This window comes from Pipistrellus hanaki (genome assembly GCF_964339955.1).
Source record: "Pipistrellus hanaki genome assembly, chromosome: 4".
Lineage (NCBI taxonomy): Eukaryota > Metazoa > Chordata > Mammalia > Chiroptera > Vespertilionidae > Pipistrellus > Pipistrellus hanaki.
Window position 1 is genome coordinate 5,513,816 of NC_140506.1, and position 63,098 is coordinate 5,576,913.

At 47.1% G+C, this 63,098-nt stretch overlaps 1 long non-coding RNA gene across 2 annotated transcripts; it reads right to left on the minus strand.

Moving 5' to 3' along the window:
• Positions 1-34,685: 34,685 nt before the first annotated feature.
• Positions 34,686-60,133, minus strand: LOC311621101. Of its 2 annotated transcripts, none has more exons than XR_014794786.1 (3): positions 59,573-60,131; positions 54,106-54,222; positions 34,686-37,007 (listed from the first exon to the last, which is right to left on the minus strand). It is a non-coding gene; the product is annotated as an uncharacterized lncRNA (long non-coding RNA). The 2 variants fall into 2 exon arrangements; XR_014794787.1 differs by lacking the exon at positions 34,686-37,007 and adding an exon at positions 50,915-52,528 and having other exon boundaries at positions 59,573-60,133.
• Between the last annotated feature and the right edge of the window lie 2,965 nt (positions 60,134-63,098).

The window sequence follows — 63,098 nt, forward strand, 5'->3', positions numbered from 1 at the left end:
TGTGCTAGGTCTTATTTTCAGGGGATGTCTTGTCTTTCTATGTGGTGGGTCTTATTTTCGGAGGATGTCTTATTTTCGGGGAAACACGATAGCTTTGAATGCCAAATTTTGGTAATTTATTTATTTTTAAATAGCTGGATACAGGACACTTAAGGAATCCTGATGAAGTCAGTATGTGACACGGACAAATCACGAAATACGGGACCGATCCTGTGTACATAGGTCACCTGACAACAGTTTTCCCATCCACTGGCTTATTAAACTCAGGAGTAATGGTTGCTCACAGTCATGAGAAAGGCTTTCCTTCCAAAAGCATGACCCATGATATCACAGGGAAGAACATTTAAAATTGGAAACATTTTGGAAATTCCAGGACAAGTATTTGCACAAAAATAGGCCTTCTGCACACCGGATACCCTCAGTCCTGGGGGTCTACCAGCATTACCTGGGGATTGGATTGCCAGATAAAATACAGGGTGTCCAGTCACATTTAAATTTCAGATAAATGGGAGTAATTTCTTAATGTAAGTATGTTTCAAATGCTGCATAGAATATACTTACAGTAAAAAAAATTGTTTATATGAAATTCAAATTTGATAAGGTGCTCTGTAACTTTATTTGCTAAATCTGGCAAACTTACCCAGGGAGCTTGCAAGACATACCCCTGGCTGAGCCACAGTCTAGACCAGTGTTCGGCAAACTGCGGCTCGCAAGCCATATGCTGTTCTTTGGCCCCTTGAGTGTGGCTCTTCCACAAAATACCACGTCCTGGGCCTGTCTATTTTGAAGAAGTGGCATTAAAAGAAGTTTAAGTTTAAAAAATTAGACTCTCAAAAGAAATTTAATCATTGTATTGTTGATATTTGGCTCTGTGGACTAATGAGTTTGCCAACCACTGGTCTAGGCAATTAAATCAAAACCCGACGGGCCCATCTCTTTGTCCGGTTAAGAATCCCCCGGTGATCTAAGGTGCGCGCAGGGTTGAGCATCAGGCCTCTGGAGTTCCCAGCAGACCTTCTCCAGCTTCAATCCTCCTGTGAGTCACCTTGGGTTTCAGGGAAGCCAGTGGAGATGGGTCAGTCGGGGACTATGGTCTGAGGAAGAGCAAGCTGCAGGTGTGTCCTGCTCTGGGTGGAGTTCCCAAGGCCTTTGCTTTTTCTATTGCCCGTCACCTCACCCTGGTCCCTTCAAGTCCATTGTATGTGTGTCCAAAGGTTCAGGTCACTGGTAAGATCAGCAGGAAAGTCTAGCTTGTTCCTCTGGAGTTGCTAAGTCCAGATCCCAACCTGTAAGGGTAGACCCGCGACAGGAGCTGGTCACTAGTCAGGTGTGGAAATGTGAAAAGTCTCCTGAAAGTTGCCATATACTGCAGAATTGCCCTTCACATACTGAGGATTAGCAGGACTGGATGGGTCTCTGCTCTTGGCCCTCCGAAGAGGTGGGGGTCGACGAGTGGGAAAAGCAGTGATGCTTAGAGAAGATTTGATTCCTTTTTTTTTTTTAATAAGTCTTTATTGTTCAGATTATTACAGTTGTTCCTCTTTTTTCCCCCATAGCTCCCCTCCACTCGGTTCCCACCCCACCCCATGCCCTTACCCCTGCCCCATTGTCCTCATCCATAGGTGTGCGATTTTTGTCCAGTCTCTCCCTGCACCCCCACACCCCTTTCCTCCCTGATTCCCATCTCAGTTCTGCCACCTAACAGTGGTGTGGCTTAGGCAAGACACTTCATAGGCCTTCCTCAGTCTTCTCCTCTGGAAATTGGGCTGGTTATACGTCAGGGGGCTGCCAAGGGTTAGTGAGAGATGCCGATGCACCTCGCACAGTGCCTGGCACAGGGCAACTGCCCATCTATAGGTGACCCTTCAGGGAGAAAGCCTGTTCTCATGATGACGTCCTGACCTCAGCATCCAGGCTCTGCCGGAGAAAGGGGCCGCAAGCTCACAGGCAGAGCTGCAGAGCCACGCAGCTCGTGTTTATGGGGAATGGCATTTACAGCCGAGCGCTTTCCAGGGTTGCATATTTCAATAACACAAAACAAATCACACCAGAATACCAGCGCACACCCCTCCCTGCAAAAAGAATTTACTGTGAATTTTACGAGAAGTTGACTGAACTGTTGAAAGAATGTTGACGTGGAGAGCCACCTCTGAAAGCTCTGGGGCTTAGAAACATTTGGGCGCGTTCTCAGCACCCTCTTCTGCGGCGGGGCTCTGGCCGCCGGCTGCGTGCCTGTGTGCGGCCCCGGCCCCGCGGGGTGAGCCGGAGCATCGCCGTTATCCCCGCCGGACACGTGTCCACTCCCGATGAGTCACTGCCGGGCCGGCAGGAAATGCCTCTCGCTGGTACCCCCGGCAGGATGGCATGCGGGGAGCGCAGGATTGGACACAGAATGCCAGGCATGCGGACATATGTTGCAGAGGCTGGGGATGCCCCGACTTTATTTTATGATTGAAAAATAAATTCAACTCCTGGTTCTTCGTGTGTAAAGTGAGCAGGGAATGTATTCCGCCTGACTAGTGTGGCAGACATGGATTGCCTTGTTTTTGTGAATAATGATATAATCCAGCTTAAATATATTCTGGTGTGTGTGTGTGTGTGTGTGTGTGTGTGTGTGTGTTCTGTGTAACTCCTAAAAATAAGGTGATTAAGGAATATTCAATGACAAGTAAAGTATGAAGTTGAAAATGATTATAAAACAGTATTAAAGTCTGATCCTAGCTTTGTAAAATTACACACACACACACACACACACAGAGAAAACATACCAAGCAAAAATTTGTATACATAACAATAATTAGTTAGCTCTATCTGGGTGGTTGAATTACTGGTGATTCTGTTTTCTTCAGGCTTTTCTGCATTTTTTACATTTTATTCAATAAATGTCTTACTCTTTATAACTAGGGAAACCCCTCCCCTCACCCACAATGTATATGGTTTGGGGAAATGGGATGGAAACCCTGGTGTTTTCCATGGCTGCACGCCCGGCAGCTGCCTTGCCTTCTTGGTGTGATGGTGGAGACCTCACAGTTTCTCGCTGGCCTGGCAGGGCGAGGGGCGCCACCTCAGCAGGTGGGCAGAGCTCAGAGCCACCTTGAGTGGCTCTGTCTCGTCCAGTGAGGAAACCGGGGCCTGCCTGGTACTCGGCTTTGCACTTGAAGCTGAAAAGGATAAAGCGATGCCTGAGGCCCAGGCGGAGCCCTGCAGGGCCCGTGCTGGCTGGTATTCCGCGGCCTCCACCGTGAAAGTCTCACGAATTTTTTGACAGAGCCCCACATGTTCACCGGGCCTGCAAGTCATGTTGCTGGTCTTGCGTGAACCTCTGACCTCTCCAGCCGGGGGTTCAGAGGTTATACAAAGAAACAAAAAGAAGAAAACCACAGTTTCATTTCCCACTGCTTCCAAGGCCTGGTCTGGAGAGCACCACCAGGCTGAGGGGCCTTGGGATGTCTCCCTCGAGGTCCCATGGCATAACTAGTTCTGTTTATTTAAAACACAGAGCAGCCCGGCCGTGTGGCTCAATGGTTGAATGTTGACCTATGAGCCTGGAAGTCACAGTTCAATTCCCGGTCAGGGGACACGTGGGAGGCAGCCAATCAATGATTCTCTCTCATCATTGATGTTTCTATCCCTCTCTCCCTCTCCTTTCCTCTCTGTTATCAATACAAATATATTAAAAGAAGAAGTAGAGAGAAAGAAAGAAAGAAAGAAAGAAAGAAAGAAAGAAAGAAAGAAAGAAGGAAAGAAAGAAAGGAAGGAAGAAGGAAAGAAAGAAAGACACAAAGCAAAGCAAACAAGCTCAATACCAGGTTGGTGGTGGCTTTCACTCAGTGGATCCATTTTTTTTATCTTCTGGAGGTGGTTGTGGGGGGGCCTTTTCCTGGCCATGCATCCTGACTGGGGGCCCTAGGGGATTGGGGGGCACATGTGTGCTCGGTTCTCAGAGATGTCGAATGACCCTGTGTAATCAGAGGGAAAGGCTGCCTTGCTCCCACTTTTTAGGCTGTGTCTTACTTTTCTGTGTTTGTTTCTTTAAAGAGTAGTTTTAGCCCTGACCGGTTTGGCTCAGTGGATAGAGTGTCGGCCTGAGGACTGAGAGGTCCCAGGTTCGATTCCAGTCAAGCGCACGTACCTTGGTTGCAGGCACATCCCCAGTAGGGGGTGTATGGGAGGCAGCTGATCGATGTGTCTCTCTCATCAATGTTTCTAGCTCTCTATCCCTCTCCCTCCCTCTCCATAAAAAAATCAATAAAATATATATTTTTAAAAATAAAGAGTAGTTTTATTCAACACCAAAAATGCCATCGATACAGTTCACCTGCTTGGTTGGGTTGGCATACTCTCCAAAAGAAAAAGTTTGCATTTCATCCCGAATTACTTTGAAGGAAACTGCACATTTAAGACAGAAGATAAACAAGCCCATTCTTGACTCTGTCTTCTGCCAGAAAGAGGCAGAAATCTTTAGTCCAGTCGCCCCGAGGAGAATGATACTTCGGTTTGCACGGGGTTTCACGCTGTGTTTCAAGCTTTGCTCTTGAATAAGGCACCAGCCTGCCTGGTGGCCGTGCGGCTGGGCGGGGCTGGCCTGGCCTGGCCTGGGCAGCTGGGGCTGCGGTCACCTCTGCTGGCTGCCTGCGTGCCCCACTGAGCCCGGCTGGTCATCTCCGTGTGGGCTCAGCTCCGGAGAGCTGGCCGTGGGCTCAGCGTGCCCTGGTCAGTCTTGGGCTCACTGGACCTTGTCCCCGGCGGCAGGACCCGGCTTCTCTTGTTACAAAATCGCTCCCTGCCTCAGCTGTTGGGACCCGGTCGCTTCGCACCTGCTTCGCGGAGTTCTGAGTGCCCCTTGTTTCTGATGAGCTGCTCACCTCGTAAATCCACCCTCTCCCGTTCTCAGCACTCGGCCCCCACTCACTGTGTCCCCGCTCAGCCCCTCGCAGCACCGGGAGGCCGCTTTGAACACCTCTGTTGACGTTAAAATTCCCCAATAATGATGGACAGAGGATAGAAGTTGCATCTGATAAAAACAGCTTGGCCTGAGGGACATTGGCCTTCCTGTCACACCCCCAGGTGCAGACTTGTGGTTTTCTGACAATCCAAGGAGAAAGCTGGCTCACCTTCTCACCTCTGCTCGGGGAATGGTTGGTTGGTTGTCCCTTGCTGAAGTCGCTGCCTGAGTTCTTTTCCCTCAAAGAGTTTTCAACACCACTGATCGCTGGAAATGCTGAACTCTGCGCTCAGGGAGCCTCTGTCCCTGTGAGCTGCTCCCCCAGGGACGTCTTCACTAAGGGAACCAGACCCCAGGCTTCCAGTCCCCACCAGCCTCACCAAGGACAGAGCTGCCTTCCTCCCTTGTCTCCAGGCCGCAAAGAATCTCCCCTCTGAGGGTTCACAGCGGCATCAGTGCTTCTAGATTCTCTACAGCTGAGTTTGCTAGAACCTAAGTCAGTGAAAGTAAATGTTGCCATAACATCATGCAAAAACAATAGACACCCTTTTCTCCAGGTATGTTTGGGGTGGTCTGATGGGAGTGCAGAAGACAGACACTTTGGGGGTCCCCACAGCAATGCCGTCAAAGAGATGGACATGCATCTTCTGGCATCACCAACACTGCCATGAAGAGCCAACTGGGAGAGACGCGCCATTGGCATTAAGACACCATGGACCCTCACACATTGCCGTTGGGGATTGCCGTGGTGGCTGTGCTATGGAAACCAGCGGCAGGCTCTCGAAATGTTAATCATCAAATTAGCTAGAACAGCGGTCGGCAAACTCATTAGTCCACAGAGCCAAAAATCAACAGCACAACGACTGAAATTTCTTTGGAGAGCCAAATTTTTTTTGGCTCAGAACTCTAAGTATTCTGAAAACCATTGTCTACTTTAATGGGTGAATTTTATGATATGCAAATTATCTCAATTAAGCTGCTTAAAAAAAAGACACAATGAACAGAAAAAAATAGTCATTTCTATTGTAAATGCATAATAATAAAAAAAAATTACAAGACCAGGCCCTCCCAATTGGAAATATTGATCAAGGTAGATTTGGATAGCTTGGCCCAGGGTTTTTGTTTACGGGGGTTAAAGATTCTGCCAAGTAATGACAAGTTCACAGCTGGTCTGGGAGAGTAAGTGATCTGGTGACAGGCTTCCTGATCAGAGAGGCTCCATGTCCCTGAGTGGCTGGACCCCTGGGCCTGGAGGTAAGCACCCGCCCCGGCTCCAGCGCACACTTGAGGGCAGAGCCTCGGCCGCCCGTGCTGAGCTTAGAGTGCTTTGCCTCTGACCCGCCAGCTAAATCTGGCCCAGGCAGCCAGCCACGGTCCGTAGAGGATGGCTGTGAGAACTATGTTTCTTGTATAAAAACCTTTCCATTTTGAAAAATTGCTCCAGGTTCACCTGCATGTGTCACTGTATTTGGGCCATTTGGCTGGGAAATGGATGGAATTTTTCAACATGACCATTTTACAGCTTGAAAGATAAACTGTTTTTTTGTTCTTATTCAAATATTCCACTTGCTGCTAAGATTCTGCCGGTGGAGCTGAGCTTCACCCTGAGAATTATTTACGCTGTCTTCTCTAACTCACTCTGGGTATTGTCATGGCCTTAGAAATGGAGCCTCTCCTCCAGCAACCTCCAACTCTTTGGAGTTGTTAACGTCGTCTTTTTGTTCAATCTCGTGAAATCCTCCCCCATCAGAGAATCTGGGTGTGAGTCTGAATTCTAAGCCTCAGTTCTACCACTGAATTGTGTGTTCCGTGGAACAAATAGTAATGAAAAATCAGAGTGCTGGACCACATGTTAGGGAGCCTTCGGTGTGGTTCTACGCATTTGGGCCAAAGCGCCTTTGGGAGAGTGGCAGTCAAGTCCCAGCTGGTTATTTCAGGCCTAGGTTGGTTCACCTTTAAAGCGGGATGGGTACTATTTTCCTTTCATTGTCATTGCTTCATTCATGGGACTGTTGTAAGGATAAAGTCAGATCATCTATGTAGATGTGTTTTGAAAAAACTTTAGGAGAGCTAGATACATAGTGCTTTGAAATAAAGACATGCAAACTCAAATGAATTTTATTGAGAAGGTGAGTGTCTCCACTGAGGAAGTCTGAGACCCTGGACATCATCAGGAGTGGACACGTCTGATGCTTGTCTGATGAACATTGTGTGACCGGAGCGGAGGAGCAAATTCAGTTTTCTCAAGTCCGGGAGGAAAACTGTGCTTCATAACGGGGTTCCCACATATCTTTTATATATCCATCAGCTGTGTACTGTTTCACTCGGATGAGTTTGTGAGAATTGGAGTGATGAGGGGAAAGCTTTGACATGATTTCCTAAGGAAGAAGAAGGAATCTGAAAGTGCAGCTGTGCCATGTCGCCAGAGTAAGAGTCAGGGGAAGCAGCCACAGGAGAGGGTTTGAAACAAGGCAAAGATTTGGCTCCAGAAAATGATAGTGGCAAACTTGAAATAGCTGTAAACCTCTGATGGGAAGACGGAAAGATGGGATGAAGTAGACATTCTCGGTTTCAATTTGAATGGAGGGAATGATTCTGAGGATTGTCTGATATTCCAGTAGCAATGACAGCCTTTCAAGCCCATGCAAGAATGCCAATTGTATCCAATTTACCCATAACTCAGTGGGGCGATGTGTCTTAGGTGAAAAATCAGGCTAAAGGACTATGCAAATATACATAGAAATTCCCACATGGGGAGTACCATGAAGAAACTTGAATGAAAGTAAGACTGTACTAAAATGCACACCTCTTGCCAAAACCGATTTGGCTCAGTGAATAGAGCATCACCCTGTGGACTGAAAGGTTCCAGGTTCGATTCTAGTCAAGGGCATGTACCTTGGTTGTGGGCACATCCCCAGTAGGGGGTGTGCAGGAGGCAGCTGATCAGTGTTTTTTTTCTCTCATCGACATTTTTAACTCTTTATCCCTCTCCCTTCCTCTCTGTAAAAAATCAATAAAATATATATTTTTAAATAATAAAATAAAATGCACACCCCTTAAGCAACCTTTAACAGGGGTGTGGACCTTTTTTCTGCCAAAGGCCATTTGGATATTTATAACATCATTCATGGGCCATATAGAATTATCAACTTAAAAATTAGCCTGCTGTATTTGGTCAAACATTTACTTAACTCACCCCTAAGGCCTTGGCAGGGCCAGTCCAAATGATTTCTCAGGCCTTACCCGGCCTGTGTGGGACATCCTCCACCCCTGCTTTAAGAGAGGCCAGATGGCCGAAACCGGTTTGGTTCAGTGGATAGAGCATTGATCTGCGGACTGAAAGGTCCCAGGTTCGATTCTGGTCAAGGGCATGTACCTTGGTTGAGGGCATATCCCAGTAGGGAGTGTACAAGAGGCAGCTGATCGAAGTTTCTCTCTCATCGATGTTTCTAACTCTCTATCCCTCTCTCTTCCTCTCTGTGAAAAATCAATAAAGTATATATATATATTAAAAAAAAAAAAAAAGATAACTAACAAAAAAAAAAAAAAAAAAGAGGCCAGATGCTTCTGTCATGCTCGGTGAAGCTAGTTCCACTTACAGAATGAATTGCAATTTTACTCCCTGCCAAGAGAGAAAATACAATCATTCTGGCAGATTTTCTGCAAAACTGAGTGAGGTTTAGAATTAGACTGTCATCTTTATGCTTAAGCTCACACCTGAACACATTTCCAGTGTAAGAGAAGAAAAAGTTTGGAGGTGTCTGCCCAATCCGTGCTCCCCTTCTCGAGGTGCCATTCATAGGGATGGGCTCTTATGGCATATCTCTATTGGGTAACCTCTCCTTCATTGTCAAGCTGATTGGACCAGTGAGGGGACACCCAACCCAGGATGAGCCAAGCAAATTTTCTTTTCCCAGAACCTGGAATTAGGGTTCTGAGATGCTGGCCAGATTCAACTGAACATTTGAGCTAGGCTATGATGTGAAGTGGGGGGTCTCAGACAGAAGCAGAAAAGACTGGTGATCAGAGAGGGAAAAATAGAATGATACAGGAACACAGAGAAAAGGAGAAACAGAGACCATGTGGCCCCAGAGAGAGGAAGGAGCTGAGTTGGTTCTGAAAGTTTCACAGTTTCTGGTCTAAGTCATTATAAGGCCCAGCTATACTTCCTGCCCCAAGGTGCACACATTTGCTGAAGCTAGTTTCCACTATTTTCAATCTGACAAGCTTTATCCAATTCTCAAGGAATTTTGTAGATGTGAAAAGATCAGATGGTTATCCTTTTTTTGTAAAATATCCTTCTTGATCCCTAACATTTTTCTTGAGCACTTTGTTTTAGAAAACTTTAAACTAGAACACATTTTTTAAATGTCATATGAATATCATTCACATTATTACATACAAATGCCACTGTAGCCGGGGATGGCACAATCCTTAAATCACAGCATAGGAGGGGCTCACTGAGTATTTGTCAAATGAATAAAGGACTCTTTCTTTGACAGCTACTCACTAAGCTCCCTAACCAAACTAATCCTACATTTCTAAAATTAATGGTTAATGTTCTTGGAAGATTATTGTGTCTTTCATCAATACGTAAATGAAACATTTTTATAGATTTCCTAGGCCACATGGCTTGCATATGCCATGCAGTTGTATTATTCCCACAGAAGAGATTGATTGTCTCCTATTAGTAATCAAGAGGGGAGGAATGGTGTTGAGCCTTTGAAGATGTAGTTTTGGAGAGCACTAGCGGTTGAAGTTCCTCCATGGGAAACTTTTGGGTTAGGGTTTATTCATTTGCCCCGTAAATACCTACATGTAAGGGTAAAGTGATTTCCTTCATTTTAGAGTTAGTCCTGGAATCAAGTCCTGCTCAGTGTCTGGGAAGATGAATCTAGCATCTGTCTAAATGGCATGACATGGTCGCCAGAATTACCTTGAAATTGTCTGTGAAGAGCATCTCAGCTGCCCAGGAGGAAGAGGAAAGTTCATCTTTCCTGGGTGCCTTCACATAGAGTGACCACCTGAGGTTAATTCCAGGGGTCCTTATGGACACAGGGGGCCAGCTGTCATTTGATGAAGAGATGGTGGCCTCTGGTTATTCCCACATTAGCCACACAGCCTTTTGGCCTAGAGACTGTCTGAAAGTTAATTTGGTAAGAGAATCTCCTGAAATATTCCACTGCCACTGCCCATTTTGAATCCCTCATCAGCAATGAAATAATTCCTAGCCTGTGATTTTATGAGGATGGGTGCTGTGTGTTTTCTGAAGCTGTAGGACACGTGAAGGTTTTCTTGTGACTGATTATGTAAGAAGTTGTGTGATTTTTATAGCAATATTATTTCTGTTAAGTATAATTTTAATTTATGGAGTAAAAGAATGAGACTAATGAGTTACTTTAAAGACACAAAGGGAAACCACAAAGATAGTTGTTTTGTTTTGTCCCTAACGTGCAGAGTCAAATTCTCCTTTGGTTCCACATCTTTGTAGGACAGTAGATAGGTTTGTATTTATCACGAGTCTGGCAGCAGAAATGTTTATGGAAAAGCAAAGATGTTTATTTCCTGATGTCTGTATCAGCTGTTACTTGTATTATGAACTACTAGTTCATAATACAAGTAACAGCTCCCATCCCCCAAAAGGTAGTTTACACAAACTTTCAAAAAGTCTAGAGGATAGTGGTTAATGGCTTTGGCAAATGGCTTAAAGACAGAAGATCTGAGAGGAACAAAGATGTAAAATGGTGCAGAGGCCTGTCCTCATGTAAGCCTCACCCACAAGACCTCTGTGCCACCCCAGGGGCTGGTACTCTGGGAAATGTGGATTGTTAGCTGGATGCATTGCACCTCTCAACAAAATGATGGTTTGTGCAGAGAGGGCTGCTCCAAAATTACTTCAAAGCAAAGGTGAGGACAGGGTCCTAAACATCTGGAAATAATACCTCACTATGGATATGTGTAACCTTGCATGTAGGAAAAGTCAACCATGCTAGAAACAAACAAATTCAAGTGGTTCTTTCCAAGTTGGTCTTTTTGGAAGATAGGAAGAGCACAGTTGGTGATGGTTATGTAACTTAACCATTTTTGTGGTCCTCACTCACTTTCTAAAGAGCCATGTGGGAACCATTAATACCTGGAGAGACTTCCCTGCCATCCCTGTACTTAACATCCCCCCCGCCACACACACACATACACACACACACACACACACACACACACACACACACACGTGTTCAAACCTTTCATGCAAAGGAACTCCCATCCCCGCACCATATGCCAGGCTGTCCTTGAGCCTGTCGGTGTTCTTGGTTTGGGCTCTTCTCAAAGGCTCAGGGCATATGAGATGCATGATGGGACTGGAGCAGGAGTTTAAATCCCACATCTGCAGGAGAGTGCATTAGTTTTCAGCGTTTTTCCAAGTTTGGCTCAATGACCACCTGTTTCAAAGCACTTGGGGTTTGTTAACATGTAAATTCCTGGACTCCAAGGACAGGTTCTGCGTCTCTGAGGGAGAGCCTAGGGGATCTGCCAGGACAGCACAAGCTCCAGGAGGGCAGGGACCATCTATTTGCCGCTATTGCTGTATCCTCACCTCCTGGCACAGTGCCTGAGATGAGGTTGGCACTCAACCTATTTGTTGGAAATGAGCGAGCACTTACTGTCCTAAGGCCTTTTTATTATGAACTCATTTAATCCATATAACATCCCTTTGGGGTGGCCACTGCTGTTACCCTCATGGGACAGATGAGGAAGCTGAAGCACAGACAGGAAATGGCTTGCCCAGAGTCTCAGTTAGTAGGTGGTGGAGCTGGGGTTTGAATGAACGCTTTCTAAATAAAATTAATGATCATCAATGAAGCTAAAAATATTAGGTCAGATAGTAAAAATGAAAGAAAGAGTTACTAAAAAATCTAGAGTTGTGGCGGTCTCAGAATGCAAAGATGAATTTATGGGAGGAGCCAGACAAGTTAGCAGGGCCAATAACAAACCATGTGATGCATACTGTGAGAGAGGTTGGCTGGGTGTGAGGCCAAAGGAAGGAGAAGGAGAGGCAGTTGGGGTGTGGCCATGGTGAGGGCTGTGCCTAGAGGATGACAAAGGGGGTTGTTTGTGTTGATAAGGACGCATAGGGAACAGCAGAGAGCCGCCCAGAGAAGAAATGGGTGGCTTGGGGCTTCTGGGAGGCACAGGGAACAGAATGAGAAAATGGTTGAGCTTTGCACCATGTATTTATTCCTTCTTTATAGTGAGCACTACAAAGGCCAGTAGTTTCTGAGCAGTGATCTGTTCTATGCCAAGGACTGTCCTCTATCCAGATGTACAGTGTCTACCTCATCTCTGCTGCAGTCCTATGAGGCTGTTAGATTCCCATTTTATAAATCCTGAGAAATAACAGTACCGCTGACTTAACCATTTGCAGGAAGAAACTAGTAGTTCATAATATATAATAGTACCAAACCTTCAAAATAGTAGAAAGAAAATGTCCAGAAAGGTTATTATAAAGAAACATAAATGGTAAACCAAATGTGATGAAGTCATTTTTTCAACATGGTTCACTGTCATTTCTCTTTAATGTGCGCATTTCTCAATGCGAATCCACTGAATGTCAACTTCATGAGTGTCCTGTGTTCCAGATACTCTAAGCACTTCTCCAAAGCTGATTATTTCATATACAAATGGGATAACTTTTCCTTCAATGCAGTTTGCTTGTCAGAAGTGAAGCCAAAACTTCTCTTTGTCAAATGGAGAAACAAAGTCTGTATGACTCTAAAGGTGAAGTTTACACGTGGTCATGGGTGTTTATATGTACTTAAGTGTATGTTTTCTTGAGCATACACAGGGTGCTGGATGTGTGTTACATGGCTGATACATATGTGAAGATATTCCTAGTCACACTTTCTCAATTCCCACCCATAACTCTAAACTTTCCTCTGTGAACTTAGGAAAAACTGTAGACATAAAATTAAACTTCTTTTTCTAAAAGGACAGGTATTTTATTGTTTAGAAAATATTTGAAATTCATTGTATGTCCAACATTAGCAAAAACAAGAAGAATTACCATGCTCCAATAAACTGTGAACTTTAAAGAACTCTGTCAAAATACAAATTGGCATATACTTTATAAGTTTATATCATAAACAAGTTTTAAGTAAACAGATAATATATTAAATAACTAAATTGATGAATAGCTATTACAGAAATTGATTTCTACTTTTATCAGAATTAGATTGGATAATTTATAACAGAAAACCCCAATGGCAGTGGCTGAAGATAGAGGTTTATTTTTCTCTTCTGTAAAAGAAGTAGGAGGTCCATGACCCAGGGCTGTAAGGTCATCCGTGTTCCAAGCTCCTTTAATTTTTCATCTTGACCATCCTGAAGGCTTGCCTTCCATCCTCAGGCCCACCTCATGGTCCAAGATGGCCGCTAAAGCTCCAGCCATCACACCTAGATTTCAGACAGGAAGAAGGAAAAAGGGAAAATGGAGGAATGGACAAAAGGGCATGTAGCAGCTGCCTGTCCCTCTTTTAAGGAGTTTCCCTTGAAATCCTGCCAGAAAAAACATTACTTGCATCTCAGAAGCCACTTCTAAGTGCAAGGGAGGCTGAGAAATGCCTCAGCTGGGCACATTGTTTCCTGGAATCCCGTTAGGGTTGGTTTAGGGAGAAAGAAAGGACTCATGGCTAGACAGTCTTGGCCACAACACTGTACCCAAATCCTGAGCTGGTTCTGCACATTAGGGCCCACATTTTAAGTAAGGAAGAAAACCTAGTGTCACTCTTTTGGCACTACAAAAATGAAGTCTCAGGTCACTGGCTCCCAAAAAATGGCCATTGACAATCCAGCAGGCAGCTATCAATCTAAACTCACAGGAACCTTCCTATGTTGGGTGATTCATGAGAAGCTAGTCTCAGAGATCTCTCGGACTTTATACTAATGTCTGCCTGAGAATCACTAGACATACCCCAAACCTAGTGATAGATGAAGAGTGACAGAAGAGAGGGCCAAAGACAGTAGATTACTGTTATTCTCCAAACTTTCAGGGATGCCCCTGAAAAGATGTAGTTTTCCCCATACAGGTTAGCTTAGATAGGGAGTTCCTTGTGATGCCATGTAACTGGTTGTACTAAATCGCAGCACAAGCTGTTGGGTCATTAGCACTCTCAGGTGACTGAACTGGGTGTTGGGACAAGGAGAGGGTTTGTCACATCAAGCCCATGCTGCTCCAGCCCAGGAAGCCCTGTCAGTGGAAATGTCAGGGCAGGGAAGAGCTCATGCCTGGTGAGGGCTTTGTCCAGAAGAACATGATGCTGAGCCCTGTCCTGGGGGAGGCATGCGATTTGTGCCACGTCTTGCCTCCAGCAGTGGTGAGAATCCCACCCCCATGCTCACAGTCACGTCCAAAACCTACATGGGGTCTGCTGTAGTTCTGAGCATCCTGCAAATAGCGGGGCTGTGTCCTGCAGTCTGTGGCATGCGGTGATGTTGCAAAGATAGGTCACACCGAATTAATCCAAGCAACTGCTTGATAGTTCCTGCCCTCCTTCCACACGTTATTGCACCTCTTTCTCCCTCCTTTTTTTCCTCCACCTGGAGCCTTTTGTTTTCTGATTTTGTTCCAAAATCACCGAAAGGTTCATAGCAACCTAAACACACTCTAGGCTAGGCTCACCTCTCCTTGGATGTGCTACTGTTGTGTTCTAAAAGGTTTTTAAGGCTTACCCAAAGTTAGGCTGAGAGTACCTGCGGGGAGAAAAAGGTAACTCTTTGGAAAGGTAGCTGGGGGAGAGAATACTGTGGCAAAGGGACTGCGGGAAGACAGAGTCTCCATTGTGCTAGGGCCCCTGGGGCTGGTGGGAGAATCAGGAGTAGAGTGGACTGAGAAAGCCTGGGCAACACCCAGTCAGATGTCTCTTATGGCAGGATTTTTCTCATGCCCCCTCTTTCCCCCCAACTGGACTCTAGACCTGCATCCCAGGGACAAAAAGCTGCTAGGTATGTCACCTGTCTCCGAAAGGAAACTTACTTCAGGCATTGCCATGGCTGCCGAAGGGTTTATAATGATGTCAGGACTTGATTTTGAGCTGAGCATTTGAGGGTTTTATGGAGACGATATGGGGAGTACATGTCTTTCTACCACTTCTCACAAAAATGGAGAACAGCACCGTGTAAGAGAAATATAACATGAGCCACATATGTCATTTTAATTTTTCTAGTGCCCACCTTAGCATGACAGATGAAATTAATTTTAATAATGCTTCTTAACCATATATATTCAAAATGGTATCATTTTAAAACGCAATCCCTATAAAAATATTAGTGAGGTACTTTGTAATTTTTTGTGTACAAAACCTTCAAAATCTGGTGAGCATTTTGCATGGGCAGCACCTGCTTTTCAAGGGCTCAGAAGCCGCATGTGCTGGTGGCTACCACATGGATCAGCACAGCTCTGGGAAGACACGTTGCTTCCATGTCAGAGCTACTTTTATCTGTCTTCCCAGACTCAGTGTCTCTCTCCCCCGTCTTTTGGAAATCTCTCCCTTCTTTCTCCGTGCCCCCTTTCTCAATATCTCCACTCTTTCTCTCCTTTGCTTTCTTATACCAATGACCTGTAAAAGTCACTTCTAGAATCATTAGAAATGAGAAGACAGTCAGGACCAGGAAAAAAGAGCTTACATAACTTTGTGGTATAAGAGAAGGGAAATAGGACAAAGAAAATGGTATGCAGTGGTAGCCTAATAAATTATAACATATCAAGATCAAATAAATAATATTTCTAAGTGAATTTAGCATGAAAAGAGTTCATTAAATTAATTTCATTCCTAGTAAAAAAGAAATACTAACTCTCCTCTGTGATTAATTACTCCATGCCCAATTGTGTCAAATTGCCCAGTAGGAACCATACTGGCTTTCCTTCATTTGCATGGAATCTATTTAATCATTCCATCTCCTTCTTTATGAACTAGCATTCAAGGTCATCCACAATGTGTGGGAGCATTCTCAGATCCTATATATACTCTTCTCTGCCATCTGAAGCCCCCAGCTTATATCCACGTTTCCTAGAAATCAGGAATGAGAAAATAGTTTATTTCCCCCCTCTTCCTTCTTCTTCTTTAGTGTGCAAGGTGAGTTGAGCAGAGCCCCCGGTGGTTGGCTCAAAGCTGTGTGATGTAGGAATTGCTGGGGTTGAAAGCTGTTCTTCAAAGTCTTGACTGTGCAGACAGTCCAACTTCCTTCCTTCTGGTCCTGTTGCACTCACTGCCACCTATTGAGTTCACCAAAGACCCTTTTTGGAATGATTCTGAGTATCCCAACTCTTCCCTCTCTTTGGAATGCATCACAGATACAAACATCCTTTCTCAAGATTGGATTTGGGGCCCTATTGACATGCTGCCTTAAATTTTCAATCCATTGAATTAAAATAAGTCAAACCATTGTTCCAAACTCCTAAATAGAAATGGTTGGTTGGCTGGTTGGTTGGATATTTTGACTGCTCATTGCCACATTTAGATATACTTTTGGTTAGATTGTCTTTCTCACCACGTGCTAGCTTGACATTAAACTAGCGGCTCTCTTGGGTTCTAGCCTCCCTGTCTGCTGAAGCAAAGCTTTTGTTGTTTTCTGTCTAGCTTATCCACCACCCACTTCATTTGACCTTATAAACAAGTTTAAATAGATTTCTCGGATAATGACCATTTTAGCTGGCAACTTCCCGTTGAGATATTACAGCGGGCACAGTGCAAATTAGAGGGCAGAGCAGCAAGCACTAAGAATCATGAGACCCCGGGTAAATATAGTAGACGTGCTCAGCCTCGGAGGACAAGGCTGGGTCTGCTCGCATTTTCCCACTGACTCAGGGAATGACTTGGGGCAGGCAGAGTAAAACAATCATTGGTTTCATCGCGGGTGACTCAGCCATGTTGATCTCCATACAGGGGGCCGAAGAAAGAGTTTACTGTCACCAAGACACCTCATTTCCATCCTGATGTTTCACTGTCCCCTGGACTTGCCTCTGAGTTCACGCTGAGAAAAACAAAAACGCCTTTTATACTCTGGGGTGGGTGGGGGGAGGAGTGGAAGGGGACACTGGGTGATTATCAGGTTGACTGGCCTTATCAGCAATGAGAAGAATCTTTCTATAGGTCAGTGAATAGGTAAATAGAAAGAGGTGGTCAACCAGGTATGAAAAGGTAGCCTTTGAAGGGTGGTTTTGCTTGACCTGGTGATATTTTGATATAATGTGCTTCACTGCTCTGTCATCATTCTCAGTAGTTCAGGTCTACAAGTGCATTAGACTTTCTTTTTCAATGTATCTTTATTGATTTAAGAAAAGAAGGGAGAAGGAAAGAGAGATAGAAACAACAATGATGAGAGAGAATCATTGACTGGCTGCCTCCTGTACACCCCCTACAGGGGATCAAGCTTACAACCCAAACATGTGCCCTTGACCAGAATCAAATCTGGGACCCTTCAGTTCACAAGCCAACACTCTATTCACTGACCCAAACCACCTAGGGCGTGAGTTAGACTTTCAGTACAGCTTGCTGGTCTGCTCAGCACCCAGCACAGCATTTTACATCGACTAGGTGCTCAATGGGTGCTGAGAGGGTGAGTGAGTGGATGAAGGGCTGAAAAATGAGGTGTGATTAAATCGTCAAGGGCTTGTTCACTTTCTCTGACAGTAGCTTTACTCGTTGACTTGACTTCCCAGGTATCAGGGTCGTTCAATCTGAGCATCACGTCTTCTTCCTTTTCCTGAAGTTTAGAATAAGGGTTGACTTCACAAGCATTTTCAGATACTTGGTGGCCATCTGATGGTTCTTTTATGATCAGTTATTTGCAGTTTAGACTTATGTGGCCTATAAAGGAAATATTTTGGATAACCTTCCATTAATCCTTATTAAATAAACTTAATATATCTCCCTCCTCATTCCACAGAAATATATTTCCATATTTTCTGAGTTGAAACAGGGAATGAGAAAATATACTATATAAAACTATATAGCAGCTGAAACTGGTTTGGCTCAGTGGACAGAGAGTTGGTCTGTGGACTGAAAGGTTCCAGGTTCAATTCCGGTCAAGGGCATGTACATTGGTTGTGGACACATCCCCAGTAGAGGGTGTGCAAGAGGCAACTGGTCGATGTCTCTCTCTCATCGACGTTTCTAGCTCTCTATCCCTCTCTGTAAAAAATCAATAAAATATACTTTTTAAAAAACTATATAGCAATTTAATGAACAGTGTCTATGTGCTGATTGTATTGAGTTTGGGTCCTACTGTGACTTTCACAAAACCACATGCTGCTGGGATCCTGAGATAAGCATTGAAAAGTAGTGAGTGACCTTGAGCTAAAGGATACAACATCTCAGACCAGGAGTGTAGGGGACACTGCCTGGCTCTCCTCAGATCCCCTCAAGTCCATGTTACCATTTCCGTATGGCCCTCCCCTGGCTTCCATGTGCTTTTGTCCCCTAGTTTACATTTGTGACTCTACAGAAGGCTGCCCCATTTGCCTACAGCTTGAAAACCAGAAGAGCCTGAGGGTCTCTATCTCCCTGCAAAGGAGAGTGAAAGCCAAGATCTATAGCCTTAACTTGGAAAAAATGTGGGCATGCAATTCACACTCCAGAGTTCTCCTGAAAGATCAGACTCAATTTTCACCCTTTGTGAAATTTGCCTTGAAATCATAGCCCTACCTGGCTGTCCCCGATTCCATAGCCAACATCCATCTTCCTTAGTCCCTCATAAAACAAATCTTCATTTCAGAGTCTGCATCTGGAAAAACTATCCTAACACAAGGAAACTGTCCTAACACAGTTTGGGCTAACTGTCTGTAAATAAAAGCCAAGAGGGAAGGGGTGATGCTTTAGATGAACCAGGATTATCACCTCCTTCTCTAGGCATACGAAGACTCCCCTCTGCATCTTTTCTCTCTTCGGTTCTAAGCAGTAGACATTTGGAGATGGCAGACTCTGGCAACCGTTCCCTGAATAGAAATGAAAAAGCCTTTCCCCCCATCTCCAAAATCCCCAATACAGTCTATGTTCATAATGTGTAATTTGGAAATGATGATGACCAAAAGCATAATCATAGTCACAGCCTTATATCACCGCTCTGTACCCACACAGCCTGTTGCTCACCCCACCAATGTTTACCAGGAGGCAGCTTGCCAGAAAGGAAATCAGCTGTGGGGGCTGCACAATTCCAGGAGCCAATGCATCAAGAAGGCATTTGTGACTTTGGGTGTGGGATGAAAGTGGAACAGAAGTAGTGTCTGTTTGCTGCGTCATGGGAGTAGCATTGGGAGACCAACCAACTCTAGTTGGTAGAATCCAGACTTTTAAGACCAACTTGCTGCCCAGTAGGAAGGCTATCCAATGGATGAACCCAGCACCATGCCTCTCTCTGTCCTTCTGTCTGATTTTTTTCAGAAGGAGTGCCAATCTGTGATAGGTTACACTCATGTGATGATTACTCTATTGTGCATCCACTGACACTAATGATACACAGACTTTCCAAAGCTCAACTGTTTTATAATGTTCCAAAATTAATTCCAAGAGCATTTCTGGGAAGAGGAAGAGAACTACTTTGACATATGGACCAAATCTGATGATTCGTCTGAAATTGATCAGCTGATTTTTTACCTCCTTTGCCCCCTTCTAGTCTCTTAAGAAGCAATCAACATCACATTGTCCAATTATTCCAAAGCAAGGAATAATCAATAGCACCTTACACTTAAGAGGGGCTTCCTTTTTTTTAAAAAAAAATATTTTATTGATTTTTTACAGAGAGGAGGGGAGAGGGATAGAAAGTTAGAAACATCAATGAGAGAGAAACATTGAGCAGCTGCCTCTTGCACCCCCCCTCCCCACTGGGGATGTGCCCACAACCAAGGTACATGCCCTTGACTGGAATCAAACCTGAGACCCTTCAGTCTGCAGGCCGACGCTCTATCCACTGAGCCAAACCAGTGTTGGCAAGAGGGCTTTCTTTAATGACCTCAGTTTGTTACACAGAATATGACATTGTAAAATCACTAGAAACTGAATCTGTAGCTCATGAGTTTTGACTTATTGAGTAGCCCAATCCTAATTATCATTATTCTTATTGTCAATAATGATTGAATTTTAAAATATATTGTACATAAATTCATATTTAAAGAAATGTCATCCTAAAAGATATTTCAACTGCCTTGATGAAATGAACATGTACTATAATTAGCACTGCCTTCACCCACCATTCCAGGACAAAGCAGATTTTTAAAAAGAGTATTTTGACCCAGTTTGGTCTTAGTGATTCTCTGGTTCCTCAAGGATAGGGCTTTGTAATCATACCTGAAGGAGGCTTATCAATTCTGAGTTAAAATAATAAATAAAAAATGTATCATTGATCCATCTATTGATCATCTTATTTAGTACCTTTCTCCTTAACTATGCTTTCTAAAGTATTATTTACACTGTGGTTTGGTTTTATAAGATTCTTTTTAAACCAAAGACAAAATTCAGTGCAGTCACTGTCTTGTTGAAAATACCAAATGTATTTTCAACCAAATGTATCTTCAAGTCTAAGTCTATGAGATTTTACAATTTTATAGTACAGATAATCCAGGCTTTTATAGGATCTCTATGACATCTAACTGTCAGAAAAGAGGCTGCCTTCCCCATGTACGGTATCTCTTCTTCTCGGCAAGGAAACCTTCTCAGAATTCCCCCAAGCAAGTCTTTGTGTATTACTGACCGCAATTGGATCCATGCTCTTCTCTAAACCAATCATTGACAAGGGAGGTAAATTTACAATAGTTAGGATTAATGGAGATTTGCTCCCTGAGTCATGTAAAGGAAGGGTGCAGGCCTGAGCAAAAACGAAGGAAAGGAGCAATGGATGACGGCCAAGACACCAGCAATGTCTGCTTCAACTACCCAGCTTCTTCTTCTGCACCGTCGGGAGAGGTGTGTCCAGGAATGTGAGGTGACTTTTTGTAAGGGCAGCTTTACCTGATGACATGAGGCTATTAAGATATGATTAATGGATGAACATGCTTACCCTTCCAAAATGTCTCAGTAATGAGCCTTCTGAAAAGTCCTACCTTATTCTTCTGGGTTAAATTATTTTATGTATCGATAGAATGCAAGTACTTCACAAAATGCATGTATAATTGTGGAGTGGTATAGCACAGTAAATAGCATATTTGTTTAATGTTTATTTAGCAATTCTTTTTTTTAAGCACCTAAAAGCAAGGCACAATGGGAGGTGACAAGGGAGATGCAAGAATATATCAAAATAGTCCTCTATAGTGACAATCCATTCGTTTGAGTGAGCTATGCACACAGTAAACAAGGTATAAGTGGTGCCAGGAAGATGTGGCTGGTTACTGGCATTTAGAGATAGGAACTGTAACTTTGGATGGAGGGAGAATGGTGGGGAGGACTCTGAAATGGAAACAGAGAAAAGGATAATTGAGACACAGATTTTCATGGAGATGGGAAGCATGGGGAACATATAGGGAAAACAAGGAGCACTGCTATCCTAGGAGGAAAGAAGTTGGTAACTCATGGTTGGCATTTGGTGCCCCGCTAAGAAGGAGTTTGGTATTTATAACAAGTATAGAAAAGATCCTGCCCAGCCATTAAATATCAATGGTTAAGCATCCACCTATGAACCAGAAGGCCCTGGTTTGATTCCTGGTCAGGGCACATGCCTGGGTTGTGGGTTTGATCCCCAGAGGGGGGCATGCAGGAGGCAGCTGATTAATGATTCTCTCTCATCATTGATGTTTTTATCTCTCCCTTCCTCTTCTTTCCTCTCTGAAATCAATAAAATATATTAAAAATACATAGAGAAGATCCCTTAAAAGTATTGGAAGGAGATGACTTTTTAAAATTACAATTCATTTTTAAAGCAGTTTTAGGTTCCCAGTGAAACTGAGCAGAAAGTACAGAGAGTTTCCATATGCCTCTGAAGATGCATAGCCTCCCCCACTGTCAACATCCCACACAAGAGTGGTGTAGTTGTTACAGTCTACATTAACACATCATCACCCTAAACCCATAGTTTACATTAGAGTTCACTCTTTGTGTTGTACATTCTATGGGTTTTGACAGATGTACACTGACATGCATCCACCATCATAGTAGCATGCAGAATAGTTTCACTGTCCTAAAAATCCTTCAAGCTCTGATTATTCATTCCTCCCCTCTAAACCCTGGAAATCACTGATCATTTTGTTATCTCTGTACTTTTGCTATTTCCAGAATGCCCTACAGTTGGAATCGTACAATATGTATACCTTTAAGATTGACTTCTTCAACTTAGTAATATGCATTTGTTTCCTCCCTGCCTTTTCAGGAAGTACCTTTTGATTAGAGATTTTATTAGTGAAATTATTTTTTGATTGGTGAATAAATTGGGGAGGTTATAATAGGCTGGCAATGATAAAAAGCTTTTATTTATTCATTAATGATTTGAAAGGGCCTAGCTAATTATAAAGCAATTAATTATATATTTTGATATTTGCAGTAAACTAGAAGCGAAAAGATGAGACATTAAGGACAAGCATGGTCAGAGAGGTTCAGGTTTACAAGAGTCACCTCATTGAAATGTCTTGGACATCCAAGAAGTAATGCAAGGGTACCAGGGCTCCCAAGATATTCAGAGTGGGTGCAAGAGTTGGAGTGAGGCCCAATGGCAACTCTGGCTAAACTCAACATTTGGCCCAGAGATTTCTCCCAGGTGCTGGTAGGTTTGTTTTATCCATGGAGACTAGGTTCCCAACCATTGTCTATAGCTCCGGGCATTCTCGGAATTGGCACCAGCCAGTACCCAAATATCCCACTTGTCCTTCACTTCCAAATGACTCATCAGCTTGTTATTCATGATGTCTGAGTTGATGTAGGAAACTCTACTAGGACAGATGAGACCTAGTTTCCTTGGGGTCTTTATTCCTCCAGGTACTTTTCCATGATGGCAGCTTTAATGACCTATGCATTTCTGCCAACAATACTAGTTCTTTAGTTTGTACTTCAAAGATTCTTGGTGGCAAGTTTAGAGTTCTGGAATTCACTTCCCCGGCAATTTTCACTATGTTTGAATAGAAGTTGGCATTGGGATTTATGCAAGACCATGCTATATATTATGATAGATTCTAATTGAGAATTGGGAAGTAGGTAGTGTTAGAAAACAGCAAAGATGAATTCATTAGACTTTGTCCATATCCATCTGTAAGAGAAGATACCTGTAATTTTTAGGACATTTGATATCAGGGTTTACTTTTGCCTGGTGTGCACTGTGAGAACGCATTGGCCAACATCTGTCCTGTTATTATTGGTGGCGCATGTTGTAGCACTAGTTGATACATGGTTGGGCTCTCACCATTGCACAAAATGCTGAATCATAAATTTAAGAATAAAACAAGTAGAGAAAAATAACCTGTTCAGGAAACTTGAAACCCCTAGAATAACACTTTTATACTGGTATACCCTGTGTTAGATATGGCAACTTTTGGTGATTTTGCATCTACAGATAATTAGGTACAAAGAGGAAACTAATGTGAAAACTAAGTGTCATATTCACAAGTTCCTTTGGTGTGTGATACATTCTCTTCAAGCAGAGTTGATAGTTCAGCAGAATCAGAAAAGTCTCAGAAAAAAGTTAGCATCCAGATGGGTGTATTAGTTTCCTATTGCCTCTGTCAAAATTACTACAGATTTAATGATTTAAAGCAACACAAATGTATTATTTTACTGCTTTGGAGACCTGAAGTGGATGTGAACGGGCTTAAATTGAGAGGATGGCAGGCTGTGTTCATTCTAGGGGCCCCAGGGAGGAATCGTGCCTTTGAGAATCTGAACTTTTTGGCTCATGGTCCCTTCCATCTTTCAAGTCAGCAGCGGCAGGTTGAGTTGCTCTCCCACTGCACCCCTGATACTAACCCCTCTGTCTCCTCCTTCCACTTTGAAAGGACCCTCGTGATTATATGAGGAACAGTTGGCAGCACAGGGACATGTCCCTCCTGCTGCACTGCCCTCTCTGGCTTGGTGGGTTGGATACACAGGAGTTGCTATCACTGATGCTTATGACTAAGGTTCCCTTTGACATCTGCCACTTAACAATATCCTGGTTTTGTAAATGGTTCTGTGAAAAAAAAATGGTTTGTGAGCTTGGAGCAAAGTTGCACCATCCTTTGTCATCACCATCCTTTCTCTCCTGTCCTCTGCCTTCCCTTCTGTGGAATCCAGAACCTTTAGGCTTTTTACGCAGGACTTTCTCTCAGGAGAGGGGAAGCTCGGTGCCTTGCACTACAGTGTCAATGACTGATAGGCCCCAGGTGCCACCTTTCCCAAGGACAGTCACCTTGTACCAGGGGACAAAGAGTTCAGTCTGGGAGTCGGTTGCACATGGACTTGAATCTGAGACTCTGCCTACGTGCCGGTTATGTAATGTTTGGCAAACGGCCGAACCGGTCTTGGTGTCAATGTCCTCATCTCTAAAAAGGGAATGATACCTCAGAGAGCTGTGATGAGGGCTCATGAGACTTGAGACGGTGCCTAGCACAGTGCCTGGCACATAGTAGGTGCCTTTAACTGTTCCCTTTTCCTGTGACCCCGGGGCAGAATCCAGGCATCCGTTAGGCAGGAGTCAAAGTGCTCCCAGACACGTTGTTTCAGAAATCCTTCAACAGCAGGTGGCCGCTGCTTCCTCCGCTCCAGGGACAACACGGGGAACACACTGGCTTGTCCTCAGTGACACACACACACACACACACACACACACACACTCCATTGCTCTGTGACACAGATGGGTCCTGTAGGGAGGTCAGGACTATATTTAGCCCCCAGGCTTCTTGTCAGCCCTTCCTTTCCACCCGGGAAGACCGCCCCGGGACCCCAGGTGTGAAGGTCCATGTGTCCCCTCTGGTGTGCTCACTGCTGGGATGCATTCTGGATGAAACAGCTACCTTCTCGGTCTTTCTTTGGATGAAGGTTGGACTGCAGTTCTTCTGAATGAGAGGCTGGAGGCTGCGTGCCCAGCACGGGGCCAGAACGCAAATGCGCCTTGGCCTTGCGTCTCTATTCCCACACTCAAAGAGGCGACTTAGGAAAGAACAATGCAAAGCCCTTAATGACGGAGCTTTCAGGGAGCTTTGTGCACAGGCTCGGCTTTCATGGCCCATCTTTGTCATCCTTGTAACGGATCCCGTTGGACGCTCTACCGAGCCAGACTGACGGTGGGGAGGGTTGTGTCATCGCTGCTACCTTTGCGGGTTTGGAGTGCGTTTCCCGGAACCGTTAGGGAAGGGAAAGGCCGGATTTGAGGGCTGTAGGGGAGTGAAGGACCGAGGTGGCAGGCGGCGCTGGCTGCCACACCACCATTCTTCTCATGTTGCAGAGCCTGCCAGGGACAGTAGGATTCGGACTTCACCTTGACGGGGTGTACGGGCCCAGGCTCTGAGCCACGGGGATCTGGGTTCAAAGCCCAGCCAGGCCACTTACCAGAGGCCAGGCTTTGGCAAGCCACGTAATCTCTTCATGTCTCAATTGCCTCACCAGTGAAATGCGCGGAATGGCAGCATCTCCAAGGGTCTCCGGGAAGGTAAACAGAATTTATGTAACGTGCTGTCACCTTGCCCGGCCGAGAGTCAACTGAGGCTGCTGCCCTCCTCCTCTCTGTGCGCCCAGATGGAGCGGGGCCCGCACAGTTACCTCAGTTACCTCCCCTGAGGTCAAATGCAGCCAATGGGCATGGCGGGCGGCATTGGGCAGAAGGAGAAGTCGCAGAGGGGAAATAACTTTTTTTGGGGGGTGTCCAACTTTTTGAAACTCAAAGGATAAACTGAACAAACTCCAGTACATTTATTTATTTCCATAACCCTCTCATGGCAGCAAGTGCAACAGGCGTGGCTCAGTGGTTGAACGTCAATATATGAACCAGGAGGTTATGGTTTGATTCCCATTCAGGGCTCATACTAGTACTGGAGTTGTGGGTTCGATCCCCAGTAGGGGGCGTGCAGGAAGAAACTGATCAATGATTCTCTCTCATCCTTGATGTTTCTCTCTCTCTCTTCCTCTCCCTTCCTCTCTGAAATCAATTTTTTTTAAAAAAAATGTTTTTTTAAAATAAGAGGAAGCCCAGCACCAGCCCTGGGAGCAGAGCTGCTTACCTGACCTGGAGGTTCTGGCTCTTTGGAAATGTCATGTTTAGAGCGTTAATTCCAGTCCAGGCAGTACGTATCTTGTAGAATAAATAACCGTGGTCGTGCCTTCCGAAACATGTTTTCTGGGCTTTTTTTTCTTTTTTCTTTTTCAAACCAAAGGAGTCTTTTCTGGCTCATGAACACAGGCGCCCTCGTGCATTTCCTAAGCTAATCCATTATAAGTTATGACAGGCTCCCGGGAGCCTGGCGGCCGGCGCGGCCCGGTCCGCTGCCCACGTCTCATTTTTCTGTCTTGGTCATCTCCGACAGGCTCCCTGCGTGACCGGTCAGGAGGCGGCTAATTCCAGTCCACGCCGTTTTCGGATGAGCTTCACTTTATTTTTAATTTCCCCTCAAATCCACGCCAGGCGCGGGCGCCGTCAGTCACAGACATAGCTCTCTAATCTCTGCCGCCCTTCCGCAGTGCATCCTATCAGATGAGTTAAGGTTCAGTTACATATAAAAGTGATTATGATCAGCGAAATGTCTGCCCACGGGGCCCTCTCAGGGTGGCCAGGCTGCGAGGCCCCGCCCTCCCTGTGGCCCCGGGAGGCCTCGCACTGTACATTGAAAATGACCCACCAAGAGTTTCCTGAACCCCATGCCGCCTCGGGATGGTCCGGCTCCATGGCCTCCGGCCGCCACGGAGCAGAGAAATAAGCCGCTTGCTTGTGTTGGATGAAATGACTTGTTTTCTGTCTTCATCCAAGAAGGTTTCTTTTCAGAAAAACTGACCTCATCCTTTTGAACTCGTCCCAGTTCACCTCCACAGGCCTCTGGCTCTCACTCAGAGCAGGTGACTCCATCAGATCCTGGCATGGGAGGGGTCGGACTTCTTGTCGTCGTGAGGATTCTGGGGAGGCTCATCCGGGCAGTTCTCAGGGCAGCTCAGGGCATGTGGCCTTTGTTTCCCCCTCTGGTCGCCGGGGGCCAGGAGCACGCAGAGTCGGCGTGCCCAGGAGCAGGGAGCAAAGGGCTGCAGCCCTCTGCGTCTGCTCACAGCGTTTCTCCTCCACTTCGGGGAAGAAGAAATAGTCCCGAGGTTGAGTTTAGTTACTGTACTTTATCGTTTCGATAAGTTAGGATGGAGAGAACCAGGAATTGTGTAACAGAAAAGTTATTCACGGCCGATGTTTCTCTCTCTCTCTCTCTCTCTCCCTCTCCCTTTCTCTCTGAAATCAATAAAAATATATTAAAACAAAACAAAAGCAAAAACATAAGAGGAAGCCCAGCACCAGCTCTAGGAGCAGAGCCGCTTACCTGGCCTGGAGGTACTGGCTCTTTGGAAATGTCATGTTCAGAGCACAGATCTGATGAGTTAATTCCAGTCCAGGCAGTAGGCATCTTGTAGAATTGTGCCACCGAGGAAGGATGTGCTTGTTGGCCTCCGTGCCTCTCTCTGGGCCGTGGTCCCACAAGATACAGTCTACAGTATTCGGGACTTCTGTGACAAGTGGGAGAGAGCTGGGGGCCTCGGGAAAGCCTTGCCTATTGGAGGTTCTAGAACACTGATCACAAAACCAGAACCGGGCTGATCCTGAGCGGGGTGTCTCCCCCGGATCCGGCCTCTTCCTGTGGGGTTTTCTAACTCTCTGTGCAGCCCTTTGATGCGGTCAAAGTGGAACCAAGTTGATAAAAGCTCCACCAAACTCTTTCCCCAGCTGAACCTTGAGCAGAACCCAGGGGCAGTGGGAAAGGCGGGGGGAATGCTGCCCCCTACTGGCAGAAGCCCGAGCTACACCTGCTCCCCAGCCCTCCAGGCTGGGGCCCAACTGTGCTCTGGGACAAGCCAACCTTGGTAGTCACCCAACTTGAGAATCTTTTGAGCCCTTCCTGTCGCCATGCCCCACCCCATCCCATTCCACCCTCGCCTCTTTCTCCTCCCTGGCAGCGGGGCTGTTGTCAGATGTTTACCCTGAGTTAGAACCTCGCCTGGGGCCTGGGCTGGGGGTCAGGGGAAGAGCACCCTGGAAGACAAATCCTTTGTGGGGGCATCTTGAGTGTGACAGCTGGATGCCCACTCTCTCCCTGTCCCTGATGGACCACGTGGGCTTCTGCGTGTTTTCCCTGGTTGTCTCCGGCGTGCAGTGGCACTAATCCTAGATTAGCCCGAGTCGGATGCCCTTTTTTTGGGAACGCTGGTGTCATCTGTGCTCCGCACGCCCATCTCAGTGGTCTCCATGTGGTCAGGACATCCGGGTTTTGTCACGTCATGTTATCACTGTCCCCCGGTCCTGACTCCATCCTCCAGAGCCCCGAGGACATGCCACTGGGAGCTGCCCTCTCTCCTCTCCCCCTCGGCACGGACCCCTGTCACCTGCCGCCTTGGCCTCATCAGCCAGGCATGCACTGTCACACTCCCAACCGGAACGCCAGCTCGCTGCTTGAGATTCACACCGACACTCGGTCCCCGAAGGGCCCCCGGCGGAGCCAGGGCGGCCTGCGTTGGGAGCACATAAAAGCACAGGAGTCCCCCACTTGCTGGAAGCACTTCAAGCACCAGCCCCATGGAGAGACCTTGACCGCATACCCGCAAACTCCACAGGCCCCAAGGGCTCCAACACCATGATATTTATGCCCCGGGTGAATAGCCAGCATAGCTGCCTGGTTAGGCAGACGCGGCTCTCAGTCCGGGCCAGCGTTCCTGACACCTGTTAATTGGCATTTGAGAGAAGTGAGTGGGAGGGGGGGCAGGGGGGGCCCTTGGATCAGCGGCCAACCTGTACCTGAACAGCAGGGCGCCTGGCAGGCAAGGCTTTGGCCCACCCAGAGGCAGGAGGCTCCCTGGGGGGATGAGCAAAAGGGTCGGCGGGTGGCCAGGAAGGACCGTCCAAGAAGGAAGAAGCTGGGAAGGAGGGGGAGAAGAAAGGTAAGAGAGCAAGAGGGAAAGAAAAAATAGAGGACGGTATTTTTAGATCTGCCAGCACAGGGCTTTGTGCGGGGCGCCCTGGTCCCGGTGTCTGCGGCACCGGGTCTGCTGGCCCCGCTGGGAACAGGCAGTCCTCGCCCTTCCCTCCTTCCCTCCGCGGTGAAGACCTGCTCACTCTCCAGGTCCGCTGTGGGACCACTTCCTCCACCAGCCCCTCTGGAGCCCCGCCCTCGGCCTCCTGGGCTCTGGGCTCAGCACCTGTGAGCTGCTCCTGCTCCTCCCCTGCACCCCTCCCTTGTGGCTAATTCCCTGAGGCTTCCTTTGACCCACACCGCCCAGCACAGTCCTAGGCTCAGAGGAGGTTCTCGGTTTCATGCCGATGGATTGGTATTCTTCCCTTCATCCTTGTCTGCTCAGCAAAGCGCCCACTGCGTCCCCACATGGCTTCCAGCTGCCTCCCAGGGCTCCGGGGTCTCCTTCCCTGTGCCTGCCTCGAGGTTTGGATGGTCCACAACGTGACTTTAGTAAAATTAATTGCTGTATTTCATCATCAGTGCACAAGAAAATGCCCAGGAAGTCCCTGTTTATAAACTGACTTATATTCCAAAAAGTCAGCTTGTAAATGCATTGTTTGAATCTGGGGGTTCATAGAAACAATATTATAAATATCATTCATTCATTCATTCATTCATTCAACAATTCAACAAAGACATCTTGAGCACAACCATAGGACTGGCGCTCTTCTAGGTGCTGAGGATCCTGCAGGACAAAGCATATGAAAACCCTTTTCCTTGCCCTAACCAGTTTGATTCAGTGGATAGAGCGTCGGCCTGGGGACTCAAGGGACCCAGGTTTGATTCCAGTCAAGGGCACATCCTTGGTTGCAAGCACATCCCCATTGGGAAGTGTGCAGGAAGCAGCTAATCAATGTTTCTCTCTCATTGATGTTTCTAGCTCTCTATCCCTCTCCCTTCCTCTCTATAAAAAAATCAATAAAATATATTTAAAAACAAAAACAAAACAAAAAACTTTGTCCTCAAGGAGTGTGGATGCTGGTGGAGGAGACGGATAACCCACAAATAAAAGAGTGAGCTGTAGAATACACTGGCTGATCCTGAGACCATGGGGAGGAGTAGAATGGAGAGAGGAGTGAGGAGCACTGGGGTGGGCTGGGTTATAAGTAGGGTGGCCTGGGAGGGCCTTACTGGAGAGAGACCTGCAGGCGCGAGAGAGTGAGGGGGGAGGAAAGTTCCAGACTCAAGACAAGAATGAACTTGCTCTGTTTAAGGAACAACATGCAGGTCAGATGAGCTGGAGCAGGGTGAGCACCGGGGAGAGAGAAATACTGGCTGGTTTCCCCTGGCCAGGCCACTGGTGTCCATTTAGCCCATAACACATCTGAGCTGTAATTCTAATTCAAAGCCATGCCCACTGTCTGCCAGGGAGCAGGGCTGAGTGCTGGCACTAATATCGCAGCTACCATAACCACAGTTCTCTGGGAATATCCCCTGTGTCAGCTGGAGAGTGCTAGGGACCCACAGAGCCCACTCCAGGTAGCGTGAGGGCAGGCAGGTACAATGCCCACCATGGGCCACCAGAGCCATCTCTTTATTATTATTATTATTATTATTATTATTATTAATTATTTTTTACAGAGAGGAAGGGAGAGGGATAGAGAGCCAGAAACATTGACCAGCTGCCTCCTGCACACCCCCTACTGGGGATATGCCCGCAACCAAGGTACATGCCCTTGACTGGAATCGAACCTGGGACCTCTCAGTCTGCAGGCCAACGCTCTATCCACTGAGCCAAACTGGTTAGGGCCAGAGACATCTCTTGATTTCTCTTGTGCCAGATGGCTTCTACCATCTGGGGCATACAAGGGTCTCTTGGTTTGGAGACTCAGCACTTGCTTTGTGGCTGAGCGTTGGTTTATGTGCCATGTGACCTTTCTGGTCCTTGATTTCCTGGTGGTGGTAATGACTGTTTTATCTTTTGTGTGTGTGTAAAAATTAAATGAGGTTAATGTATATAACAGAGCCTTATATAATCGCCTTTTGGTCTGAGTTGTCATGATTTCAGAGCAGTCACCCTGGGTTCTGTGTCAGGAATGAAGTGAAGGAGAAGGGCTCAGACGTGGACACCTCCCACTGACACCTTCCTATGTGGGCGTCGCTGGCTTTATATTGGCTGTCTAATTTCCTCTGCTGGTGGGGCGGGCAGGCGCAAGGTGGGGAGCTGCTCTGGGAGCCAGGTGGGAGAAGGCACCACTGATGAAAGGGAATGTTGCTTGACTCCTGGGGAGGCTGTGGAGTAGGGTTTCAGGAAAAGTACATAATTCATTTCAAAAACAACAAGCAAGAGAGCAGACCTGAACAAATCGTGACAGAGGTACAATCACGTTTCCCCTTTGTACACTGCTCCTTTCTCTCTAGTTCCCTGCATCCTCGAGCCCCTTTTCCCAGGTCCCATGAAACTGCTCAACTAGCCCAGGTCTCACCCCCCTGGCCCCAGCCATCCAGTCCCTCCCAAGCCTGCCTTCCCTCCAAAGCTGTGAGAATGGCGGGCTCTACGGCGGAAGGAAACTCTAGGGGAGAAAAGCCACTTCCCCATTACTGGGGGCTCTGCATTCAGAGAGCCCTTGTCATGAGACCTTCTTCCTCACGTCACTTGCCTCTGCTCCCCTGTGATTTTTACCCCAACATGCTGGCTCACCCTCTGAGGGACTGAGAGGCAGTTCAGTTCTTTTAAGACACAGCTTTTCAGCTATCTGAAGACAGGTCCCTAACCCCAACACACTCAGCTCAAGATTTTCTCCTTATCTTTGCTATTCACGTCATGAAGTATCTGCTGCTGTTGTGTAAATGCTGCCCTGTATGTGCTGTCTGAAGATTCATAACCTTTGCCACTTTGTGGAAGTTCTTAGCCATGGATTCTTCGAGTCTGCTTTTGCCCCAGCCACTCTTTCTCTTTTGTTGAAATGAGTAGATGCATGTTGGAACTTCTCAGTCAACCTTCCCTGTTTCTGACAGTCTTTTTATTTGTTTCTTTACCTCTCTGAACTGTGTTCTGGTGAATTCTTCAGAAGTCTTCCAATTCACAGATCCTCTCTTTAACTATGACCAGTGTAGTGTTTGCCCAACATTGTCTTATTTGATTTTATTATTTCTATGTTTTAAATCTCTATGACTTTACCTTTATATTAAATGTCTGTTGCACATAAATGTGTGTCTTCACTTGAAGTAGAGCATTTCCTTTTAATGTTTTCCTTTTGCATCCTGGTTGTCATGGCTGTGTTTGCAGAACAACGGGAATTTAACTCTCTGTCTTGACTGTCCCTTCATAGTCCCCAAACTGACCTCCTATGCCTTGTCTCCTGGCTTTTCTAATCAGGATACTGTCATCTGACCCCAACCTGTGCCTGGATTCAGGCTCCATTACCTGCAGCTTGGTGTGTTTTTGTAAGTCATGGGGTGCAGGCTCAGAAAGTCAGCCATAGAGACAGGGGGCATGAGCAAACAGGATTCTACCAAACATACGTGCTTTTACAAAAGCATCCATAGGGGGATTAAAGGAAGACACCAAAGGAATTTCTTTGAAGCAATCAATGGGCAGGCTCAGTTACAGGCCTATGATAAACAATGCCTCTCAATGCAGGGGAAATCGGACCAAGTTCATTTTGCATGGTTTTTGGGGACCTAACAGATAGTCAATGTCAGAATGTGGTAGTATGGGGACTGGGACCTGGGTTTATTGTTGCCTAGCACCAGGTAGACAGTTGTGGAGGAAGAAGACATGGAATCACATAATACCTAAGCTATAGTAGCTGAGATATTAGTACCAGCACTTAGCCCTAGCAGTCAATGGGCATCAGGTCATCCATCTAGAGGTGACCAATATTTACCACTACATCTGTCAACTACTAGTGGCAAAATGGCTTTAGGTCCTTTGGCAATCCCCTCTGTTCTTAACAATCCTCTTCATTTTCTCACCTTCTTGCTTCCTTCCTCATCCCCAGTATCATTTAGTGACACCTAATCAAAGAAAGTACCACAGCTGAAACCAGTTTGGATCAGTGGATAGAGTGTCAGTCTGCGGACTGAAAGGTCCCAGGTTCGATTCCAGTCAAGGGCATATACCTTGGTTTCGGGCACATCCCCAGTAGGGGGTGTGCAAGAGGCAGCTGGTCGATGTTTCTCTCTCATTGATGTTTCTAGCTCTCCATCCTTCTTTCTTCCTCTCTGTAAAAAATCAATAAAATATATTTTAAAAAAATGAAAGAAAGAAAGAAAGAAAGAAAGAAAGAAAGAAAGAAAGAAAGAAAGAAAGAAAATATCACAGTCTGACATTGGCCAGCAGTTAGGCCGCCAAACAACCAGGCAAGATGATCCCACACAGAACGTCCCCATGTAGTCCTTTCAGACAATTTGATCAGCAAGTTCATGAAAGATTGACCCCAAGAAGCCAAGCCAAACCTACTGAACATTCTGACAGCAGAACCAGCAAACACATTTCCTCCAAGTGTGGAATCCAGAAGATAAATGAAATTCCAGGTAGGTTGCTGGACACCCCAGATTCATGCAAGGGCAGACAAGGACAGTTAGGCAGGAGAATTGGAAAGGCCTGCATCCTTCAAGTGAAATCTAAAGATAGAAGTGAAACTGTAGTCACTTGTTCAGACAGAGGAACAAAGCGCGCTCTCTCTCAGATCTGAATGACTTCTATCTCACGGCTTATTTATTCTAATCCCTCCTTCGGTCAGAAAATAACTCAGTTCCCACTCAAGTTTGCTCATTCAAGCACCACCCCTCACAGTCTTCAAGAGACATTTTCGATATAAAGATTTTCATATGGACTTGAGGCTTCAGAGCTAGGACAGCAGGAATCAGCGCAGACATTGGTATCACATGCCTGTATCTGCATTTCTTTAACATTCTGGTCTGTTCAGTGCACCTGGATAGCTAACGTTGCACCTTAGGTAATACTTTTCTCAGACACTAAACCCCCTCTAATTTTTCCCCATTGGTTGGACAGAAAGACCCTGGGCTTCATCTACTGGCAGAATTTGATCAAAGCATAGGGGTCTGGCTTTCAGCCTAGCCAAAGGTGCTAGGTACACTAGCAGGCAAACACACCACCTCGTCCAAGGTGGAGCCAAACACCCTCCATTTTATCACGTCTGTTGGGCTGCTTAATATGAAGAACACATTGAGTCAGGAGCCAAATGCCTGGATTCAGGCTCCGTTATCTGACAGCTTGATGCCTTTTTGTAAGTCACCTGTTCAATGTCCTAGTCAGGGAAGCAGGGCTAGTGAGAGCACTCAGACTCACAGGGTGGTCATGAGACCAAAGGGCAGACTGTGCAGATTTAGCTTTGTAAATCGTGTGCAAGGACATATTTGTATCAGTCATGTACATGTACTCAATTGTTTTTTGTGAACATACCTTCTATTTCTAAGAAGACCTTAGGATTCTAGGAAGGGGAGAACAGGCCTTATTTTTCTAAGTAAACCTTAGGATTCTAGAATGGCGAGGCTACAAACTATGAGTGTTTGTGGTACCTAAAAGTGCCTCACACCTACTGGTGTTTAATGGGTAAATGAACGAGTAAGGTTTTTTAATAGAGAAGAAGGCAAGGACTTGTATTAATATTATATAGTATATCTAGAGAATTGCTTCAACACCATTTATTCAACCAAAAGTTATTGAAAAGACCTACCATGTTCAAAGTTTTGTGTGAAGCTTGGGACATAAGATGAGTATGATGTAGCCTTTGCCTGTAGGACAGTAAGTGGAATTAAATGCTGAAAGGGCTGAACATCTGTACTGAACACAATGGGGACACAACGAACCACAGGGAGTTGAGGGTGGACCTGAGAAAAGGAAGGAAGGCCTTCATTAGAGAGTGAAGCATGGTCAGGGTCTTGAAAGATGAGTGGGTACTTGACCCAAAGGGACCCAGAGGGCACAGGCACTCTGTTGAACAGGAAGAGCGTGGGCAGAACCTGGAACAGAGTGCGGCTATCGGCTACGTTGGTTTGTAGGGCCAGAGAGTAGGGAGCAAGAGGAAGGTGGTTGGAAAGAGGTGAGGCTAGAAAGGAAGACTTTCCCACCCTTGGTTTCTAAGAAAGGGAGTTTGCCTATGTACACTCCTGACTCCTCTCCTGCTTGTGACTTCTCTGGTTGATAAGTTAGGGAAGAAGACTTAGGCATATGTTGCTTAGACTTGTCCTCTTTCCTCTTGAGACCACGATTGTCTGCCACATGGAAATCTGATCCTCCCTGTCCCAGTCCACATGCCTGGGGCTCTGTGGGGGAGTTTGCCCAATCTGGGGATCAGCTGTTAGGCCCACCAGCTCTCATACTAAGCTGTGTTCTCCAGCTTCACCTTTATCAGCAATAAAGGTGATTCTCAGGCCATGATTACACTATTTGTTTTATTTTGCAATTTGTCCAGAGCCCACATGGGGAAGAAGATACTGTGTGTTGGGAACCCAGTGAGGGGCAGACCATAGAGAGCCTGGACTGCCCTGCCTAAGAGTTTGGAATTACATGGACCAAAGGGCCCCCATGCCAATGAGCACAGAATGAGAGCGCCGGCAGAAGGCAGCAGTGGATGGATCTGGGTATCAGGACCACTGGGAGCCAGCCCCAGCTCTGCCACTAACTACCACTTGACTTTGGTCAAATCGCTTACACTTTCCCGGCTTTAGTTTCCTCGTGTGGAGAATGAGTTGGTTTATTAAAATCTTTAATGGCCCTCTCAAATTATTAGAAAAGGAGGATTTCCTAACAGGAGGAAGTTTGGAAGACCAGAGCAGGTTGTGGAATTTCTTTGCTTGGAGGTCTTGAAGAAGCAGCTGGTTTAGCCTCCAAGGTAGAGACACACTCTAACTCGTGTATGCTGGGTACTCTTTCTATGTGAACTCTCTCACTTAATCCTCATGCCAAATAGGTACTATTATTATTCTTCATTTACATATGAGGAAACTGAGACTACACTCCCGGGAGCCTACAAGTAGTGAGTGTCCATGCTGAGCTTTGAACTTGGGCAGTCCAGGCACCATGGCTGCAGGCTCCAGCACCTCACTGCACCGCCTCCATGCTAAGGGTCAGCTCTGAGTCCTTTCCCAAAAGCCCATCACGATCCATGGTGTCTCTGGAGGGACCCAGTTTGCAGCTTCTCAGACACGTGCAAAAGGCAGGTGCTTGGCTAGTGAGAGAAACCAAACTCTTTTGGCTCTCTCTTTGCTCTGTGCCCTCGGTTTTGACATTCAGGGGCGAGAAACACTTGTTTGGCAATTAATAATGCACTGCATTTTGACATCTCTTCTATTGATGTCTTTATTGTTCGGTTTCTATGCACTTATGATTTGTCTCCTTCCTTAATGTTGATTTCCTGGTTACCCCACCAGATGCTCTTCTGCATGCTTGGACTGTTATTTTTCATTTGACATTCACAATAAACTTCAAGGGAGGTACAACTATTATCCCCAATTTCCAGCTGATAAATCTGAAGCCCAGAGTTTGGAAAGATACTATTCAACTGCTTATAGGCCATAGCATTGACAGCATCTACTAGGACCTTGATAGAAATTTGCAAGGGACTGATTAGTCAAGGTTCATGTATTTCAAAGATTCTCTTCATCCGAGTCCTTTTATTTAATCTTCTATTTATTCTCTACTTAGTTCTCTCTTTCCTCTATTTCCTTTATTGGCTGTGTCTAAGATGCTATGGAAAGCCAACACAGCACAACTGTGGGATATTCCTAAATGCCTGTTTGAGGAGCCCAGGGGAAGCCCTAATACAGAGTGCACACAGCACTTAATAGTTATGCATTAATTAACTAACATATTGATGGTCTGTTGGTTTGCTTCATGATCTGTTAAACATGTTTGTTCATTCCTTTGTGAATTTCAGAGCTGATAGTTACATTTTTTCTTGCTTTTTTGTTGTTGTTGTTGTGGTTTCCTTCATTCTGACTTTTGGCTTTTCTTGCTTCCTGGAAGAGACATGGGAGAAACTAAAATCAGTAGAATGAGAGATTATGGGGAAGAGATATGCTTTTCTGAACTGAGTTTTGTGTGTGTGTGTGTGTGTGTGTGTGTGTGTGTGTGTGTTTGTGTGTGTACATATTTTTGAGGAGGCTGGAGCTGGGAAAAATAAAACTCTCTCCTCTCTGCCTCTTTAATGTCTCATGAATTGTGTGTCAATGCCAAATCCACAATAGCAACTTTTCCCCTTTGGCCCTGACAGGGAGAGTGTAGTCTTTTCTGGGAGGGGACAGGGCATATCCACTGTGGATCGGCCGACCACATTAGTGCTGTCCTTTGTGAACCAGTCCAACCAACAACAGTGCAGTGACCGCAGCTGGAACGCACACGATCAGGCCCAGACAGACTCGCAGGCCGGGGTTGATTAATCCTGTGCCCACGGCCTCTGGTATCCTGACTCGTTTAAACCTCTTGCTACCATCCTTCTCGTTGTAAACAAAGTCAGTTCGCCATGAGAAGGGTTACGCAAGAACCGACACAATAGGCTCTTGGCCTCTTCCTGGCTGACCCCTCTCGGGGCACACTCTGCTTGGAGTTGCAGGTAGAGAAATCTCAAATTCAACCTTGGGCCTGTTTCCTTTGGCTTCGCTTGTGACACGTCTCCAAATAAATGTTAGCGTTTTGCAACTTTGGAAAATACCAGGAATACATGTTTCCCCATCAAGCCCAGAAAATTCTCAGTATTAGAGTGTGAGCTGTCCCTCCACGACTCTGCACGCGGAGAGCCAGTGTGCACGGTCTCCCTCTGGGGCGTGCTCAGGCCTCCCCGGTTCAACTGCAGAGGCTCAGCCTCAGCTCAGCAGCACAGGCTGGAGGAGCCAGCTCAGCCCTCAGTCGGGAGACTCACGCTCAGCCCCTGCGCGGAGGAAGTATGGCTACATTGAATGAACCTGAGGAGAGGGGATGCTCGCCCACAAATTCTTGTGGTCCGGGTGGGCGCTGCATTATGAATCCCTCAAGCATGCAGTTCGCAGTAGTGAGATCTGGCCATGCAATCTATGCCTTTCCTGAGCTAGGGAGTAGCTACAGTCCACCCTCGTTAAAAATCAAAGGTAGGAAAAAACTACGAAGAAGCAAACTCGAGGAGAAAATGGGTGTGGCTGCCTAACATATGACATCCGTCATTGTTAGGAGGAAGATGCAAGTGAAAACTACAAAAGGTCACCGTTGTGTGCCCATCGGATGGGGTAGAAATGTCTGACACTACCAAGTGAGGGTATGGACGTTGGAAGCTGAGAAATCATATGCCCTGCTGGTGGGAGTGTACATTGGTTCAAGTTCTTTAGAGAAAAATGTAGCATTCTAAATATACATATATATTTTTTATTTCAGGGAGGAAGGGAGAAGAAGAGAGATAGAAAACTTAATAATAAAAGAAAATCATTGATCGGTTGCCTCCTGCATGCCCCCTGCTGGGGATCAAGCCCGAAATCCAGGCATGTGCCCTGACAGAGAATCCAATCTTGACCTTGTTCATAGGCTGATGCTCAACCACTAAGCCACAGAAAGATCAGAGGGGTTATCTGCCTTCGCAGTGCCATCCCTGAATTGCCTAGACCCATGGCTCTTCCACAAAACACCACGGCCTGTGGATTCATGAGTTTGCCGACCACTGGCCTAGACCTTCTCCAGCTCTAGAAGTGGAAAGTGATTCAAAGACGGAAATAGAGCCGTTTCGTGCCAGCAGGCTCACCTTTGCCCTTGGAAATGACTCCTACCCACGACCCTCCGTGACACTCAGATCTGACGAGTTCCATGTGAAGGGCAGAGGCATGTTTCTGCCTCTAGGACACCTTTCTGGAGATTTTCACAGTGTGGGGCTGACGGAGACTTTGCCGTGAGAGGGGGCATGGGAAATGCACCCAGAGGGGGAACCGGGCATGTGGGAAGTCACAGGGTCCCGCTCCTAACCCAGCCCTCTCGTGGCAGCCCACCCCAGGCGTCCTGGGCCCTCTAGGGGTCCCTGCGGGCCTTGGGGCCGCCTTCGCAGGGCCCACCTGCCCGGACAGAGGTGTGGGGACAGTCATTCCAGGACAGCTCCGTGCAGAGCTGGGCAGGCGGCCCCTCTGGGGGTGGGGCTGGCACTGGTCAGCAGCCTCTGGTTCAGCTCAGGTTCTCAGCTCGGAGAGTGGAGGCTGCCAGCTGTTTACACCGGCTCCCTGATGACTTGCTTCCCTTTGTTGAACCAGCCCCGCTGGGCTCCAAGCAAAACGCCGCCCTGCAGAACGCAGGCCGGTGCTCAGGCTCCGCTGCCCTCTGCGGGGCCTGCCGTGGCCTGTGGGCGCAGGGGTGGGGTGGGGGTGTTCTGGTGTCCTCGGGCCCCTGTGACTGGGGTGCTTGTGGTGAAGGGATCCCGATGGCCAGGGCATTCCTCGCCTCTGAGCCCTGGCCTGACCTCTGGGCCTGGGTGTTGGCACGGATTTATGACCCTGAGCTGCTCTTTATCTCTTCGGGAAGTCGGCGTTTTGGTTGGGAAGTTTTTCAATTTCCTCCTGGCCTGGACCAAACCGCTCAGATTTCCAAGGGCAAGATGAGATCCCCGCTCCTCTCAACCCTCCGTGCTCGGGGTGTGTTACAGCCTCGCTCCAGGCTGCTGCCTGGCCCCGCGGGGACCTGACTGGCCCGAGGGAGGGACAGCCACTCCCTGCACCCTGCTCCTCTCACACCCGGGAGCACAATGGCTTCCCCCAGCTGTCCCCGTGGTCCCCAGCCTCCACGCAGAGCAGAAGCCCTCTGAGAGCCCAGATCTGAGGTCCAGGCTGCAGGACCTGGGCCGTGGATGGAAAGGGGAGAGCGGATCTAGTCCTCCCGCTTGTAATCCTCCTGCAACCCTATAGCATCGTCCCCAGGAGGAGAAAGGGTGCTGGGCTGTCCAGGGCCGCACCCCGGGCTTCTCCCCAAGACCAGGCTCCTTTGGGGGCGCTTGGGGGAAGCAAGAAGTTTGCATCCAGTGACACACATTTTTTTCTCTCCATGAGATCTCCTCCTCCCAGCCCGGCCTCGCCCCCACCCTAACCACGCCCCCCCCAACACACACACACACACACACAGGCAGGGTCCCTCTGAGCCTGCGGCCCACACCGTGTCATCTGAAAGTCGGGACGCAGTGGAGTGGGGCTCCCCTTTTATAAGTACAAGAGGATCTTCCCTTAGGGATGGGCCCTTTGATCCTGCGGCTTCGCCCACCCCGTGAGGGATCACCTCACCCCCCACTGAAGTCCCGCCAGCCGGAGCGAGTGGCAGCTGTCGCCGTGTTCAGGGCAGGAAGTGAGGAAGAACATGATCTTCAATTAGAACGGCAGCGGGAGCGGCGGGCGGCGGGGTCTGATGGAGACGGATGACCCGGGAGAGGAGCGGCCGCGTCCTGTCCCCAGCTCCGCCACCAGCTCCCGGGGTGACCTTGGGCCCGTCCCCGAGACCTGCTGGGCCTTCTCTTCACCTGAGCGCGGTGGTGATGAGACCTGCGTCCTGGCCGGGACAGGGTGAGGATTAGGGAGATTAGGGACATGGACGGGCTCCTTTGATCCCTTCCGAGCCAGCAGCGAAGGGTGGGGTGCAGACTCAGGCAGAGGGGCACTGGCCGCCAATGACAGGATGTGATTGGAGGCGCAATGAAATGTCCGGGTGCAGGGTGCCTCCCTGGCCAGCCTGCCGAGCTGCTCTGGGATGCCGAGAGGGCCGGGGGAGCAGGTGAAACACAGCTGGGACCCCTGTGCCGGGTGGGGCAGCGGCTGTCCACAGCCTCGTGCCCGGTAGCAATAACTTAGTAATAACTTACCACATGCAAGGCTCTGTTCTAACAAATAGCAACTCATTAAATGCTCCCAACGTCTATCAGGAAATATGGATTATTGTCATATCCTCATTACAGAAATGAGGTGGAGCTGTTTGCCAGTTTCCCAGGAAAAGGGGGCCCTGGGGACAGAGGTGCGAGGACAGCTCCGTGCACAGAGCAAGAAATGGTGACTAGGGACGTGGCAGGGAGGGGAAGTGGGTTCCAGGAGCCGGTGGGAAGCTCACGCCAATCGATGTCAGGTCATCAGTGACGGCAAGCTGGCCTTCCCGGGCTGCTGCCTGCTGTCTGTCCTCACGGGGCCACATCTGCCTGTCTCTCAGCGCACCAGCTCTGTGGGGCCTGGTCATGCGGTTCGCCAGGAGGGAGCCATCGGAGGAAGCATGATGGCAGTGACGACGGCGCCGCCAGTGCCCCCTCTCACACTGGCACCAGCACACGCTTGCTGGGGTGCAGGCATCAGGCTCGGGAGGGTGACGGGGTCCTGGCCCTGCCACTCTGTTCTGGAGCCCCGAACCTTGAGCTTTCTGGGACCCCCCCCACCACTTCTCATTGCCTGGGACAGGCCTGCACTGGAGTGCTTCCCCAGGCGAAGGGGTGCGTGGGAAACCATCCATGCACAGGGCAGAGGGCTGTACAAAGGATAGACGTGGGCTCAGGCAGCGCAGGCTGGGTTTTGCTTCAGTAACAAGTAAGATAATGGTAATGCCCCACCATTCGGCCACGGTTGATTTCTTATTCCGGCTGCGTGCTGATCGCAGCTCAGCCCTGTCCTGTGGTCACCCGGGACGTGAGCTCATGGAGCAGCATCAGGGCAGAGGAAAAACAGAACATGGAAGTCACACACCAGCTGACCTCAGGTGGGCAGGGACGGCCATCCTGCCATGTCGGGAGGAGACAGAGCTGGAACATGTGCTCACAGCCCTGTCACGGGCACAGCTGCTACTCCACCAGCCTGGATGGGAATTTCCTCCGGGCCCCTCCGCAGAGGCTCCTGAGGCTGCAGAAGAGCACGCGGCTCCCTCCCACCTCTTCCTGCCTGTGAGTCCTCCTGGACGCCCCTGACACTCTAGCACAGTGGTCGGCAAACTCATTAGTCAGCAGAGCCAAGTATAATGGGACAACGATTGGAATTTCTTTGGAGAGCCAAATTTTTTAAACTTAAACTTCTTCTAATGCCACTTCTTCAAAATAGACTCTCCCAGGCCGTGGTATTTTGTGGAAGAGGCACACTCAAGGGGCCAAAGAGCCGCATGTGGCTCATGAGCTGCCGTTTGCCTATTAGGGCCCTAGCATATTCATGCCTTTGCTGTAGGCTGGTTGTAAAATAACCCGAGGCCTCTCTCTCCGAGGGCTGTCCTTTGTCCTTGGTGCCCAGGTGGCAGGCACCTCAGGGCGACCCCCCAGGTGGCAGCTAATTGAACCGGCTTCCATGCTGCTGGAAGGGCAGCTCCCCTTGCCTCCAGCCCTTCCTTCCCATACCAGGTGCCTGCTGGCCATCCCGTGGCCCACGCGTGGGTCTGTCCCTCTTCCATCTCACTGTCTCTGAGGACACTTCCCTGCAGGGTGCAGGCATCTCTGACCTCCTCTCCTCCCCACCCACAGATCCTGGCATGGTCGACACTCTCCCTCCCTCCTCCTCATGCCCCTTGTCCTTGGACACTTTAGCTGGTACTCAAAGAGAAAATGAGAGCTTAATATAATACTATTAAGTAATAACTACAGTTATAACTTTAATAGCTTACCACATGCAAGGCTCTGTTCTGACAAATATCAACTCATTAAATGCTTCCAATGTCCTATGAGATATGGATTATTGTCGTATCCTTGTTATAGAAATGAGGCGGGAGGCAGGCCCAGAGAGTTTAAGGAAATTGCCCAGGTCACACAGCTAGTAAGGGGCAGAGTTGGAGTTTAACTGGGGAAGTCTGGCACATTATTTTCCATCATGTTGGTTATTTATACAGCAGTTGAGAGAGATGGCCGAAGTTAGAGCGTGTAACCTGCCAAATGCTCATTTTGGGGATGGAGGAGAGAGCTTTCCTGGTGTATTTTGAGGCCATGACTGCCCTCTGGTGGTCATTCGTGAACATTGCCACTCAGTGCGAACTGAACAGAACCCATTGGCGAAGGGCTTTACCCTAAAGTCAAAGGGCGACTGGCCAATGAACCTGCAGCTTACGCGCAGCCATGACATTGACGGTTTCTTTCCTCTGGCTTGGCCTGTTTTGCATTTGTTTATTTTCCCCTTGGAAAAAATTAAGGGGCTTAAAAAGTTCTCTGCCTGGAAGAAACCACAATTATGCAGCTGTCACATAGCAAGTGTATGTGTGCATTGTCATGGAGATGGTTGTGTAGCACAGATGCCGGGAAGCCTCATCCTCAGCAGCCGGGAGAGCACGTTTCCAGTCGATTATAACTAAGTTAGGGCAAAATGCTTTCCGGGGTTAGTCAGGGTATTCTGCCACGATAGAACGTTGCGTACAAGATTCTTATTTTTAAAGTTCAGGCTGTTGGATTCCTGATGATGTGATAGAATTAAAAGAGATTAGCGATTTTTCCTCTGCGTGAAGAAGCGTTTTGCCGCTGTCTTTGCAAGACCTTTGTTGTTGTTTGTTTGTTTGTGTTTTGTAAGCCCTTTTCTGTGCCCTGTATGCTGTGTGGTGTATGTGACTACAGGTATGCCACCTGGCAGCTCTGGCTGTTTGGCAATTGGCGTAAGAGTCCGTTCTTTGGTTCTGCTTCTCTACATGAGTGGTTCTATTTCTTTTTTAAATTACCTTTATTATTGAAAGTATTACAGTTATCCTCTCCTTTCCCATTGACCTCTTTCCCCCACCCCTACTCCCCAGGCCTTCACCACACTCTTGTCTGTGTCCACATGGGGGTCCTAAAGACAGACTCAGGGTGTTAGTAGGAGGCCAACTTAGGTCTCAAGTCTAATCCACGTTCTCAGATTCAGGTGTTAATAAAAAGACCTGAATTTTAGAGTGACTGGGCACTTGTCTAGCTTGAATAAAATAGGTTCTATATTTACAAGTTTTTGTAAGGGTACTTTGTATCTTAGAAGTCAGGGAGGTGAATTTAACTTCTCTGAACTTGCAAAGTCATGAATCAGGTATTCAGCCCTAACCAATTTGGCTCAGTGGACAGAGCATCAGCCTGCGGACTGAAGGGTTCCAGGTTTTATTCCATCAAGGGCATGAGCCCGGGTTGTGGCTCAAACCCTTGTGCGAGGCATGCAGGAGGCAGCTGATCAATGAGAAAAAAATAAAGTTCAGCCGTTTGGGATGATCCATGTCCAAATGGACATTTGAGGTCGGGCTCTGGTTGGTGGTGGAGAGACGAAGGTGGCCGTGGTGACATGACTGTAATGAGACGTAGCGTTTCCTCAGTGACCGCTCTTCACGGGGCAGCCTGGCTGCTCAGCGTGTGCCAGCCAGGAGGGCCCCTCAGGCAGGACAAGGTGGTCCGGCCCAATAAACCTTTTTGGGGCGGAGGGAGGGGAAGGGGATCCCCACCTGCTGCCACAGAAATCCAATCCTGTAGGCTGTGCGTGGGGACTGTCCTGAGGCCCCTAGTAACAGGTGGGTGATGCAGCGTGGGGCTCTGGGTGCCTGGGTTTTCAGCCCCGGACAGCATCCTCAGCATCTGCGGTGCTGAACGTGGCTGCTGAGAAGATGGAGCGAGTTGTGCGTGCACAGCACTGATGTCACCAGCAGCAGATCTCCTGCCCCAGGAGCCAGGACTGTCCCTCACTATCTACGGGACAGAGCCTTCCACACTTGGAGATAGTACAGCTGGCCCTCTACCCTCCTTGCTCTCCAACACCCAGTGAGCATGCCCCCTGGTGGAACCTAAGGAGAAGACAGTTGGCAAGGGCCTCTGGGACAGGGACCTGGGAGCCCCAGCTTCCACGCCCTTCATTCTGAACAATACCCTGGAACACACCCCATGTATATAAATCACAAGAGAACCGCTGAGAGGAAGAACTAGAAAGGAGACCTACCTCAGGACACACTTGAGGATGTGTACGCACTCAGCCCCTCCACACGCCCTGCCTGGACCACATACATGCATATCCTGCCCTTGGGTAACTTTTTCTCACCCATGCACATGCCCATGCCATCATCTCAATATGGGCTGCCCGCAAATCCATTTCCTTTCTGCTGCTGGTCCCATGGTCCCAAGTTGCATTCAACTGTCCCATGGATGGCTCCATCTATTTGTCCCTCCTCAGCATGTCCAATGGGATCTGAGCTCCCTGTCTCTGAAGTGCCTCCCCTTGCCATCTCAGTTTCCTTCAGTGGTCTCTCCCTTCTCCCCTCTCTCAGTGCCCAGTGATTCCAGCTCAACACCTCCCACTCCTCCACTTGCTCCCATGACCTGTCCCATTCACCGGACCTGGTCACTTGCTGATACATCTTACATCTGTCTTCCTCCTGCTGCCCTGAAGGCACCGTGTGATGGACCAGTGTACTTTCAGGGTCAGACATGGGTCTGGATCCCAGCTCCATTGTTTATCATATGTAGGAATGTGGACTTTTTCCTTAATTTCTTCAATCCTCATCTGTAAAATGGTAACTAACATGTACCTCTGACGACTGAGTATGAGTTTGAGGGGATAATGTAAGTCAATCACTTGGCACCTGGTAGATGCTCACATTCATCATTCATCCTATGCCAAGAGCCAATTCCAGCATGTAATAATTACAAGAGTTTTACCAAAAGATGGTGAAGCTTGGGTTGAGCCACACATGTAGTTTACCTGTGGGAAACGGCTAAGGCACTTCCTCCAAACCTGAATAGGATAATTGTTAGCTGCCAAACAGCTCAGGGCATTTTATTGCCTCCTGTTGGCCAAACACCTGAACAGCTGTAGGCTATTCCTCAATCTGACAATGATTCTGTAAATCCTTTGATACCTTACCCTTTGAAGTGTATATTTCTACCTTGCTTTGGGACAAATTGTGTTATAATAAAAGCAGGGTCCTGAGTCAAGGGAAGAGTCTTTAGCTCCCTTTAGCTGAAGCTCCTCTGACCCCCAATGCCTTTCAAAATTATCTTTTATCTCCGGACTTTTTAATCATCTACACGCAGCCCCTTTCTCCAGAATGCTGAGCCCTGTGTAAGGCTGGGAAAAGAACCCCAGCAATCCTGAGAAGTTTTCCTCCCTCCCTGCTTCTCGCCACCTTTCCCTTTGCTGCTTGCAGATGCCTGCTTGCTTTCTGCCCGTCCACTCTGCAAGGGGGTGGGAGCTGGGGCTTCTGGGTCCCTGTCCCAGAGGCCCTTACCAGGCGTCTTCTGCTTAGGCTCCACCAGGGGGCGCGCTCACTGGTGTTGGAGAGCGAGGGGGGGTAGAGGGCCAGCTGTATACTGTCTCTGGGTGTGGAGGACTCTGCTGGGCAGATAGTGAGGAACAGTCCTGGGCTCTGGCCCCTGGGGCAGGGGCATGGTGGCACTGAGGCTCTCTCCTGGTCCCAGCGCTGAAGCTCAGGGTCCTAGCACCAGCAAGCAGGCCCCTTGGCAATCAGCTCTGTCATGTGGTGCTCCCACCAGGGACGTGACCTCGTGGTCCCAGGACTGTTCCAGGTGCAGCCCCGCTGGGGTCACAGCAGCTGGGAGGCACCTCAGTGTGGGAGGGTGGCCTTCAGCCCGGTAACATCGCCTCCTCTGTTTCTGCAGCCAAGGTGACCAAAGTTTCTTCCTCCAGCTAAGAATCTCTGGGCCGCCTGGCATCCCTGGCTTTGCTTTTCTGGCCCACACTGTGTTTTCGTAACTAATCCCCTGGATGAAGTCCTCTACCTTAGAAATGTGTCTTCTGGTACATTTTTCAGGTTAGACACTGAGGGACCCACCACCCTAACGCCCTCTCCTCCACCACACTCTTTCTGATCTCCCACCCAGAGGTCACCTGTTAACTCCTTGCTATTGTCTAACACCTTTTGGGCATCTTTGGGCACTTGTCATTTGTCATCTTGTAGAAAATTGGCTTATTTTATCCCATGCGATGTCCATTCCATTGTAAGCGCTGTGAGAGCAGTCGCTGAATCATTGTCGTGTGTCTCACAGCAATGGGCTCAGGGCCACGAACTCAGTGAATGCTCTGAGCAAATGTTGGTTGATTGGAATTGATGTCCCACATGGTCTAAGACCTCAGTCAGTCCTATTGCCTTTGTTCATGGTATGAGAGTGGTACTTATAGCAACAAATTTAAGTGCTGTTTTTTAAACAAACAAACAAACAAAAAAAACCCAAAAAACAAAAACAAAAAAAAACCACCTGTGGTTAAATTGCAAAAATATCCTACCCAGTAATCCCTCAAACTGAAATGGAAATATTTGCACACCTTATTTCCTGTCTTCTACTCACTCATTCCTACACTTAAAACAATGCTTTCCACAAACAGGACATCCTTTAAACTTCACTTTGATGATGTAAAACAGGAATGACTACCCTCACTTCACACCGCACGGAATGACAGAGTCTGGGCTCCTAACCCAGGCTTTCTAACTCAGGTCCAGCCCTCCGCCTCGCTGTTTTGATAGCTTTCATTTGAAGTCGGGGTTCTGGCAAGCCCAGGACCCTCTTCCTCAAAGTCTTCTCCTTACTGACAAACGCCATTAGACACACAGCCTTTCACTGTTTCAGACCAAGGTGCAGATTAGCAGATGATTCGTGACTCCTTTGGCATCTGAAATAAAGGCCAAATGGCTGTTTTATTCCTTTGGCTGAGGGATGGAGGACAATCATGTTCTCAATTTCACAGTTCGTCGCGCGTGCATTGATTTGATTAGCGCTGGGTTAGCAACGCACAGTGGAACCTCCCAATATCTTGGCAGCCGCTCTCTGATTGCTTTTCAGAACCGCAGGCTCTGACCAAGGGTTAGTGAGTTAAAACCCAAGTGAGTACTGCAGACAGACATTGAATGCCGTCCAGCCACGGCTCAAGCTATTACTTCTCTCCACCTGTTTATTGCTTGATTTTCCGCTGGTGCCACTTCTTGTTACCGAGGCTGATGCCATGGGAGCAGATCTCCTCTCAGGCCAGGAGATGATGGGCAGCACGCGTGTCCTGGCAGAGAAGAAAGGTCCTTCCGTGTCTGTCCGTGGGTGGCCCCCCAGGTACCTGGAAACACAGCCCGGGGAGCTCATCTTGCGGTCGGCTGAGCAGGAACTGCCCTGTGGCCAGCGAAGCATGCTGGGATTGAAAAGGTACTGGAAACGTCCAGGCCTTTCGTGTCATTCCCTCCACCACACCCTCCGACATCACAGTTGATGCCTGAATTCCACAAGCAATAAGTCACTTTTCCCTTCCCATCTGGTTTATGAATCCTGAGAAATTGAACACATTGATGCTGCGTATCTGATCTTGTCCAATCCCCTTATCTGATCAGACAGTTTTGGCTCCAGAAACTTAACCACTCTTTAAAAAAAACAAAAAAACAAAAAAGAAACCCAGCAACCCAATTTTATTGGTTTTAGAGAGAGAGAAAGAGTGAGGGATAGGGAGAAAGAATCACTGATGAGAGAGAAGCATCAGCCGGCTGCCTCCTGTACAACCCCTAATGGGGATCGAACCTGAAACCTGGGCATGTGACCTGATCAGGAATTGAACTGGTGACTTCTTGGTTCATGGGTCAATGCTCAACCATGGAGTCATACCAGCCAGGCCTTAACCACTCTTAAACACCAACCTGATGTTGGCGAAGTACTTAGAATACTGCCTGGTATGTGAGTTCTTAAACAAAGGAAGTTATTACTTTTGTTATTATTACTACCATTATTCAATTTGTTATGTTGGAAAGTTAGCTAATAATAATAATGGCGAAATCTTACAGAGTACGTCCTATTCTTGGTATCAGCCTAAGCACTGACTTTGCTATTGAATCATTGCAACCGCCCTATGAAATAGGTACTATTATTTAATTCATTTTAAGGACGAGCAAGTGCAAGCAGAGACTTATAGGACTTTCCCAAAGTTAAAGAACTAAAAAGTGGAAAAACCAAAACCCAACAGTTGGCACCTCTAATAGAGGAGGAATGGAAGGAGGGGCAGCAGGAGTATTCTAACAAATGAGCCACCTACTTCCACGAGGACTGGGAGGCAGAGTCTATCCAGAGAATGTTTAAGGGAATTTGTCTGGACAAAGAAAAAATTCAAAGGCTGTGTCAGTGAGGAATAATAAATACTGGCCCACTTTCTCCCCAAAGCTTTCAGAGTGGGGCACATAATTTGGGAAGAGCCTGGATATAGTACTCCCTGAGACAGAAGATGCACTAGAAATGTGGGTCCCCCCTTTTCTGGATCACACCAGATTTCCATGGCAGACGACTCCCAGGGAACATGCTTAGCTCTGTGCACAACCAACTCCAGCCCCGACCTGCAAATCCCTCCATTCCTCCTCCCCTCGAATGGAGCAATAAGGTCATGCATTTGGGCCAAATCACTTCAGAGAGTATGGTTCTGGTAGCTCCCATGGGTGATCTCCAAGGTGAACTTGACCTTCTCATGCTCCCTATAGGATATCTGTGGGTGCAGTTATATCTATTGCTTCACCTTGAGAGCTGGGAGACTTCCTGGCAGAAAGGTGGGAGTGATGGAAAGGCCAGAGGTATGATGTGCATGTAGATCTTACGAACACAGTTCAGGCACAGACGAGGAAAAGGTGGTCTTTCATCTTCCCAGTTGTCCAGCTCAACTCCTGGACTCTGGCTGCAGGAGGGAGGCCGGCCAGCCACTGGTTTCCATGCATAACCATGTACTTTTGCTCACACGGCCACAGGTCAGGGCTGGGCTGGGCCCTCAGTGCAGGTTGGTCCAGGTCTGTTCAAGGAGGCTCTCCTCACCCTTGGATCAGTGGGATTCTTAGAACATGTTTTCACAGCGAGTCCACCTGGCTAGGCACAGTTCCAGCCTCTGTTTGCATTGTGACTTTTAACATCCCACTGGGCAACACATGTCCCATGGCCACACCCAGGGCTAAGGGATGAGGAAGTATACTTCGTTCCTAATAGGATGCTACGTCACATGATGAAGGATGTGACTCTGGGGCGAGATGAAGAATTGGGGTCACAATCCCAATTCAATCTACCACATCCCCGGCTCCTGGGACAGGAGCTGCTGCATTTAAAGCCATGACTAGCCAGGATTGGGAGGGCACATTCATTCTAGTCAGCTCTGGTGGCCAGGGGCCCCATGGGGCTGTGAAGGACAGTAGGCCAGGGATGCCCTTGGCAAAGGATCAATCACTTTCTAGGACTCTTTCATAAAAAGTTTTCTCTTTGCCCACGAGATGGCGCCCAAGGCCAACAAGCCCAGACAAGCTGCCCAGGGCTAATGGGTGTGCTAGGTACAGCTTTGCCTGGCGCTCCAGCACGCTCAGGGTAGGCCTTGCTCACACCAGGGTCCAGGCTGGATCAGCGCTCACTTGGCTTCCAGACCTCTGCACACCTAGACCATCACGGGACTCCCTTTGGAACATCCCCCCTAGATTTATTAACATTTTCCCAAACCAAATCTTGGAAACTTCTGTTTATGAACTCCAGAGGTTCCCCAGCCCAGAATTAACACCCTGCCCACTCCTAGCCAAGGCATGTTGTTAAAAACATTAGCATTGGATGAAATCGATAGTGCGTGTAATTTCAGCTGTTAGGGGTTATGGTTGCACTAAAGAGCCCACTATATCAAATGAGGCCCTGGAGCAGCAGCCAGTGTGTGCCAAACCGGGAGCTCATAGAAACGCAGACTTTCAGATCCGCCCGTGACCCACGGCTCAGACTCTGGGCTGGAATAAAACTCCCAGCTTATTCCTGTCACATTCGAGTTTGAGAAGCACGGGAGAGCCGCTAGCCCATCTGCCGCCTTCCTGTGAAAATACGGGCATGCTTCTCTGCAGGCAGGTGCATCCACAGACTTCTGAGCACAGTGGGATTTCAGCGCATTACACAGTGAGCCTGATTACCGATGGTCCTGGTCCTGGGAGATTCTCTCTCTCTCTCTCTCTCTCTCTCTCTCTCTCTCTCTCTCTCTCAGTCTCTCTCATACCCTATTTCTCTCACCCCCTATTTCCCAATCTCCCATTCCCCTCCTTCTATAGGAAGTGTAACAGAAGATCCACCATGATATACATGTATAATGTCTGTTTGATCAGAACACAGCAGCTTACCTTGTCAATGGTCTGTAGATTGCCAGCCACAGGGCTTGGGGTATTTATGTCCCACCCATTAGCCCTGGTAATCACGCACTGCTTGTACTCTGAGTCCTGGGCTGAGTCCTGAGCCACTGGCTCACTCCCACTGCAGTCTCTTCCTCCTGTCTCTTCCTCCCCACATTCACCCAAAACAACGCATCTTTCTCTAAAGACTTCGGGATCTTGTTTAAAGAGCAACAACAAAATACTCTTGATGGTCTCTGGATTAGTTCTCATCATGTTCCTCCTAAGCCTTTCTGTCTGATGCCCAGTGTTGGGGGGATTAGGTTAAATCCTCCTGGAGAGCCCTGGCAGGGGCCAGCCCTCGCCTTTGCTGATTCCGAGGGCGATGACCTCCTTGGCTTCTCATGCCACCAGCAGAGGGAAATATTAGTGAAAAGAAGAAGCGTGGCAAAGGGTCAGAGAAGAGCACAGCAAAGGAGGCATAGATCGCTGGGGAGAGAGAAGCTGGGAGGGAGGAGAGCAGGGAGGCAGGAGACACCCCGCCCCCAGCCTGGCTCAATGCTATGGCCACACCCACTTCACCTCCTGGAACTGGGCCCCAGGATCCTGCTTCAGTGTTAAAACAAGCTTCCCAGGTACCTAAAGGCCTCCCTCCCTCCCTTCATGAAGTTTTCTGCTCAAAATCTCTCCCCTGGCCCACCCCACATAAAACTTTACAAACACACCTCCCTCTCCCACCTACTCCTGTTCTACTTTATGTTCCAGCCTTTATCAGCCTCCTGACCCCTGACATGGAGATTTTTCCTTTGTCTCACTTGCTGGGCCAGAATACTCATCCCAGGAGAACAGATGCTCTGTTTCATTCTCCACGGAGTCTCCAGCTCTGAGAACAGAGGTTGCCCCACAGAGGGGGCAGCAGAGCTCTGAGAGGGGAGGGCAGGGCTCGCCTGAGCCAGCACTGTCCTAAGGGGCTGCCCATTTCAGCCTGCCCAATCTCACAGTAATCCTGGGAAGTGAGGCACAGAGAGGCAGGTGACCTGGCCAAGGTCTCTCTGTTTGGGCACGTCCCTGACTTTCCATTGACCAGGCTTCCTCCAGTAGGGATGCTCCAGGACAGCGGTCTCCAGCCTGCTGTCTGCTTTTGTAGAGAAAGTTCTAGTGGGAATAGCCACACCCACCACGCTGCTTTTGTGCGGGGAAGGCAGAGCTGAGCCATGGCAATGGGGGTGGTGTGTCCCGAGAAGCCTAAGACACATCCTGTCTGGCTTTGGCAGAAAACGTTTGCTGGCCCTTGTTCAGGAAGACAACCCGACAGGAGAACAAGCAAACGCCCTGGTCGTGTGGCTGAGGGTGCTGGTCCAGGAGCTGTTTCCTCTCCGCTTGTCTGGCCTTCAGGTGAGTGGAGAGAAAAGAACTCCAGCCTTGGATTCAGTGACCATGGGTCCTCCTCTCTGTTCTGTTCCTCATTAGCGGTGTGATCTCAGCTTATCGCTCCGTGTTCCAGGACCTGCTTCCTCATCTGTGACGATAATGACAGTGGCAGTAAAAGTAACAGCTCTTGCTAAATGCCAGGTTCTGTTCTTCGCCTTTTCCTGCACAATGATCATGTTTGATGCTCTCGGTGAATTACCTGGGCTTTTCATAAATACCCTGACTCTGCCCATCCGGGCACCAGGGAGATCTGTGCTTCCCACCCACCTGGGAGTCCTCATTTTACATCTTTTCTTCCTTGCATTTTCCTCAGTCCTTTCTCCCCTGTTTCTGTGATCCCGTAACCGTGTTACTTACCAGAGCTCGGTACGTTTAGGGAAAGATTCCTATACGATGAGAGCCGGGCATGTACTCTGCTGTCTCCACGAGGACACGTTCTGAGCATGAAGAATACAGGCCTTCCCAGTGAACATGAAATGAATACATTCTTTTTTTGTTCTAATAACCCTGCAAAGTGATCTGTAATACCCGAGGTAGAAAGACCTTGCCTAGTGTTCCTCTACAAGATGTAAGAGGAAATATTGGGTCTAGAATGGTGGTAACTTGTAAATTTGGAGCTGAAAGGAAAGTTCAGTTCATTCAACTTATTCATGGATGAGAAATGGGATACCTAAGCTCGCTGATGACCACCCAGCCAGTGTTGGAGTGAAGCACAGAACTCTAGTCATAGTTCCCAACCCAGGATGTATTGTGATGCTCTGTGTCCAGAAGGGTTTGGGTTCACTCTTCCACTAGCATGTGCCTCATTACAGATCAGAATTTGTGTGCCATCCTGACATAAACCCTAACAGACATAGACTTCCAGTCTCTGTACACTGAATAAAGAACATTGGAAAAATAAATTCCATTTTGCTGGTTAATCCCAGGGGAATAAAATGAAGAAGAGTGATGAAAAAAATGAAGACAGTGGATTTTAAGAAGCACTGATATGAAAGCTGTGATTTATGCTCATGAACAATCCCCACCCCCAATTCTACCTCTTTATATACTGAAATGTTCACCCCTTGGATTCCATTTCAAAGTGAAAATTCCAACTTGGTGAAGCGGAGATGAAGATCTAAGTTGACTCTTGTTTTAGTGTGACCTAAATGCCCTAATGCCCTACCCATGCCAACTTTTCCTTTTTTTTCTGTTTTGTGTATTAATGATGCCTTCTTTTCCCCTTGAAGTTTAATTTTATGAAACATCCTATTTAACTGTTCTATTTGGCACAGTCTAAACAATTCTCCAACCAAATGGTTCTGCCTCCTAGCACAATGCCTTCTCTCACAAGGCCAAAAACACAGATATGCAGCAAACAAAGTTCAACTGTGTTAAAGTTGTTTAAGAGCCCTCCAGTGAGCAGCCCACCAATGTGGGGGAGGGCAGGGAGCAGACAAGGGGGTGGGATGGAGAGGAAGACAGAGAAATCCAAAGAAAGAGCAACAGTTTGCTTCAAGAAACAAAGTTAAAGAACACCTTTTTATTTAAAAAAGAAGGAGGAGGAGGAGGAGGAGGAGGAGGAGGAGGAGGAGGAGGAGGAGGAGGAGGAGAAAACTTAGACTAACAATGCAAAGCATATAGGATCCATCATCAGTACTCTCCAGGGAAAGAAAACTGTCTTACCTAGAAAAGTTAAGCAGATGGATGGCTGTTGCCATGGAGATCGTAAGCTGCCTTGGGCAAAGCTCTGTGGGAGTATCTGTGATATTTTAGGGTGTCCATTAGATGGGTGAGGGTGTCCTATAAGACAAGAAGACCCAAGGAGTCGATCCGTTGGCGTGACCAGAGTGGCTTAACATCCCTGAGCTGGTTGCATGCCATCAGGAAGTTCATTCTTTAGTGTCAGGAAGAAGAAAGGGGTCTTGGTTGGCGGCAGAGGAACATGGAGCTGGCTGTTGAAAATGGCCTGAGGCTAGAGAAGAGACTTCTTAACAATAAGCTATTGATTGTGAAGAATTTCAGAGAGAGGCAGGGAAGATATTAATGGAAACCATGGGTGGGTTGTGAGACTAGACCTAATGGGATCATATCAAGTGCCCCCCATATAGTGTTCCAGCTTTTCATCCTCAGGCTTCTATTGAAATGCATGTTTCCTGACTCTTGAAGCTCAAATCAGCCCAGTGTCACAAAAAGCCATGTGTTTTTCTCTCTCACCAAGTGAAGCAGTAGATAGAGGGATGTCTTGAAATCAACCTATAGCCTTCTTTCGAGACATTTACTTATTGAAAATGACAATGACAGTGGATTGTAAAATATAACTGAATGGTATCTGAAGGCTAAAGATTGAACTCTTTGAAATGTAATTTGTCACTTAGCCCCAAATTGTGTTTTTATTTTGAGGAAAACTTAAATCTTCAATTCTTCTTCTTTGCTCCAGTATCTACTTAATTTGATGAGCTGTGTTCAGGTGACACACAGATATTCGGGTTGTTGGCTTTAAACTTATAAAGCAGGCTCAATTTTATAAACCAAAGTTAGTTTCATCATCTGTCTCAGTAATTCTCAAATGATGGAGTGCATAAGTAAAATTGAGGGTCTTTATGACTTTGGTTAAATTCAGTTTGAAATCCTAGCTCTAGAAATCTGTGTGTGTGTTTTTGTGTGTGTGTGTATCTCTATTTTGTTTCTCTGTCTCTGTCTCTGTCTTTTTCTATTAGAGAGAACTAGCCTTCTCCCAGAATAACTAGCAACCCCTACGCAAGAGAAGACAGTAAGTAGCCCAGGCCTGACTAATGGTCACATGATCTGGACCTCTGGCAGGCTAAAGATAACATCTTGACCTAAGTTATGTTTCAGTTCCTTAGCCCTAAAGTGGACCCACCCTCTGGCTACTTTCCCATGAGACCAGACAGAGAGACGCCAGGGCAGACCTCAGAGCTGTCCTCAAGACCTGAAGAAATGATTCATTAACCTTACCTCACTTGTGACTAATCAGCTCCCAGCATGACCCTGAACCCCTGAACCACATGGTGTCTTGGGACATTGCCCTATAGAATCTGTATCATACAGGCTACCAAGGAGTCCAGGCTTTTGAGCATTAGCTTCCCACTCTCCTGGATGGCACCATTCATAATAAAACAGCCCATCTTTCTCCACTGCAATTCTCAGTGTTTAGTATTCGGCTCTAATAGAGCCTGTGGACCAATTCTTTTTCAGTTCTGTAACATAAGAACCCACTGAAAGTCTGTTAAGTTGTAGATTCCTGGGCCCCATTCCCAGGGATTCTGACTTAAAAGGTATAGGACCTAGGAACCTGCCTTGTGATAAACACTCTAGGTGATTCCGATTTTCTCTCAGTTGGTCCACCAGCGGTACTTTGAGAGACACTACTTGTCACATCCCCTTCCAGTCACTGACCTCTTCTGCTTATCCTGTACCCCCTCCACTTCCCACTGCCAGACAGGACTCTTCAGAATCCACATCAAGGGAAAACTAAGTGCCCCAAACTTTCTCAAAGTCCATCTCACAAGTCAGCAGCTCCCAATCATCCCAACTCTAACTCTTCCATCCTTTAGAATCAATTTCAAATTCTACTCTCTCTAGAATCAAGCAAAGTGAGAATGAGATTGGCGATAGCTTTTCTTGAAACAAATCACAATTATCTCTTTAAGTCCTTTGGTCCATCAGTTACAAAAGGAAACAGTTGGACAGGACCAATGGTTCTCAGACTTGTTTGGTAGGCAGAGTACCCCAAATCTTTGTGGAATGCGATAGAATATAAAGCTATTTACTTACTTCCTGTGTATGAACCAGGAACAATTTTACTAAAAGAAAACTTGGCTTCACAACATAAAATCATAACCATGGCCACATGAGGGACAGATTATCTTTCTCAAAGTTAGTCACACTCATCTACATATCCCATCATCCCACATATTCTTCTTATAATGTGCCCGACACTGCTAACACTGAGAGGTGGGTTCTATATGTTCTCTCCCATTGAATCTCGGTGGAGTTTGTGACTGCTCTGATCCACACATTTTGATAGAAATTATTACTTTGTGACTTCCAAAGCTAGGTCATAAGAAGAATGCATTGTACCCGATGCTCCCACCTCTCAGTTACACTTGGAGCCCAGCCTCCATATTGAGAGGAAGCCCAATTATCATGAGGCAGTTATTCTGCTATTAAGGAGGCTGTGTCACCTTGGTATAAAGTTTGGGTTGAGCCGGGACCGGTTTGGCTCAGTGGATAGAGCGTCGGCCTGTGGACTGAGGGGTCCCGGGTTCGATTCTGGTCAAGGGCATGTGCCTTGGTTGCGGGCGCATCCCCAGTGGGGGGTGTGCAGGAGGCAGCTGGTCGATGGTTCTCTCTCATCGATGTTTCTAACTCTCTATCCCTCTCTCTTTCTCTCTGTGAAAAATCAATAGAATATATTTAAAAAAAAAAAGTTTGGGTTAAAGGATGGAGAATTTTTGTTCTGTCAGCATTGGGACAATATCTTATTATCTGTAACTGGCCACTGAGCTTAGGAGTTTTCCATTTATGTCCCTTTAGAGATTTTTCATGGCAGACCTGATTATCATAATAAGAAGTTTTGATTTTTTAAAATTTATTGTCTAAAGTTTTACATATGTCTCTTTCCCCACCCCTCTCCCGATTGATTCTCTCACACCCAGGAGTTTTGATTTTATTCTAAGTGCAATGAGAAGCTGCTGGAGTGTTTTAAGAAAAGGAAAGTTATACCATTATTTACATTCCTAAAATATAATTCTGACAGGTTCATGAAGAATGGGTTGTGTGGAGAAATATGGAATCTTGGAGTCCTGTAGGAGATTATTTCAGGGGGAAAATTATGATGGTTTAGAAAAAGGTGCAACAGTGGGGAATAAAGCTAAGCAGATGGATTTGGGATGTGATTTGGAGGGAGATTTGACAGGCTCTCCCAATGGGTTAATCAGGGAGGGTGGTGAGGAAAAGAGTTCTCTTAGCTTTTTGACTTGATGACCTGGTTGGAGAACAGAGCCCTTTACTGAGATGGAGGGAGGAGTGACTTCGGGCTGGGGAGATGCAGAAATCAATAGTTCCCTTTTGAGGTCGACCAGCCATCCATTCAGATATATCAAGTCCAGAGAGCGGAGGAAAGAGGTGAAGGCTGAAAAATGTAAATGGGAGCATCACCTGCCTATTGATGCTCTTTGAAGCCATGGGGCTAGATGAGATCAGGGCAGGTAGGAAAATGAGGAGAGTACAGGCAAAGGTCTAGACCAGTGGTTGGCATATTGGCTCACGAGCCACATGAGGCTCTTTGGCCCCTTGAGTGTGGCTCTTCCACAAAATACCACGTGCGGGTACGCATGTACAGTGCCATTGAAACTTCATGGCCCATGTGCAGAAGCCGGATTTTGGCTCTCAAAAAAATTTCAATCGTTGTACTGATGATATTTGGCTCTGTTGACTAATGAGTATGCCAACCACTGCCCTAGACAGTCTCTGCCTAAAGAACCACTACAGAAGGGGCAGCTGGCAAAGGAGACTGAGAAGACGTCACTGGCAGAGGGAAGCAGGAGGGACTAGTTTGTCTGTGTGTGGATGGGGATAGATGGGTGGAAGAAAAAGAAAGGTGGAGAGGAAAGAAGTAAGGAAAGAAGGAAGTCCTTGAGAAGGGGGAGGAGAGATCAGCACACAGTGGAGGCTTGGCCTTCCACAGAACAGAGAAACCGTCTTTGCACCGAGGGGACTGGGGACAGACTGTGTGAGCAGAGGCTGCAGCTGGCCTATCTCCTGTGGGAAGATGAGAGAGTTCAGCTTGAGTCACTCACTCTAAACCCACTTGTTTATTTACTTGATAATCCTTATGGAAAACCTGTTTATTAAAGTCAGCAGGTCTTCAGGGAGGATCAGAGGTTCAATTTGGCCTTATTTGGCCTTACAGGAAGGTGTTTGCATTGCAGTTAATCTCAGAGAAGATTGACCCTGGGCAAAAGGGGAGGTAAAGAATGCTTTATCTTTAGAAGCCCTCCATCTCTCACATCCCTCACCATTTCTCCCACCTCCTCCTTTTTGATCCTTGTACTTGGCTAACTCAGATAAAAGAAAAAAAGAAAGCATAAATACATTTCTCTATACCAAGTCCTAAGGGCGTGAATGTCACCTTTCCCAGAACTGTTTTCCTTTTTAAAGAGATTTCTGGGAAAATGGAAGAAGTTCCCACTGCAAATCCCCAGTGGAGGAAGTTCAGGCCTGGGGAAGATTAGGGGAGTGGCTTTTCATTCTCAAATCCCAGTGGGGACAGTGACCATCACACAATGGCAGGATTGAAAAACAAAACATCAACCAGTCACTGAGCACACATCTGATTACCACTCACAGGTGCCAGTCTGTTTTATCTGCCCAGTGAACCATCATCCTGGGTTGAGGGAAGAGAGACCAGGAGAAGGGGGAGGGGAAGGAAGGGAGAAATGAGGGAGGGTAAAAAATATACTATTTGGCATAACTTATTGTCATAGTTTATTGACTCTAGTTGGCCATGTAATAACACCTTTCTAATAACGTGTTTTATATCATTAGCAACTCTAGTTGGCTGTTTAAGACATGTTGTGATTATTGCACATTCTACATCAAAATGGGCTGTTTGTGAAAGTTGGCTTATTTATCATATCACTGTACTTACCTTTAATAATAAGGTATAATAAAATTTCAGATAGAGCATTTCTGTGTGATCTATCAGAGGCAAGGTAGAGAAATATAGTTGGCTATTTCATAATGAGGAGAAGAGCAGAGCCAATCTAACAACAATATTACTGGCAACAGTAGCAGCCACCAGACTGAGCGTCTATGTCCCAGCACAGTGTTAGGTACTTGGTATTATCCCATTTCATTGTTCTCATTGAGTCTTGTAGCTATTTTATAAAGCCCATGATTTCGTAAAATAGGTAGCTGTAAAGTCTGCAGATTTGAAAGGACAGGAATAGGGCACTGGGGTCTTTCACAGTAGGATTTTCTTAGGTTCACAGAGCACGTGTTCCCTGTGTTCCTTGACTTCTGCCTCACTCAATCCCAAGGAGTGACCCCTCTTCTTCCTCTCCTCCCTCTCCCACTCTCCCATCAATTCACTTTAAACTCTGATATGAGCGGGAAATAAACTGACCTGAATGACTTGTGCCAGCAGTCCGTCTATGACCCACGCATCGCCATGGGAAGGGAGGGAGGAGAAGCTGACGTTCATGTTGGAGGTGACATTCTGAATCTGGTTTGGTTGTCCGCCTGCCGGCCTCCAGCTGCTGGGCCTTCATCCATGTGGTCCCCAGGGGGCGCCCTAGGCTCAGCAGGAGGAAGCACCTCCCTCCCTTCATCCTGAGAGAGAGTCCTATGGCCTTGTCCACGTCCAGCTCGAGGAGGGCTCCTTGGAGCTGGCGAGGTCTTTCTAAAACTGGCACGGAGTAGCCTCTGCCCACACCCCTCAGTCGTGGAAAAAGACAGAAGCTGATTTCACTGGCAGACCTCACGCAGTGAGCCACGGCCTCGCAATGACACCCAGTGCTTTTGCTCTCAGTTCACGTTTCTTTCAGTGCAGAAGCCATGGCATCTGAAAAATCCATATTTGTTTTTTAAGTTGGCTTTAAAACAAGAAAAAATCCTGATGCAGTCACCAAATTTGGTGGTTGAATGAGTTAGGAGACGGTGGTTACCATGGCCAAACATGTGCTTCTCATTATAAGTTTAGCTGGAAATGACTTCCTTTCCTGTTCTTTTCCTGATTTGCTTCACAGGAAAAATGTCTATGGTTCTACTTTAATGGGCTCCTAACGATGTTCTAGGACTCACTTGTATGTTATTGGAGAGCAATGGGTTTCTGCACCCAATGAGGTTGATGATTATAGACATTCAAACCCAGACCACATCTGTAACATGTGCAATTCATTTTTAACCTCAATCTACTTGTCGGTAGCTAATGCCTCAATGCTGCTGGACTTTTAGCCTTTTACGTAAGCATGTGGGAAAATAAAATACTGCAACAGCGTTCCCAACACTGCAGCTTCAGGGAGGCATCTGACACGCTGAAAATTGTCTTTGTTCCTGAGCTGCCCACATCTGTGGGCATCTTATTTTTAAACTAGAGACCCGGTGCATGAAATTCGTGTATGAGTAGGGTCCCTAGGTCTATCCAACAATCAGGGCCAATCCGGCCTTCCTTCCCCCAGCTGCTGACTGCCAGCCAGGGCCTTCATTCTGCTCTGCTCCTGGTGGTCAGTGCACGTTATAGCAAGTGGTTGAACTCTTGGTTGGTCAAACTCCTAAGGGGACAATTTACATATTAGCCTTTTATTATATAGGATAATTTAACTTGTCTGAGTAGGTAGTATAATGTATACAATATCCAAAAACCATTAAAAAAAATCATCTGAGGACAAAGCAAGCCCTACACTCTCCCTCACCTTTTAGAAATCCAGTTTCCTGCTCTGAAAACTATCATTATTACCCTTTTCTTATAGATCTTTTCAAAAGTATTCTGTGCATACTTATGTAAGCATGTGTACATTCATTTTTTCATGCAAATATGACAGTATACTATAAAAACTCTTTGTAACTTTTCTTTTTAAAGTAACAGTATTATCTAGAACTTTCCATATCAATGTCTAAAGAACTTCCTTTTTGGTACAGTTTTCCATTTTACATATACACCATGTTCTGTTGAAACAGTCTCTATTAATGGGCATTTAATGGCTTCTGATCTTTTGCTATTACCATATTGCAAATAGCATATTTGCCCAATAATCTTAGCACATGTGAGAGTGCCTGTTATTCAGATACCAAGAAGCAGAAAATTTGAGTATTTCAAATCTGAGGGCTACTGCAAAGGACTATCTATCTATCTATCATCTATCATCTATCATCTATCTATCTACCTATCTATCTATACAAAGCAAGTATCTATCTATCTATCTATCTATCTATCTATCTATCTATCTATCTAAAGCTAAGTGTCTGTCAGCCTGTCTGAATGGTAGCTATGTTTTGCACTGACCACCAGGGGGCAGATGCTCAACTCAGGAGCTGCCATGATGTGCACTGGCCATTTAAAAATAAGTGGCACTGTGGACCTGGCACCCACAAAGCAACACTCGGCTTCACCCAAGTGGGACACAGGCCCTGCCATCACCCAAAGCGACATCCCACCAAATTGCAGCCAATGCTGCCAACACCCCATGGTGCAAAATGCAGCCCATAGCCCAGCCCAGCCTGGAAACTGTGACTGTGGACGCTGGGTAATGATGTCACATCACATAGCAATGCCTGGCTTCCTCTCCCTAGCAACTAGCCTCCTTGGAGTTTCTTCAGCTCAGGAATTTGACTTGCTTTATAGCCAGGTGCAAACATTTTACACTTTAACCAAATGTTTGTGAAGCACTTTCCCATACCTCTTCTCATTTGATCCTCACAGAAGTCCTGGAGTAGGTATATAAGAGACTTGGTAGAATCCTATTTTCTTTTCATTAGCAAGACACAAATAGTGATATTAAAATATTTCCTCTAATTAATTTCCTTTCAATGTGTACGAATCTGTCCACCAGGACACTAGTTATTATATACTTATGTCTAAATGCCATCTACTAGAGAGAAATTCTCCTAAAGAAGCCCCATGATGCAAGGGGCCAGCAATGCTTTGCCTCTCCTGGACTCGCTGAAGGGCTTAGTAGACATAGCAGCCTAGACCTAATGCTGGTGAGCAGAAACAGTTTGCAAGATGAAGAGATGTTTAGAGCTTGTGGTGGTGGAGGTGAGGGGAGTGAGAGTAGTAGACCACTGCCATTTAGAATTAAGGCCAGTCTGGCTAAAGATAACAAGAAACGCCTGGCTTAGGAAGGGTGACTACCTGAAAAAGATAGTGCAATTGTGGAAAGAATGGGGTGCGGAGAAGGGAGAGAGAGGAGGAGAGAGAAGGAACACTGATGCTGGGCCTAGGTTAGAAGATCCAGGTTGGAATTCTGGCTCCACCTCTTCCTAGAGCTGTGTTACGAGTGCCCCACATTGGGCTGCCAGTTGCGCGTGTCCGCCCATGTCCTGCATGGGGTTCAGGGCTCAGGTTCAGGGTTCGGGCTCTGGAGGAGGCTGCACACAAATGAAAGAAACTAGACAAGAAAATATTGATTTGGAATTGGGGGGCAAGCAGAAGCCCTTTCAAGAGAGGATTAAGCTTTGCTCTGGCCTTGCCATCCTTTTTATTCAAGTCTGGGGTACACCCATAGCCCTTAGGCAGGCAATTCCAATAACAGCTCCGTGATAGCCCATCAGCGAGGATTTACATAGACTAAAAGGTGGAACTTGCTTCAGCTCCCTTCGTCTCAACTAGACAGTGGGTGCATGGCTCTGACCCTTGCCAGAGCCTCAAGGTTGACCAACCTTCTGGGCTCCTTGTCCACCTCTTTCTGCTAGTGAAGCCAATGGGCAGCTTCCAACACTGCGTGACCTCAGAACAACCAAGATAGCAGTGCTCACTTCCCAAGGTCGTCATGAGCAATAAAGAGAGGCTGCATGTGAACATGCCTGGTAAAGAGTGTGAATTTAACAACGGGTGGAATCTGAATGCCGTTAGGTTAGGCACCAAAGAATATTCACTTCAGAAAGTTCTCCAGATCATGAGCTCCTTAGGAGCTGGGCTGTGTCTGCCTTGT